The 71,679-nt window shown below is 47.2% G+C and overlaps 4 protein-coding genes and 1 pseudogene across 4 annotated transcripts; 2 read left to right on the top strand and 3 right to left on the bottom strand.

The window, feature by feature from the left end:
• The first annotated feature begins 31,448 nt into the window (after positions 1-31,448).
• On the top strand, positions 31,449-33,116 carry LOC123084259 (uncharacterized). Its single transcript, XM_044505959.1, has 2 exons — positions 31,449-31,817; positions 32,517-33,116. The coding sequence occupies exons 1-2, from the start codon at positions 31,449-31,451 to the stop codon at positions 32,724-32,726; spliced, it is 579 nt and encodes a 192-aa protein (XP_044361894.1). The 3' UTR covers positions 32,727-33,116.
• An 819-nt stretch (positions 33,117-33,935) lies between these two features.
• On the top strand, positions 33,936-45,241 carry LOC123088063 (pentatricopeptide repeat-containing protein At2g22410, mitochondrial). Its single transcript, XM_044510211.1, has 4 exons — positions 33,936-36,410; positions 36,498-36,591; positions 40,944-43,946; positions 44,675-45,241. Exon 1 carries the CDS (start codon positions 34,132-34,134, stop codon positions 36,112-36,114), a length of 1,983 nt encoding a protein of 660 aa, XP_044366146.1. The 5' UTR covers positions 33,936-34,131; the 3' UTR covers positions 36,115-36,410; positions 36,498-36,591; positions 40,944-43,946; positions 44,675-45,241.
• On the bottom strand, positions 36,782-42,013 carry LOC123088062 (disease resistance protein Pik-2). Its single transcript, XM_044510210.1, has 3 exons — positions 40,934-42,013; positions 39,680-40,438; positions 36,782-38,983 (listed from the first exon to the last, which is right to left on the bottom strand). The coding sequence occupies exons 1-3, from the start codon at positions 42,011-42,013 to the stop codon at positions 36,992-36,994; spliced, it is 3,831 nt and encodes a 1,276-aa protein (XP_044366145.1). The 3' UTR covers positions 36,782-36,991.
• A 5,545-nt stretch (positions 45,242-50,786) lies between the features above and the next one.
• Positions 50,787-58,775, bottom strand: LOC123088061 (nucleotide pyrophosphatase/phosphodiesterase-like; annotated as a pseudogene).
• Positions 58,776-66,432: 7,657 nt separating this feature from the next.
• LOC123088060 (nucleotide pyrophosphatase/phosphodiesterase) lies at positions 66,433-69,500 on the bottom strand. Its single transcript, XM_044510208.1, has 6 exons — positions 69,226-69,500; positions 68,686-68,777; positions 68,553-68,619; positions 68,332-68,451; positions 67,429-68,213; positions 66,433-67,321 (listed from the first exon to the last, which is right to left on the bottom strand). The coding sequence occupies exons 1-6, from the start codon at positions 69,406-69,408 to the stop codon at positions 66,706-66,708; spliced, it is 1,863 nt and encodes a 620-aa protein (XP_044366143.1). The 5' UTR covers positions 69,409-69,500; the 3' UTR covers positions 66,433-66,705.
• Between the last annotated feature and the right edge of the window lie 2,179 nt (positions 69,501-71,679).

The raw sequence follows: 71,679 nt of genomic DNA, 5'->3' as shown, positions 1-71,679 counted from the left end.
GCACCATTCTAAACCATGCCATGGTAAACACAACGATACCGGCACAAGAGAAAATAACACTCTGGACGGTGCCGAAGACAATGAAGATCCCGCAGACCCAGCAATTGAGCAGAACGAGCGAGATGACGGCAAACACAGTCCGGGGCCACTGTCCGACCACGGCGACACCGAAGATATCAATTATCAACCCGCCTCCGAAGAGGAGATTAGTCAGGGCGACGATGCATTCATCATCCCGGAAAAACCTTTGGAACAAAAGCGCCTCCACCAGAGACTTATCGCCACCGCAAGGAGCTTGAAGAAGCAGAAGCAGCGGCTTAAAGCTGCACAGGATACGCTCAATGATAGATGGAACGAAGTGCTCGGCACTGAGGAAAAATACGGCAGTAATCACCAAACAAAGATCTATCCTAAGCGAAAATTGCTGCCCGAATTCAACGACGAGGCTATTGCACCCATACCGCCGAAAAATAATACGGCCGACAAACCGGACTGACCACCTCGTCGTTGAGACAAAGCGGCTAGCAACACCGCACACAAACCCACACCCCCTCCCCGCAAAGGAAGGGAGGTTGCGACGAAGGACCAGAAACACGATCTACGTGAGAACATGTACAGGAAGGCTGGCAGAACTAGGTCCATCTATGGACCCAGGAAACATGCTCCTACAGAGGACCATGATTATCAAACCAAATATGCCGGTCATTTGCCAATTCGAAACCAACACCAAACATTCCAACCATTGGACCAACGCCACGACACAACCAAATACAGGGGTGCCGCACACCCCCTGTGCTTCACCGATGAGGTGCTGGATCACGAATTTCCAGAAGGGTTTAAACCCGTAAACATCGAGGCATACAACATAACGACAGACCCTGTGGTCTGGATAGAAGACTTTATTCTTCACATCCACATGGATCATGGAGATGATCTCCACGCCATCAAATACTTACCCCTCAAGCTAAAAGGACCAGCTCGGCACTGGCTGAAAAGCCTCCCCAAAAATTCCATTGGAAGCTGGGAAGAACTTGAGGACGCTTTTCGGGCCAATTTTCTAGGGACCTATGTCCGACCTCTGGATGCAGACGATCTAAGTTACATAATCCAACAAGCCAGAGAAACAACTCGTAAGCTTTGGAACCGGCTTCTCACTAAGAAGAACCAAATCATCGACTGTCCCGATGCGGAAGCCTTAACGGCCTTCAAACACAGTGTCCGGGACGAATGGCTAGCCAGAGACCTCGGCCAGGAAAAGCCAAGGACAATGGCAGCCCTAACTACACTCATGACTCACTTTTGCGCGGGTGAGGACAGCTGGCTAGCTCGTAGTAGCACTAGCGATCCTGGCACATCCGAAGTCAGGGATGGCAATGGAAAGCCAGACACAATAAAAACAAACATCGAAACAATGAAGAAAGCCCAGACAATACAACGGTAAACGCCGGATTCAGGGGCTCCAGACCCGGTCAACGGAAGAAGACATTTACAGGCAACAAAGATGGTCCATCCAACCTGGATAAAATTCTAGATAGGCCCTGCCAGATTCACGGCACTCCCGATAAACCAGCTAATCATACCGACAGAGAATGTTGGGTCTTCAAGCAGGCTGGCAAGCTCAACGCCGAACACAAAGGGAAGGGACCTCAAAGATAATACGAGGACGAATCTCGCCAGCCAAACACGGGGGGACAGAAGAAATTTCCACCGGAGATCAAAACAGTGAACATGATCTATGTCACTCATATCCCAAAAAGGGAGCGCAAACACGCACTCCGAGACATCTATGCTGTCGAGCCAGTCGCCCCCAAATTCAACCCATGGTCGGCCTATCCGATCACCTTTAATCACAGGGATCATCCGACTAGTATCCATCACGGGGGTTCGGCTGCCTTAGTGCTTGACCCAATAATCGATGGATACCACCTCACCCGAGTCCTCATGGACGGCGGCAGTAGTCTCCATCTAATATATCAGGACACTGTCTGCAAGATGGGGATAGACCCATCAAGAATCAAGCCAAGCAGCACTACCTTTAAAGGAGTTATATCAAGCGTAGAAGCCCGCTGCACGGGCTCTCTAACGTTGGAAGTCGTATTCGGCTCTCTTGATAACTTTCGAAGCGAAGAGTTAATCTTCGACATAGCTCCGTTCCGAAGTGTCTATCATGCACTACTCGGAAGAATGGCCTTCGCCCGTTTTAATGCAGTCCTGCATTATGCTTATCTAAAACTCAAAATCCCTGGACCACGTGGCATCATTAGAGTCAGTGGAAACACAGAGCGCTCTCTTTGTACAGAAGAATACACGGTGGCTCTAGCAGTTCAAGCACAAAACAACCTCTTCAAACCAAATAGCCTACCAGCCATTAAGACCATAGACACAGCTAAACATGTCCAGCGCACACCCAAGTGTGCAGCACAGATAAACCTGAGCTCGATTAGCAGACACACCCCCACCTACCGCCCCATAAGGAGATAGCACATGCGCCACATATACATAAATGTACACTCAAAATTCCTTGGGTGGCGCCGGGGGCACACTGTGCACAACAAGTCCATAGTTCGGCTAGACCCTATTCGGACTCCAGAAGTTATATCTAACGGTTCATTAAAACGAACCAGTTTTATTTACGGCCACACCAACTTCTTTCACATATTTTTTTCATTTTTACAGATGGCTGCCACACTATACCCTTCAAGGACACTTCACAACAGAGAAAAAGACGCAGACGTGCAGCAGGGCCCCGCATTAAGGCTTCTTTTTTAGATTAAGACCCTGTGTAAACCTTTTTTATCTCTTTTTGTTTTATACTTTCTGGCATATAAAATGTCCAAGGAGGTTATTGGCACTATCTATAAGAATACGGCTTGTCGTCTTAATGATGGCGGTTATAGATGCAGCTTGATTCATAATGTGTGTGAAGTTTTATCTTCTCACCACCGACGTTCTTTCCCCACCAGATTGCCACATGTGCCTTGAATCCAGGGTCCATTACCAGGGGTTGTACTTAGCCCGTTATATGGTGAAAAGTCCGAACACCTTAGGGAGTGTTCGACGTCGTGAGTTTGGCCTTATATGCATCAGCTCCGAATCATGTCTTTGGTCAATAGTTGGGTTGCCCGGCTCCCGTGCTTGCTACCCTACATTCCGCTATATCGGCTAGGGTAGTAAAGGGAGAACTACTGTGATTGTGTCCTTGTTCTTCCAGATGAGCACCTCAGTAGAGAAAGCTGAAAACTGACTATCATGATGCGGCAAGAGTTGGTCAACCACTTGATGAATCAGTGGAATCCTCGCGATTCCTTCCACATTAATGAAGGACCGATTTCCCGGTCACGTATGAACAGTGCACTGTATTCAAACAACTGCGTACATACCAAGGGCTATATCGTAGCCCCACTGTCAAACTCCTATGGCTAAGTGAAAGTGTTAAAGCCTTATAGTCTGATTGCGTGGTTCACCGCATTGACACCTCCTTAATGGACCAAGACGTTGGGTCAAGAGTGATCAATTATTCTCCAAACACCCATGCGTTATACGCAAGGGGGCTGAAGCCGACGACTGGTAAACTTTCAGATAATATATATACAAAACGGCCGCACAGGAGGCTTAAAATACTTTGTAGGCAAAAGTATAAATAATGCCTTCGTTTATCATAAGCATTGTTTTTACAATTTGGATACATTTTACTCGAACATAATACCTTTCGAGCACTGACCCTCTATCAAGTGGGCGCCCTCTAAGACTTCTTCAAAATAATGCTCAGGTGTGTCCTTGCCTTCGGGTGGGCCTTTTGTACCAATATCGGTGGCCTTCATCTTCACCCAGTACATCTTGACATGGGCAAAAGCCATTCGTGCACCTTCTATGCACGTTGAACGCTTGATAGTGTCGATATGTGACACCGCATGAACAAGTCGTTGCACCAAACCAAAATAACTATTCGGACTTGGTTCCCCAGGCCACAGCCGGTCCACGACGGCCTTCATGGCAAGTCCGGATATCCTGTGGAGCTCGGCCCATTCGGCCATCTGTTCATTTAGCAACAGCTGATGCTTCGGCATGTTAAATTGCGACCAGAAAAGCTTTTCCGCCTCATGTCCTTCTTGGGCTTGGAAAAACTATGTTGCATCAGGAGCACTCTTCAACAAGTCCAAACATGTGTCCGGAGAACTCCACATTCGATCAAGCGGGGCATACTTCGGATCACTGAATTTAGTTCGCATTAAGAAGGGCTTCCCAGCCGCGATCTCCCCAGCTTGTCGGATCTCCTCCCGAGCTGCTCTAGACTCAGACCGGGCTCCCTTTGCCACTTGTAAGGCCTTCTTAAGGCCAGCCGCTTTTGTTTGGCTCTCTTTCTCGAGAATTTCATATCGGCTAGTGGCATCCTTTAGCTCAAGCGCCATGTTGGATATTTTCTCCTCGCTTTGGCACCGAGTAGCCTGTTCGGCTTTTAATTCACCAACTGCCTTTTTGACAGCCGCATTACTCATCCTGGCTTGCTCCTTGGCCCGGGAAAGCTCATCCCAAAGGGTCTCCACAGCGGCAGCACCATCTGAAGTTAAGCATATTACAATTTTTTAGCATCATGCTCCTATTTATACTTACTGACCACCCCGAAGACATATCTTGCGCTTCATCGAGTCGCTTGTTCATGAGCGTGATGTCATCATCTGCCACATCCAGTTGCCGCTTCAGTTCGGCAACCTCTGTAGCCTGGGCAGTCACCAGGGCTGAAGCAGCCTGTGTGTCATTGGTAAAATTACTTCCTGAGCTTATATACCTTTTTTTGATCCTCTGGTTGCCTTTGTTCGGACGCCAACCAGAATCTCAGGGGCTACTATCTATACATAGGTGCACCCTGCATTTACAGCACAATTGAAAATGTTACATTAGGTACCTCGAAGCCTCTTAGCAGGCTCATAAAAGCTTCATTCAATCTGCTTTTCGTAGACAAAACTCTCTCAATCACTGTACCCATCAAGGTACAATGTTCTTCTGAGATAGGAACTTATCGCAGAATGTCCGTTAATATATCCGGTTGTATATCAGATAGTCCGGGGCTTTTATTGTTGGTCTCTTTAGGAGCCGAACACCCCGGACCTTGGGCAGCCGAAGTCTCACCTTCTGGCCTAGTCTTCATTTGTGGATCGGGAGAGATCCTCCGGGACGACACCTCGGGGTCGTCCGCCCTATGGGGCGGGGAAGTCTGTGCAGGCGTTTCGCTCTCCATCATCTCCAGAAGAAGATCCCCCGAGGAAGAACATTGTTGAGGGAGGCGGCAGGCCGAACTGCAAAACATACGTTTTAAATATTACCCTCACAACCAGGAAAAGAATGGGGTATGTTTAAAACACCTTTGTTCACTTACGATTCAGCTAAAGGACGGTCCTTATGTGGACACTACGTGACAAGATCACCTCCCGAACCAAAACCCCCTGACAAGGATTTCTTCCCTCGCTTGGAAGCTTCTACCTTCAAATCTTTGGAGGCGGTCCTCTTCTTCCCATGGGGAGTGGGGATGTCCGTTCCTCCTTCCCTTTCATCCTCGGAAACGGGAGTTCCAATCTCCCTGGATGCGGTGCATGGCATACCTCCAGTATGGGGGCCGCCCTGGGCCTTCTCACTTCTCTCCTCGTCTTCCCTCGATGGCACTTGATAAGGTGCCCAAGCTAGCATCCCGGTTAACACCGGATTCGCAGAATCTTTGGGAAGAGGGTCCGAACACCTGATCCTCTCCGCCTTCTTTATCCAGCCCTGACCGAGTATGGTTTTTTTAGAATATTATTATGAGAAACTTAACGGAAATGTGTTCGGGAGTTGAGTGCTTACCGAGGTATCCGAATAGTTGCAGTCAAGGCCTGCATCCTCTGTGGTGTCCGGACACTTTTTTCATGATCCAAAGAATAATTTATACATCCCTTTGAGCATCATGCCGAAGAAGTGCTGAATGGTTCGCGGTCCTTCCGGATTGAACTCCCACATGCGGAGAGGTCGTCGCTAGCATGGTAGGAACCGACGGACTAGCATTACTTGGATTACCTTGACAAGACCGGTGTCCTTCTCAACAAGGTCCCGAATGCGGCTTTGCAATGTCTGCACTTCATCAGGCGATTCCCAGTCCAGCCCCTTGTTAATCCACAATGCAAGCTATGGCGGAGGGCCAGATCGGAAGGCAGGTGTAGCCGCCCACTTTTTACCACGGGGTTCTGTGATATAAAACCACACCCATTGCCATAGGTCGGAAGTTTCCGGGAAGGAACCCTTTGGCCAAGAAATATTGGTAAATTTACTTATTATAGCACCTCCGCACTGCGCGTGTCTCCCGTCTACTATCTTCGGCTTCACATTAAAGGTCTTGAGCCACAAGCCTAAGTGTGGAGAAATGCAGAGGAAGGCCTCACACACGATAATGAATGACGAGATGTGAAGGAAGGAGTCTAGAGCTAGATCGTGAAAATCTAGCCCATAATAGAACAAGAGCCCTCGGACAAAGGGATGAAGAGCAAAACCTAGCCCTCAGAGGAAGTGAGAGATGAACACAACCCTCTCATTGGATCTGGGAGTAGGGGTAACCTACCCTTGAGCAGGAAGCATGTGAAGGATTTCCGCAGTCAAGTCCCTTGCCTCCCTGAGCTTCGTGATGTCCTCCTCCGTGACAAAAGAAGTTGTCCACCGGCCTTGAAGGTTGGATCCGGACATGGCCGGAGGTCCGAAGCAATTGGGTTAGACCTTGGGTGTTGGAACTTGAGGTAGGAGGAGGTGAGGATTAGCGTGGAAGGAAAAAGACAGGTCTTGGCCTCTTTATAAAGAGGGTGAATATCAAACGTCCCCTACGTGGCCTTAAAACATGCCTATTCCCAAGGAATCATACCAACGGAATGGTTGGGTTACCCATGCCTGTGTTGCTGAGAATCCCATGATAAGGGGACACGATCTCTGCATCGACAAGACGTGCCAATAGAACCGCCTCACGAAGCATGGAGTAGCAGGTTGGAAAAATGATTCAAAATAATGGCCAGACGATGACGTAATGCCGCGTTGCAAAAAATGTCAGCAGATTGGACTCGTGAAAATATTATACTCTCTACGGTGGTATGTGGAATTTGTTTTGCAGAGCCGGACATGATTCTTGTGCTCAAGATCTACTTTGAAGTATTCAGAGAAGGAAGCCGCCTTGCAATGCTGAAGGCAATCTGCACCGGACTCATCGTCATTGAAGCCTGGTTCAGGGGCTACTGAGGGAGTCCTAGATTAAGGGGTCCTCGGACAGTCGAACTATATACATCGGCCGGACTGTTGGGCTATGAAGATACAATGTAGAAGACTTCGTCCCGTGTCCGGATGGGACTCTCCTTTGCGTGGAAGGCAAGCTTTGCGATTCGGATATGTAGATTCCTTTCTTGTAACCGACCTTGTGTAACCCTAGCCCCTCCGGTGTCTATATAAACCGGAGGGTTTAGTCTATAGGACAACAACAATCATATCATAGGCTAGCTTCTAGGGTTAGCCATTACGATCTCGTGGTAGATCAACTCCTGTAATACTCATATTCATCAAGATCAATCAAGCAGGAAGTGGGGTATTACCTCCATAGAGAGGGCCTGAACCTGGGTAAACATTGTGTCCCTCGCCTCTTGTTACCATTAGCCTTAGACACACAGTTCGGGACCCCCTACCCGAGATCCGCCGATATTGACACCAACAGTGAGGGCGTGAGGAGAATACGGTGGCCCTAGTGGCTTCTTGGGGAGTATTCTTGCCGCCACACCGCTCCAACGGAGACGTACTTCCCCTTAAAAGGAAGGAACTTCGGTAACACATCCTCGTCTCCATTGGTTCCACTTTTGGTTATCTCTCACCTTTACTTGTGCAAGCTATATTGTGTTATATCCCTTGCTTGCATGTGTGCTTATTGTTGTTGCATCATATAGGTTGCTCACCTAGTTGCATATCTAGACAACCTACTTTGATGCAAAGTTTAATTTGATAAAGAAAAGCAAAAAATTGTTAGTTGCCTATTCACCCCTCCTCTAGTCAAGTATATCGATCCTTTCAGATGGTCTCTCTCAAACAACCCTACAACCAAATAACAAAGAGTCTCTTGTGTCCCCAACACACCAAATACAATGGTAAATTGTATAGGTGCACTAGTTCAACAAAGAGATGGCGATAAAAGTGTAGTAATGATAATAGATATTGATTTTTGTAATAGGAACAATAAAAAACATCAATGTAGCAAGTAACAAGAGTGAGCACAAACGGTATTGCAATGCTTGAAAACAAGGCCTAGGGTCCGTACTTTCGCTAGTGCAATCTCTCAACAATGCTAATATGATTGGATCACATAACCATCCCTCAACGTGCAACGAAGAATCACTCCAAAGTTCTTATCTAGCGGAGAACATAAGAAGAAATTGTTTGTAGCTATTCTTTCCGATCGATCTATCAAGAGTTCGTACTAAAATAACACCAAAGCAAATTCAGATTCATAATACTCAATCCAACATAAAGAACCTCAAAGAATGCCCCAAGATTTCTACCAGAGAAACAATGACAAGAACGTGCATTGACCCCTATATATCGATTACCCCAATGTCATCCGAGAATCCGCGAGTTGAGTGCCAAAACATATATCAAGTGAATCAATACGATACCCCATTGTCACCACGGGTATTCATAGCAAGACATACATCAAGTGTTCTCAAATCCATAAAAGTATTCAATCCGATAAAACAAAATCTCAAAGGGAAAACTCAATTCATCACAACAAGATAGAGATGGGAAAACACCATATGATCCAACTATATTAACAAAGCCCGTGATACATCAAGATTGTGACATCTCTAGAACACGAGAGAGAGAAAGAAAGAGAGAGAGAGAGTAAACACATAGCTACTGGTACACACCCTCAGCCCTGAGGGTGGACTACTCCCTCCTCATCATGGTGGCCTCCGGGATGATGAAGATGGACACTAGTGATGATTCCCCCCTCCGGCAGGGTGCCGAAACGGGGTCTAGATTAGTTTCTCGTGGCTACAGAGGCTTGCGGCGGCAGAACTTTAGATCTAGGGTCTCTGCGAGGGTTTTTGGAATATTTGATGATTTATAGGGCGAAGAGGGGGTGCGGGAGGCCATCAAGGTGGGCACAGCCCATCGGGGCGCGCCTGGGGGCCGCACCCTGGTGGGTTGTGCCCCCCTAGGGGCACCCCCAGGTGCTGCTCTGGCCCATTGGATGTCTTCTGGTCCATAAAAAATCCACAAAAAGTTTTGCGGTGTTTCGACTCCGTTTGATATTGATTTCCTGCGATGTAAAAAACAAGCAAAAAACAACAATGGCACTGGGCACTGGGTGAATAGGTTAGTCCCAAAAAATGTTATAAAATTGCTATAAAATTATTGTATAACATCCAAGAATGATAATTAAACGGCATGAATACTTCATAAATTATAGATATGTTGGAGACATATCAGGGGCACCCCCTAGCACACCCCAGACAATTGTTATTCGTGTGCGGCGCCCCCCTCCATCGTTTACTCCCATGGTCATATCTTCGTAGTGCTTAGGTGAAGCCCTGCACGAATCACTTCACCATCATCGTCATGATGCCGTCATGCTGACGAAACTCATCTACTACCTCGACAACTTGCTGGATCAAGAAGGCGAGGGACGTCACCGAGCTGAGCATGTGCAGAACTCGGAGGTGTCGTACATTCGGTACTTGATCGGTGGATCATGAAGAAAGTTCGACTACATCAACCGCGTTGTGAAACGCTTTCGCTTATGGTCTACGAAGGTACATAGACACACTCTCCCCCTTGTTGCCATGCATCTCCTAGATAGATCTTGCATGAGCGCAGGATTTTTTTTTGAAATTGCATGCTACGTTCCCCATCATTGGTATCCGAGCCAGGTTTATGCATAGATGATATGCACGAGTAGAACACAAAGAGTTGTGGGCAGTGATCGTCATACTTCTTACGACCATTGTCTTATTTTGATTCGACGGTATTCTTGGATGAAGTGGCCCGGACCAACCTTACATGACCACGTTCATGAGACCGGTTCCACCGACAGACATGCAACTAGTTTTGCATAAAGGTGGCTGGCGGGTTGATATGTATCCAATGTATCTATAATTTTTGATTGTTCCATGCTGTTATATTATCATTCTCGGATGTTTTACAATCATTTTATAGTCATTTTATATCATTTTTTGGTACTAACCTATTGACATAGTGCCCAATGCTAGTTGCTGTTTTCTGCATGTTTTTACGTTGCGGGAAATCAATATCAAACAGAGTCCGAACGCAACGAAATAGCTGGAGGATTTTTTTGGGCCAAAAGAAAGCCAATGTGCCAAGGAAGCACCTGGGGGGCTGCTCATGGGGAGCAGCACCCACCATGGCGCCAGAAGGCCCAGGCACGCCCAGGTGGGTGTTGCCCACCTCGGGTGCCCCTCAAACCGCCTCTTTGCTCTATAAATACTACAATATTCCAGAAAACCTAGGGGAGTCGACGAAATATTGATCCAGCCGTCGTAGAGTCCAGAACCACCAGATCCAATCTAGACATCGTCATGGAGGGGTTCACCACTTCCATTGGTGCCTCTCCTATGATGCGTGAGTAGTTCTTTGTAGACCTACGGGTCCGTAGTTAGTAGCTAGATGGCTTACTATCTCTCTCTCTTGATTATCAATACAATGGTCTCTTGGAGATCCATATGATGTAAGTCTTTTTGCGATGCGTTTGTTGGGATCTGATGAACTTTGAGTTCATGATCAAATCTATGTTTTTATCCATGAAAGTTATTTGAGTCTTCTTTGATCTATTTTATGCATGATTGCTTATATCCCTGTATTTCTTCTCTGATATGTGGGTTTTGTTTGGCCAACTTGATCTATTTATCTTGCAATGGGAAGATGTGCTTTGTTGTGGGTTCGATCTTACGGTGCTTGATCCCAGTGACAGAAGGGAACCACACGTATGTATCGTTGCTACTAAGGATAACAAGATGAGATCTATATCTCCGCAATAGATAAACAGATCTCGTCTACATCATGCCATTGTTCTTATTGCATTACTCCATTTTTCCATGAACTTAATACACTAGATGCATGCTGGATAGCGGTCGATCTGTGGAGTAATAGTAGTAGATGCAGGCAGGAGTTGGTCTACTAATCTTGGATGTGATGCCTATATAATGATCATTGCCTAGATATCATCATGATTATTTGAAGTTCTATCAATTTCCCAACAGTAATTGTTTTCCCAATGTTTACTATTTTTCTCAAGAGAAGCCACTAGTGAAACCTACGGCCCCCGGGTCTCTTCTCATCATATTTGCCTTTACGATCTATTTTCTCTTGCATTTATTGTCAGATCTATTGAACCAAAAATACAAAAATACCTTGCTGCAATTTATTTGTTCCGCGATATATTTATCCTATCTACTACTTTTACCTCACGTTATTTGCCTATCTTGAGGTGCCGTACCCGGAAGGGATTGATAACCCCTTTAACATGTCAGGTTGCGAGTATTTGTTATTTGTGTGCAGGTGCTATTTATGTGGTGTGAGGAGGTTCTCCTACTGGTTCTATAACCCTGGCCTCATCACTGAGGGAAATACCTACCGTCGCTATACTGCATCATCCCTTCCTCTTTAGGGAAATACTGAGGTAGTTCTAGTAGACATCACGGGTGTCTGTTTCTCCTACTTTAGTTGAATCAAATTTGACTGCGGCCTGTCCTTGTTGAAGGTTAAAACAACAAACTTGATAAATCACCGTTGTGGTTTTGATGCGTAGGTAAGAACGGTTCTTGCTAGAAGCCCGTAACAGCCACGTAAAACTTGCAACAACAAATTAGAGGACGTCTAACTTGTTTTTGCAGGGCATGTTGTGATGTGATATGGTCAAGACATGATGTGATATACATTATTGTATGAGATGATCATGTTTTGTAAAAGTTATCGGCAACCGGCAGGAGCCTTATGGTTGTCTCTTTATTGTATGAAATTCAAATGCTATGTAATTGCTTTACTTTATCACTATGCGTTAGAGATAGTTGTAGAAGCAACAGTTGGTGAGACGTCCACGACGCAACGATGGAGATCATGACGATGCTTTGGAGATGGAGATCAAAAGCACAAGATGATGATGGCCATATCATGCCACATATTTTGATTGCATGTGATGTTTATCTTTTATGCATCTTATTTTGCTTAGTACGACGGTAGCATTATAAGATGATCCCTTAACTAAAAATTTCAAGGTATAAGTGTTATCCCTGAGTATGCACCGTTGCGACAGTTCGTCGTGTTGAGACACCACGTGATGATCGGGTGTGATAGACTCTACGTTCACATCCAACAGGTGCAAGAAAATTTTGCACATGCGGAATACTCGGGTTAAACTTGACGAGCCTAGCATGTAAAGACATGGCCTCGGAACACTAGAGACCGAAAGGTCGAACGTGAATCATATAGTAGATACCATCAACATAGAGATGTTCACTATTGATGATTACCCCATCTCACGTGATGATCGTACATGGGTTAGTTGATTTGGATCACGTATCATTTAGATGACTTGAGGGTTGTCTATCTAAGTGGGAGTTCTTAAGTAATTTGATTAATTGAACTTAATTTATCATGAACTTAGTCCTGATAGTATTTTGATATCTATGTTGTAGATCAAACCGTTCCCCTGAATTTTAATGCGTTCCTAGAGAAAGCTAAGTTCAAAGATGATGGTAGCAACTACACGGACCGGGTTCGTAACTTGAGGATCATCCTCATTCTGCACAGAAGAATTATGTCCTTGATGCACCGCTAGGTGAAAGGCCGGCTGCGGGAGCAGATGCTGATGTTTTGAACGTCTGGCAAGCTCGATCTGGTGAATACTCGATAGTTTAGTGTGCCATGCTTTACGGCTTAGAATCGGGACTTCAAAGACGTTTTGAATGTCATGGAGCATATGAGATGTTCCAAGAGTTGAAGTTAATATTTCAAGAAAATGCCCGAGTTGAGAGATATGAAGTATCCAATAAGTTCTACAGCTGCAAGATGGAGGAGAACAGTTCTGTCAGTGAACACATACTCAAAATGTCCAGGTATCATAATCACTTCACTAGCTGGGAGTTAATATTCCAAATGATTGTGTTATTGAGAGAGTTCTTCAATCAGTGCCACCAAGCTACAAAAGCTTCGTGATGAACTATAATATGCAAGGGATGGAGAAAACAATTCCCGAGCTCTTCACAATGCTAAAAGCTGCGGAGGTAGAAATCAAGAAGGAGCATCAAGTGTTGATGGTTAACAAGACCACTAGTTTCAAGAAAAAGGGCAAGGGAAAGAAAGGGAACTTCAAGAAGAATGGCAAGCAAGTTGCCACTCCTGTGAAGAAGCCCAAAGTTGGACCCAAGCCTGAAACTGAGTGCTTCTATTGCAAAGGGACTGGTCACTGGAAGCGGAACTACCCCAAGTATTTGGCGGATAAGAAGGATGGCAAAGTGAACAAAGGTATATTTGATATACATGTTATTAATGTATACCTTACTAATGCTCGTATTAGCGCCTGCGTATTTGATACTGGTTCGGTTGCTCATATTTGTAACTCGAAACAGGAGCTACGGATTAAACGAAGATTGGCTAAGGACGAGGTGACGATGCACGTCGGGAGTGGTTCCAACGTCGATGATCGCCATCAGCATGCTACCTCTACATCTACCTTCGGGATTAGTTTCAGACTTGAATAACTGTTATTTGGTGCCAGCATTGAGCATGAACATTATATCTGGATCTTGTTTAGTGTGAGAGGGTTATTCATTTAAATCAAAGAATAATGGTTCTTCTAATTATATGAGTCATGTCTTTTATGGTCATGCGCCCTTGAAGAGTGGTCTATTTCTGTTGATATCTCGATTGTGGTGATACACTCATTCATAATATTGATGCCAAAAGATGCAAAGTTGATAATGATAGTGCATTCTATTTGTGGCACTGCCGTTTAGGTCATATTGGTGTAAAGCGCATGAAGAAACTCTATGCAAATGCACTTTTGGAATCACTTGATTATGAATCATTTGATACTTGCAAACCATGCCTCATGGGCAAGATGACTAAAACTCCGTTCTCCGGAACAATGGAGCAAGCCAATGACTTATTGGAAACAATACATATTGATGTATGCGGTTCAATGAGTGTTGAGGCACGCGACGCATATCGTTATTTTCTAACCTTCACAGATGATTTGAGCAGATATGGGTATATCTACTTAATGAAACACAAGTCTAAAACATTTGAAAAGTTCAAAGAATTTTAGAGAGAAGTGGAGAATCATCGTAACAAAAAAAATAAAGTTTCTACAATCTAATCATAGAGGCGAATATTTGAGTTACGAGTTTGGCCTTCATTTAAAACAATGTGGAATAGTTTCACAACTCACGCCACCTGGAACACCAGAACGTAATGGTGTGTCCGAACATCGTAACCGTACTTTATTAGATATGGTGCGATCTATGATGTCTCTTACAGATTTACCACTATCATTTTGGGGTTATGCATTAGAGACAGCTGCATTCATGTTAAATAGGGCACCATCTAAATCCGTTGAGACGACATTGTATGAATTGTGGTTTGGAAAGAAACCAAAGTTGTTCTTTCTTAACGTTTGGGGTTGCGACACTTATGTCAAAAGGCTTCAACCTAATAAGCTCGAACCCAGATCGGAGAAGTGCATCTTCATAGGATACCCTAAGGAAACAATTGGGTACACCTTCTACCACAGATCTGAAGGCAAGATCTTTGTTGCCAAGAATGGAACCTTTCTAGACAAGGAGTTTCTCTCGAAAGAAGTGAGTGGGAGGAAAGTAGAACTTGATGAGGTAATTGTACCTTCTCTCGAATTGGAAAGTAGCTCATCACAAAAAACCGTTCTCGTGATGCCTACACCAGCTAGAGAGGAAGCTAATAATGATGATCATGAAACTTCAGATCAAGTTACTACTGAACCTCGTAGGTTAACCAGAGCACATCGCACTAGAGTGGTACGGTAATCCTATTATGGAAGTCATGTTACTAGACCATGGCAAACCTGTGAACTATGAAGAAGCTATGATGAGCCCAGATTATGATAAATGGGTTGAGGCCATGAAATCTGAGATATGATCCATGTATGAGAACAAAGTGTGGACTTTGGTGGATTTGCCCGATGATCGGCGAGCCATAGAGAATAAATGGATCTTCAAGAAGAAGACTGACGTTGATGGTAATGTTACTGTCTACAAAGCTCGACTTGTCGCAAAAGGTTTTTGACAAGTTCAAGGAGTTGACTACGATGAGACTTTCTCACCCGCATCGATGCTTAAGTCTGTCCAAATCATGTTAGCAATTGTCGCATTATATGATTATGAAATCTGGAATGGACGTCAAAACTGCATTCCTTAATGGATTTCTTAAAGAAGAGTTGTATATGATGCAACCAGAAGGTTTTGTCGACCCTAAAGGTGTCAACAAAGTGTGCAAGCTCTAGCGATCCATCCATATGGACTGGTGCAAGCATCTCGGAGTTGGAATATACACTTTGATGAGGTGATCAAAGCATATGGTTTTATACAGACTTCTGGAGAACCCTGTATTTACAAGAAAGTGAGTGGGAGCTCTGTAGCATTTCTAATATTATATGTGGATGCCATATTGTTGATTGGGAATGATGTAGAATTTCTGGATAGCATAAAAGGATACTTGAATAAAAGTTTTTAAATGAAAGACCTCGGTGAAGCTCTTATATATTGGGCATCAAGATCTGTAGAGATAGATCAAGACGCTTAATAGGACTTTCACAAAGCACATACCTTGACAAAGTTTTGAAGAAGTTCAAAATGGATCAATCAAAGAAAGGGTTCTTGCCTGTGTTGCAAGGTGTGAAATTGAGTCAGACTCAATGCCTGACCACTTCAGAAGATAAAGAGAAAATGAAAGTCATTCCCTATGCCTCAGCCATAGGTTCTATCATGTATGCTATGTTGTGGACCATACCTGATCTGTGCCTTGCCATAAGTCTGGCAGGGAGGTACCAAAGTAATCCAGGAGTGGATCACTGGACAACGGTCAAGAACATCCTGAAGTACCTGAAAAGGACTAAGGATATGTTTCTCATTTATGGAGGTGACAAAGAGCTCGTCGTAAATGGTTACGTCGATGCTAGTTTTGACACTGATCCAGATGACTCTAAGTCACAAACCGGATACGTATTTATTTTGAATGGTGGAGCTGTCAGTTGTTGCAGTTCCAAGCAAAGCGTCGTGGCGGGATCTATGTGTGAAGCGGAGTACGTAGCTGCTTTGGAAGCAGCAAATGAAGGAGTCTGGATGAAGGAGTTCATATTCGATCTAGGTGTAATACCTAGTGCATCGGATCCAATGGAAATCTTTTGTGACAATACTGGAGCAATTGCCTTAGTGAAAGAATCCAGATTTCACAAAAGAACCAAACACATCAAGAGACGCTTCAAATCCATCCGTGATCAAGTCAAGGAGGGAGACATAGAGATTTGCAAAATACATACAGATCTAAATATAGCAGACCCATTGACTAAGCCTCTTCCACGATCAAAACATGATCAACACCAAGACTCCAAGGGTGTTAGATTATTGACTCTAGTGCAAGTGGGAGACTGAAGGAAATATGCCCTAGAGGCAATAATAAAGTTGTTATTTTATATTTCCTTATTCATGATAAAAGTTTATTATTCATGCTGGAATTGTATTGATCGGAAACCTAAATACATGTGTGAATACATAGACAAACACTGTGTCCCTAGTGAGCCTCTACTTGACTAGCTCATTGATCAAAGAATGGTTAAGGTTTCCTAACCAAGGACATGAGTTGTCATTTGATAATGGGATCACATCATTAGGAGAATGATGTGATGGACAAGACCCATCCGTTAGCTTAACATATTGATTGTTCAGTTTTATTGCTATTGCTTTCTTCATGTCAAATACATATTCCTTTGACTATGAGATTATGCAACTCCCGGATACCGGAGGAATGCCTTGTGTGCTATCAAACATTACAACGTAACTGAGTGATTATAAAGATGCTCTATAAGTATATCCAAAGGTGTTTGCTGAGTTGGCATAGATCGAGATTAGGATTTGTCACTCCGAGTATCGGAGAGGTATCTCTAGGCTCTCTCGGTAATACACATCATAAGAAGCCTTGCAAGCAAAGTGACTAATAAGTTAGTTGCAGGATGATGTATTATGGAATGAGTAAAGAGACTTGCCGGTAACGAGATTGAACTAGGTATGACGATACCGACGATCGAATCTCGGGCAAGTAACATACCGATGGACAGAGGGAATTACATATCTTGTCATAACGGTTCGACCGATAAAGATCTTCGTAGAATATGTAGGAGCCAATATGGGCATCCAAGTTCTGCTATTGGTTATTGATCGGAGAGGTGTCTCGGTCATGTCTACATAGTTCTGGAACCCCTAGGGTACGCACGCTTAACATTCAATGATGATATTGTAATATATGAGTTATGTGATTTGGTTACCCAATGTTGTTCGGAGTCCCGAATGAGATCACGGACATAACAAGGAGTCTCGAAATGGTTGAGAGGTAAAGATTGATATATAGGATGATAGTATTCGGACACTTGAAGTGTTTCGGAGGGAACATGGTACATATCGGGTCATCGGAAGGGGTTTCGGGCGCCCCCGGCAAAAGATATGGGCCTAATGGGCCAAGAGGGAAAACTCACCAGCCATCAGGGGCTGGTGCATCCCCCATATGGGCCGAACCAAAGGAGAAGGAAAGATGGGAAGGGAGAAGGAAAGGGGGGATTCAGCCTCCCCTTTCCTTCCCTCCTCCCTCCTCTTTCCTTCCCCCTCCGATAAATAAGGAAGGGGGGGGGGCGTCCGGCCTAGGAGGAACCCAAGTAGGATTCGATCCTACTTGGGGCGCCTCCTTGCCTCTCCCCTGTCCCTCCCACCTATATATATGGGGGGCGCCCCTAGCACACCTCAGACAATTGTTAGCCGAGTGTGGCGCCCCCCTCCACCGTTTACTCCCACGGTCATATCTTCGTAGTGCTTAGGCGAAGCCCTGCGCGGATCACTTCACCATCACTGTCACCACACCGTAGTGCTGACGGAACTCATCTACTACCTCGACAACTTGCTAGATCAAGAAGGCGAGGGACGTCACCAAGTTGAACGTGTGCAGAACTCGGAGGTGTCATACATCTGGTACTTTATCAGTGGATCACGAAGAAAGTTTGACTACATCAACCGTGTTGTGAAACGCTGCTACCTCTTGAGCATGCATTGGTTTTCCCTTGAAGAGGAAATGGTGATGCAGCGAAGTAGCGTAAGTATTTCCCTCAGTTTTGAGAACCAAGGTATCAATCTAGTAGGAGACAATGCACAAGTCACCTAGTACCTGCACAAACAATCAAGAACCTTGCAACCAACATGATAAAGGGGTGGTCAATCCCTTCACCGTCACTAGCAAAAGTGAGATCTTGTAAAGATAGCAAAGTAATTTTTTTGGTATTTTTGTTGTATAGATTGGAAAGTAAAGATTGCAAAATAGTAAACGAGATGCGATGTAAATAAAAGAGATGTAATATAATAGGAAAGAGACCCCGGGGCCATAGGTTTCACTAGTGGCTTCTCTCAAGATAGCATGTATTACGGCGGGTGAACAAATTACTGCCGAGCAATTGATAGAAAAGCGCATAATTATGAAGATATCTAAGGCAATGATCATGAACATAGGCATCGCGACCGTGTCAAGTAGACCGAAACGATTCTGCATCTACTACTATTACTCCACACATCGACCGCTATCCAACATGCATCTAGAGTATTAAGTTTATAAGAATGGAGTAACACATTAAGCAAGATGACATGATGTAGAGGGATAAACTCATGCAATATGATATAAAACCCATCTTTTTATCCTCGATGGCAACAATACAATACATGCCTTGCTGCCCCTACTGTTACTGGGAAAGGACACCACAAGATTAAACCCAAAGCTAAGCACTTCTCCTATTGCAAGAAAGATCAATCTAGTAGGCCAAACTAAACCGATAATTCAAAGAGACTTGCGAAGATATCAAATCATGCATATAAGAATTCAGAGAAGAACCAACTAATATTCATAGATAATCTTGTTCATAAATCCACAATTCATCGAATCTCGGCAAACACACCGCAAAAGAGTATTACATCGAATAGATCTCCACGAACATCGAGGAGAATTTTGTATTGAGAATCAAAGAGAGAGAAGAAGCCATCTAGCTAATAACTATGGACCCGAAGGTCTGTGCTAAACTACTCACGCTTCATCGGAGAGGCTATGGTGTTGATGTAGAAGCCCTCCATGATCGATCCCCCCTCCGGCAGATCACCGGAAAAGGTCCAAAGATGGGATCTCACGGGTACAGAAGGTTGCGGTGGTGGAAAAGTGGTTTCGTGTCTCCCTCTGATGTTTCTAGGGTATAAGAGTATATATAGGCGAAAGAAGTACGTCGATGGAGCTACTAGGGGCCCACAAGGGTGGGGGGCATGCCTACCCCCCTGGGCGCACCCACTGCTTCGTGGACGCCTCGTGCCGTTTCTGACTTCAACTCCAAGTCTTCTGGTTTGCGTTCAGTCCAAGAAAGATCATCGCGAAGTTTCATTCCGTTTGGACTCCGTTTGGTATTCCTTTTCTGCAAAAATCTAAAATAGGCAAAAACAGAAACTAGCATTGGGCCTCTAGTTAATAGGTGAGTCCGAAAAGTAATATAAAAGAGCATATTAAAGCCCATTAAACATCCAAAACAGATAATATAATAGCATGGAACAATCAAAAATTATAGATACGTTGGAGACGTATCAAGCATCCCAAGCTTAATTCCTGCTCGTCCTTGAGTAGGTAAATGATAAAAGAAGAATTTTTGATGTGGAATGCTACCTAGCATATTTATCAATGTAATTTTATTTATTGTGGCATGAATGTTCATATCCGAAAGATTTAAGACAAAAGTTTAATATTGACATAAAAATAATAATACTTCAAGCATACTAACAAAGCAATCATGTCTTCTCAAAATAACATGGCCAAAGAAAGCTATCCCTACAAAATTATATAGTCTGGTTATGATCTATCTTCATCACACAAAGTATTTAATCATGCACAACCCCGATGACAAGCCAAGCAATTGTTTCATACTTCTGATGTTCTCAAACTTTTTCAATCTTCACCCAATACATGAGCGTGAGCCATGGACATAGCACTATAGGTGGAATAGAATGGTGGTTGTGGAGAGGAAAAAAAAGGAGAAGATAGTCTCACATCAACTAGATGTATCAATGGGCTATGGAGATGCCCATCAATAGATATCAATGTGAGTGAGTAGAGATTGTCATGCAACAGATGCACTAGAGCTATAAATGTATGAAATCTCAAAAAGAAAACTAAGTGGGTGTGCATCCAACTTGCTTGCTAACGAAGACCTAGGGCATTTTTTAGGAAGCCCATCATTGGAATATACAAGCCAAGTTCTATAATGAAAAATCCCCACTAGTATATACAAGCCAAGATCATGGTGCTACTTTGAAGCACAAGTGTGGTAAAAGGATAGTAGCATTGCCCCTTCTCTCTTTTTCTCTCATTTTTTATTTTTTTATTTGGGCCTTTTCTCTCTTTTTATGGCCTTTTTTTATCCGGAGTCTCATCCCGACTTGTGGGGGAATCATAGTCTCCATCATCCTTTCCTCACTGGGACAATGCTCTAATAATGAAGATCATCACAATTTTATTTACATACAACTCAAGAATTACAACTCGATACTTAGAACAAAATATGACTCTATGTGAATGCCTCCGGCGGTGTACCGGGATGTGCAATGATTCAAGAGTGACATGTACGAAAAATTATGAACGGTGGCTTTGCCACAAATACGATGTCAACTACATGATCATGCAAGGAAATATGACAATGATGGAGCATGTCATAATAAACGGAGCGGTGGAAAGTTGCATGGCAATATATCTCGGAATGGCTATGGAAATGCCATAATAGGTAGGTATGGTGGCTGTTTTGAGAAAGGTATATGGTGGGTGTATGGTACCGGTGGAAGTTGCGCGGTACAAGAGAGGCAATGGTGGAAGGGTGAGAGTGCGTTTAATCCATGGACTTAACATTAGTCATAAAGAACTCACATACTTATTGCAAAGATCTATTAGTTATCGAAACAAAGTACTACACGCATGCTCCTAGGGGAATAGATTGGTAGGAAATGACCATCGCTCATCCCCGACCGCCACTCATAAGGAAGACAATCAATAAATAAATCATGCTCCAACTTCATCACATAACCGTTCACCATACGTGCATGCTACGGGAATCACAGACTTTAACACGAGTATCTCTCAAATTCACAACTACTCTACTAGCATGACTCTAATATCACCATCTTCATATCTCAAAACAATCATAAAGAATCAAACTTCTCATAGTATTCAATGCACTTTATATGAAAGTTTTTATTATACCCATCTTGGATGCCCATCATATTAGGACTAATTTTATAACCAAAGCAAATTACCATGTTGTTCTAAAAGACTCTCAAAATAATATAAGTGAATCATGAGAGATCAATAACTTCTATAAAATAAAACCACCACCGTGCTCTAAAAAGATATAAGTGAAGCACTAGAGCAATATTGTCTAGCTCAAAAGATATAATTGAAGCACATAGAGTATTCTAATAAATTCCGATTCATGCGTGTCCCTCCCAAAAGGTGTGTACAGCAAGGATGATTGTGGTAAACTAAAAGTCAAAGACTCAAATCATACAAGACGCTCCAAGCAAAACACATATCATATGGTGAATAAAAATATAGCCTCAAGTAAAGTTACCGATAGATGAAGACGAAAGAGGGGATGCCTTCCAGGGCATCCCCAAGCTTAGGCTTTTTGTTGTCCTTGAATTTTACCTCGGGGTGCCTTGGGAAAACCCAAGCTTAGGTTCTTGCCACTCCTTATTCCAAAATCCATCAAATCTTTACCCCAAAACTTGAAAACTTCACAACACAAACCTTCAACAGAAAATCTCATGAGCTTCGTTAGTATAAGAAAATAAACCACCACTTTAAGTTACTGTAATTAACTCATTCTTTAATTTTTTTTAGTGTTAAACCTACTTTATTACAACTTCCCTATGGTTCATACCCCCCCCCCTCGATACTACTCATAGATTCATCAAAATAAGCAAACAACACACGAAAAACAGAATCTGTCAAAAAGAACAGTCTGTAGCAATCTGTAACTTTAGAATACTTATGTAACTCTAAAAATTCTGAAATAAATTGGTGGACTTGAAGAATTTGTCTATTAATAATATGCAAAAATAATCAACCTAAAAGCACTCTCCAGTAAAAAAAATGACAGCTATTCTCATGAGCGCAAAAGTTTCTATTTTTTACAGCAAGATCGCAAAGACTTCACCCAAATCTTCCCAAAGGTTCTACTTGGCACAAACACTAATTAAAACATAAAACCACATTTAACAAGAATCTAGATGAATTATTTATTACTAAATAGGAGCAAAAAGCAAAGAACAAAAATAAAATTGGGTTGCCTCCCAACAAGCGCTATCGTTTAATGCCCCTAGCTAGGCATTGATAATTCAATGATGCTCACATGAAAGACAAGAATTGAAGCGCAAGGAGAGCATCATAAAACACATGATAAGCACATCTAATTCTAACATGCTTCCTATGCATAGGCATTTTATAAGCAAACAAATTATCAACGCAAGCAAAACCTAGCATATGCAAGGAAGAAGAAAGAGACGATAGCATTCTCAACAGAACTAGAGGTAATTTAGCAACATGAAAATTTCTACAACCATATTTTCATCTCTCATAATAATTACATGTGGGATCATAAGAAAATTCAACAAAATAGCTATCACAAAAACTATTCTCAACACGATCCACATGCACGCGAAGTTAACACTCTTCCAAAATAGTGGGATTAACATTAACTAAAGTCATGACCTCGCAAAACCCACTTTTATCAAAAAATTCATAAGATTGAACATTCTCCAAATATGTGGGATCTAAAGTTGACACTCTTCCAAACCCACTTTCAATAATATTGCAAACACTATTATCAATCTCAATTTCATCAGGGGGCTTAAATAAATTTTCAAGATTATAACAAGAATCACCCCAATCATGATCATTTGCAACAAATAGTAGACATAGCAAAACTAGCATCCCCAAGCTTAGGGTTTTGCATATTATTAGCAAAATTTACATCAATAGGATTTATAGTAAAATCATTGCAAGCATGCTTTTTAGTCAAAGATCTATCGTGAATCACTTCATAAAGCACTTCATCACAATTTTCAGATTCACGAATTTCAAGCAAAACCTCATAAAGATAATCTAGTGCACTCAACTCACTAGCAATAAGTTCATCATAATTGGATCTCTTAAAAATATTAGCAAGTGGATGAGGATTCATAAACTTTTAGCAAGCGAAGATGCAAGCAAAAGGAAGACACATGGTAACACAAGCGAACAAAAGATCGGACGGAAGAAGGTGAAGAAAAGGAAAAGGTTTTTGAAAATCATTTTAGAAGTGGGGGAGAGGAGAACGAGAGGCGAATGGCAAATAATATAATGCGAGGGAGAAGAGTTTATGATGGGTACTTGGTATGGCTTGACTTAACGTAGATCTCCTCGGCAACGGCGCCAGAAATCCTTCTTGCTACCTCTTGAGCATGCGTTGGTTTTCCCTTGAAGAGGAAAGGGTGATGCAGCAAAGTAGCATAAGTATTTCCCTCAGTTTTGAGAACCAAGGAATCAATCTAGTAGGAGATAACGCACAAGTCACCTAGTACCTACACAAATATCAAGAACCTTGCAACCAACACGATAAAGGGGTTGTCAATCCCTTCACGATCACTAGCAAAAGTGAGATCTGATAAAGATAGTAAAGTAAATATTTTTGGTATTTTTGTTGTATAGATTGGAAAGTAAAGATTACAAAATGGTAAACGAGATGCGATGTAAATAAAAGAGATGTAATATAATAGGAAAGAGACCCGGGGGCCATAGGTTTCACTAGTGGCTTCTCTCAAGATAGCATGTATTACGGTGGGTGAACAAATTACTGCCGAGCAATTGATAGAAAAGCGCATAATTATGAAGATATCTAAGGCAATGATCATGAACATAGGCATCAGGTTTGTGTCAAGTAGACCAAAATGATTCTGCATCTACTACTATTACTCCACACATCGACCGCTATCCAGCATGCATCTAGAGTATTAAGTTCATAAGAACGAAGTAACACATTAAGCAAGATGATATGATGTAGAGGGATAAACTCAAGCAATATGATATAACCCCCATCTTTTCATGCTCGATGGCAACAATACAATACGTGCCTTGCTGCCCCTACTGGCACTGGGAAAGGACACCGCAAGATTGAACCCAAAGCTAAGCACTTCTCCTATTGCAAGAAAGATCAATCTAGTAGGCCAAACTAAACCGATAATTCAAAGAGACTTGCAAAGATATCAAATCATGCATATAAGAATTCAGAGAAGAACCAAATAATATTCATAAATAAACTTGTTCATAAATACACAATTCATCGGATCTCGGCAAACACACCGCAAAAGAGTATTACATCAAATAGATCTCCAAGAACATCGAGGAGAACTTTGTATTGAGAATCAAAGAGAGAGAAGAAGCCATCTAGCTAATAACTATGGACCGGAAGGTCTATGGTAAACTACTCACGCTTCATCGGAGAGGCTAGGGTGTTGATATAGAAGCCCTCCGTGATCGGTTCCCCCTCCGACAGATCGCCGGAAAGGGCCCCAAGATGGGATCTCACAGGTACAGAAGGTTGCGGCGGTGGAAAAGTGGTTTCGTGGCTCCCCTGATGTTTCTAGGGTATAAGAGTATATATAGGCGAAAGAAGTACGTCGGTGGATCTACGAGGGGCCCACGAGGGTGGGGGCGCACCTACCCCCCGGGCACGCCCTCCTGCCTCGTGGCCTCCTCGTGGCGTTCCAAACTTCAACTCCAAGTCTTCTGGATTGCTTTCGGTCCAAGAAAGATCATCGTCAAGGTTTCATTCCATTTGGACTCCGTTTGGTATTCCTTTTCTGCAAAACTCTAAAATAGGCAAAAAAACGGAAACTGGCACTGGGCCTCCGGTTAATAGATTAGTCCCAAAAATAATATAAAAGAGCATAGTAAAGCCCATTAAACATCCAAAAAAGATAATATAAATAGCATGGAACAATCAAAAATTATAGATACGTTGGAGATGTATCAAATGCTTCTGCTTACAGTCTACGAGGGTACGTAGACACACTCTCCCCTCGTTTTTATGCATATCCTAGATAGATCTTGCATGAGCATTGGAATTTTTTTGAAATTGCATGCTACGTTCCCCATCAATAACTTCCAGGACAGGATTACCGTACCACTCTGGTGCGGATCGTGCTCTGGTTGACCTACGAAGTTCAGTAGTAACTTGATCGGAAGTTTCATGATCATCATCATTAGCTTCCACTCTAGTTGGTGTAGGCATCACGGGAACAGATTTATCTGATGTACTACTTTCCAATCCGATAGAAGGTACAATTACCTCATCAAGTTCTACTTTCCTCCCACTCACTTCTTTTGAGAGAAACTCCTTCTCTAGAAAGGATCCATTCTTAGCAACAAAGATCTTGCCTTCGGATCTGTGATAAAAGGTGTACCCGATTGTTTTCTTAGGGTATCCTATGAAGACACACTTCTCTGATTTGGGTTTGAGCTTATCAGGTTGAAGCCTTTTGACATAGGTGTTGCAACCCTAAACTTTAAGAAACGATAGCTTAGGTTTCTTGCCAAACCACAATTCATACATCATCGTCTCAACAGATTTAGACAGCGCCCTATTTAACGTGAATGCTGCTGTCTCTAATGCATAGCCCCAAAACGATAGTGGTAAATCGGTAAGAGACATCATAGAACGCACCATATCTAATAAAGTACGGTTACGACGTTCGGACACACCATTACGCCGTGGTGTTCCGGGTGGCGTGAGTTGTGAAACAATTCCACATTATTTTAAATGAAGGTCAAACTCATAACTCAAATATTCGCCTCCATGATTAGATCATAGAAACTTTATTTTCTTGTTATGATGTTTCTCCACTTCACTATGAAATTATTTGAACTTTTCAAATGTTTCAGACTTGTGTTTCATCAAGTAGATATACCCATACCTACTCAAATCATCTGTGAAGGTCATAAAATAACAATACCCGCCACTTGTCTCAACACTTATCAGACCGCATACATCGATATGTATTATTTCCAATAAGTAATTAGCTCGCTCCATTGTTCCGGAGAATGGAGTTTTAGTCATCTTTCCCATGAGGCATGGTTCACAAGTATCAAATGATTCATAATCAAGTGATTCCAAAAGTCCATAAGCATGGAGTTTCTTCATGCGCTTTACACCAATATGACCTAAACGATAGTGCCACAAATATGTTGCACTATCATTATCAACTTTGCATCTTTTGGCATCAATATTATGAATATGTGTATAACTAAAATCGAGATTTAACAAGAATAGACCACTCTTCAAGGGTGCATGGTCATAAAAGATATTATTCATATAAATAGAACAACCATTATTCTATGACTTAAGTGAACAACCCTCTCGCAATAAACAAGATCCAAATATAATGTTCATGCTCAACGCGGGCACCAAATAACAATTATTAAGGTCTAAAACTAATCCTGAAGGTAGATGTAGAGGTAGTGTGCCGACGACGATCACATCGACCTTGGAACCATTCCAGACGCGCATCCTCACCTCGTCCTTAGCCAATCTTTGTTTATTCCGCAACTCATATTTCAAGTTACAAATATGAGCAACAAAACCAGTATCAAATACCCAGGCGCTACTACGAGCATTAGTAAGGAACACATCAATTACATGTATATCAAATATACCTTTGTTCACTTTGCCGTCCTTCTTATCCGCCAAATACTTGGGGTAGCTCCGCTTCCAGTGACCACTTCCTTTGCAGCAAAAGCACTCAGTTTCAGGCTTGGGTCTAGCTTTGGGCTTCTTCCCGGGAGTGGCAACTTGCTTTCTTTCCCTTGCCCCTTTTCTTGAAACTAGTGGTCTTGTTAACCATCAACACTTGATGCTTCTTCTTGATTTCTACCTCCGCAGCCTTAAGCATTACGAAGAGCTCGGGAATTGTTTTGTTCATCCCTTGCATATTATAGTTCATCACAAAGCCTTTGTAGCTTGGTGGCAGTGATTGAAGAACTCTGTCAATAACACAATCAACTGGAAAGATCAACTCCCAGCCGAGTCAAGTGATTATAATACCCATACATATTGAGTATGTGTTCACTGACATAACTGTTCTCATCCATCTTGCAGCTATAGAACTTGTTGGAGACTTCATATCTCTCAACCCGAGCATTTGCTTGAAATATTTGCTTCAACTCTTGGAACATCTCATATGCTCCATGACGTTCAAAATATCTTCGAAGTCCCGGTTCTAAGCTATAAAGCATGGCACACTGAACTATTGAGTAGTCATCAGATCGAGCTTGCCAGACATTCATAACATCTACATCAGCTCCTGCGGTAGGCCTGTCACCTAGCGGTGCATCAAGGACATAATTCTTCTATGCAGCAATGAGGATAATCCTCAAGTTACGAACATAGTCTGTGTAGTTGCTACCATCATCTTTCAACTTAGCTTTCTCTAGGAACACATTAAAATTCAGGGGAACGGTAGCACAGGCCATTGATCTATAACATAGATATGCAAGTATTATCAGGACCAAGTTCATGATAAATTAAGTTCAATTAATCAAATTACTAATGAACTCTCACTTAAATAAACATCCCTCAAGTTATCTAAGGCCTTGTTCGGATAAACCTCTCCTGGAGGGGATTGGAGAGGTTTGGAGGGGATTGGATGAGATTTTGACTTGTATGGGATTTAATCCACCTCAATCCACTTCAAACCCCTTCAATTTTGTTGCAACCGAACAAGGCCTAAGTGATACGTGATCCAAATCAACTAACCCATGTCCGATCATCACGTGAGATTTGGTAGTCTTCAATGGTGAGCATCTCTATGTTGATCATATCTACTATATGACTCACGTTTGACCTTTTGGTCTCCAGTGTTCTGAGACCATGTCTATACATGCTAGGCTCGTCAAGTTTAACCCAAGTATTCTGCATGTACAAAATTGTCTTACACCCATTGTATGTGAACATAGAGTCTATCACACTCAACCATCACGAGGTGCTTCGAAACGACGAACTTTAGCAACGGTGCATGCTCGGGGAGAACACTTTTATCTTGAAATTTAGTGATGGGATCATCTTATAATGCTACCGCCGTTCTAAGCAAAATAAGAGGCATAAAAGATAAACATCACATGCAATCAAAATATGTGACATGATATGGCCATCATCATCTTATGCTTTTGATCTCCATCTTCAAAGCATCATCATGATCTTCATCGTCACTGGCTCGACACCTTGATTTCCATCATTGCGTCGTGATCGTCTCGCCAACTATTGCTTCTACAACTATTGCTAACGCATAGCAATAAAGTAAAGCAATTACATGGCGTTTGCATTTCATACAATAAACAGACAACCATAAGGCTCCTACCGGTTGCCGATAAATTTACAAAACATGATCATCTCATACAACAACGTATATCACATCATGTCTTGGCCATATCACATCACAACATGCCCTGCAAAAACAAGTTACACGTCCTCTACTTTGTTGTTGCAAGTTTTACGTGACTGCTACGGGCTTCTATCAAGAACCATTCTTACCTACGGCAAAAACCACAATGGTGATTTATCAAGTTTGTTGTTTTAACCTTCTTCAAGGACCAGCCACAGTCAAATTCGATTCAACCAAAGTAGGAGAAATATACACCCGCCAACCACCTTTATGCAAAATAAGTTGCATGTCTGTTGGTGGAACCGATCACATGTACATGGACATGTAAGGTTGGTCCGAGCCGCTTCATCTTACAATACCACCGAATCAAAATAAGACATTGGTGGTAAGTAGTATGACCATCACCGCCCACAATACTTTGTGTTCTATTCATGCATATTGTCTATGCATAGACCTGACTCTGATAGCACTGTTGGGAAACGTTGCATGGAAAGCAAAAATATTTCTATGCACACGCAAGATCTATCCATGGAGATGCATAAAAATGAGGGGGGAGAGTGTGTCTATATACCCCCGCAGATCGTAAGCAGAAGCCTTTGACAACGCGATTGATGTAGTCGAACTTTCCTCGTGATCCAACCGTTCGAGCACCGAACGTACGACACCTCCACGTTTAACACACGTTCAGTTTGGTGACGTCCGTGCCTTCTTGATCGAGCAAGACGGCGAGGTAGTGGATGAGTTCTGATAGCACGACGACATGGTGACGGTGACAATGAAGTTATCTCTGCAGGGCTTCACCTAAGCACTACGAAAATATGTCCGGGGGTGTAAACGATGGAGGAGGGCGCCGCACACGGCTAAGCAATTGTCTGGGGTGTGCTAGGTGCCCCTCCCACATATATATAGGTGGGAGGGAGAGGGGAGAGTCCAAGGGGCGCCCCAAGTAGGTTCGAATCCTACTTGGGCTTGCCCTAGGCCGCCCCCTTTCATTCTTTTAGCGCCAAGGGGAAGGAAGGGGGGTGGCGCCCCCCCTTCCTTTCTCCCACAAGGGGGAAAAGGCGGGAGGAGGTGGCGCCCCCCTTTCCTTCTTTTAGGGCCGACGGCCAGGGAGAGGGCGCGCCAGCCCCTCTATGGGCTAATGTGTGCCTCCCCTTGGCCCATTAGGCCCATAGACCTCCCGGGGCCTCTAGGAACCCCTTCCAGTGATCCCATGACTATCCGGTTTTCTCCGAAACACTTCTGGTGTCCGAATACCATCGTCCTATATATCAATCTTTACCTCTCGACCATTTTGAGACTCGTCATGTTTGTGATCTCATCCGGGACTCTGAACAACATTCGGTCACCAAATTATATAACTTATATAACACTATATCGTCAATGAACGTTAAGCGTGCGGATCCTATGGATTCGAGAACTATGTAGACATGATCGAGACACCTCTCCGGTCAATAACCAATAGCGGAACCTAGATGCCCATATTGGCTCCTACATATTCTACGAATATCTTTATCGGTCGAATCGTTATGACAACATACGCAATTCCCTTTGTCCATCGGTATGTTACTTGCCCGAGATTCGATCGTCGGTATCTTCATACCTAGTTCAATCTCGTTACCGACAAGTCTCTTTACTCGTTCCGTAACACATCATCTCATAACTAACTCATTGGTCATTTGCTTGCAAGGCTTCTTATGACGTGTATTACCGAGAGGGCCCAGAGATACCTCTTCGATACTCGGAGTGACAAATACTAATCTCGATCTATGCCAACTCAACAAACACCTTCGGAGATACATGTAGAGCATCTTTATGATCATCTAGTTACGTTGTGACATTTAATAACACACAATGTATTCCTCCGATATTTAGGAGTTGCATAATCTCATAGTCGAAGGAATATGTCTTTGACATGAAGAAAGCATAGCAATAAACTAAACGATATCCCGTTATCAAGTGACAACACATGTGTATGGTTAGGAAACCTTAACCATCTTTGGTCAACGAGCTAGTCTAGTAGAGGCTTACTAGGGACATGGTATTTGTTTATGTATTCACACATCTATTTTAATTTTCGATCAATACAATTCTAGCATGAATAATAAATCTTTATCATGAATAAGGAAATATAAAATAATAACTTTATTTATTGCCTTTTGGGCATATTTCCTTCAGAAGTTTCAACTTCTCATAAGTGGGAATAGCTCCAAATATGTAAACAATGACATCTATTTTCGTTTATGTGTGTGCTGAAAATGGCAATCGACACCAGAAACGCTCGATTAAAGTCCATTGATCGGGGTGAAGTGAACAAAATACCCTTGCACTCCACTCGCCAGCGCTCTTCTATAAGTTGCAGTTCCTAATTAGATTTAAAATAACATCCCATGAAGATTTAATCACCCGCGTAAAGCTATTTTTGCTTCTAATTTTTATTCCCCATGGGCTGAGAATTAGAACCCACACGTTTAAGTAGTGTGGAGAAAACACTGACAAGTGAGGTCCAGAGGTATCTTAGTCACTTCACCCCGGTCAATGCTCTTTAACCGAACAGTAGTGTTACCGAGTGGCATTTTTAGCACAATCTTAACGAAAGAATATCATTTAAGTAGTTGAATCTTCAATGATAAAATTGAATAGTCTGACACAACCAGACAACTGATGACAAAACCGATAAAACCCCGGTTTATTTTTACACGCGGAAGCATATGCCCACGAGCCCTTCTGAATATCCCGAAAAAGAAAATCAACTCTTCAATCCACACAGACAAGCCCGTCCTCTCCCCGCACCCTTCTTCCCTCTTCCTCCCGCGGACCTCCCGACCCAAAGATCTCTTCCGATCCGCCGCCGCCTCCCCTACAGCCGCCGCCGCGCCGTGCCTTAGCGCCAGCCACCGCCGACCCTTCAGCCCGCTCCCCACCCCTCACCCCACCCCCCTCGTACTCGCGCCCATCGCCGCCCCCGGTTGCCCTCATCGTCGCATCGCGTTCCCGCCCTCTCCGCCCCTGCCGCAGTCTTTGGGTCCTGAGGTATGTGCCTGTCCTCATTCATCGATTGGTCGAACCCCACTTGACCCTCGCAATTTCTGGGTGCGCCGGTGCACGACCGGCGTAGCCTCCAGATCCACCACCCATGGCTAGTTAGACGGGCCAGTTCTAATGAGGTTGGTATATCTGAATGATTCGATGCACCTGTGAGAATGACGCAATTAGAAGTCGTGGCACTATCCTGTTGAGCATGTGTTTTTGTTAAGTTTTATCTGCATGATGCTGAGGTAGCAGAGTTGTAGTCAATTTAAGCGGGTGCTTGGTGCGTTTGACATAACTGCTTATCCCACTGGAGTATACTCCACGGGAGGCTCAGACATTATCTTTGGGCCAAAAATGAGATACTCCCTCCGGTCCGAATTAAACGACTCAGCCTCTATACAATATCCATTTTATATTGTATCAGAGAGAGTAATTCTGTTTAGAGTGGTTTGGTTAGTTCTGCATCTCTGGCTATCTTGTGAGTTCATTTGGCCATTCACAGCATGTGTAGTGTTAAGAGGCCATGTGTGCTTTTTCTATGCTAAAACTACATAAATGCTAGACTATACCATCATTTTTTCTTCTTCTTTTACCCATGTAAAAATATTGAAAAATGCAGTCACATCCAACTTCCTTGAAATGTATTTTACAAGTGTTCAACTGTGCTGAAATTGCTCATTTATGCGTCAACTGCTCCAGGAACACACCATGGAGATCAGGCCAATGGTAGCCCTGCGTGCTGCCCTAGTAGGCGGTGTAGCTGCATTCGCAAAGATCGCCGGGGCGATGAAAGCTGCAGGCGGCGTGAAGGTTGGTGCGGCAGCTGCAGCCATGACAGCCGCAGCGACGGCTGCCGTATCAGGAAAAGACGCGGGTAATGATAACCAAAAGCCGGGGGCAACAAAATGATACGTGCCACGGATTTGCTGGAGAAGCAGCGTTCTAAAATGCTTCTCCATAGCGTGTAGACCAGCATTCGGCAGTTTATCAGTGCCGAAGAGCTGTGGAAGCTAATCGTGGCCTTCGGGAGGAGGCCGCATTCGCAATAAATAAGTTTTGCCAGAGCAATTCCCATGATAATACATGTGTTTTTGTAACTCGGGGTATAATGTCCCGATTTTTTCTTCCTGTTGATTGTTTTGCTCCCATGATACATTATCAGTGCTGAACTGCCCTGAAACTGTAGTGTCAGGCACCAAATTCCAGGACCGTGCCAGTGCTAATTCCTCAGTAAACGGTTCTAGTAAGCACATGCATCTCTCAGCATTTGGTCGCGGCCAAATTTTTTTTTTTACTGCATCTGTTTGGCCATGTGCTGTGTCTAAACACTTGCAATGATAAATTCCTGAGCAGCTGGTTCTAAGCAAAAGCTCCCTTTCAGCATTGCTTGCAATCTGTATGTGTCATCTGTTTTTCTGCTTGGTGATGGTGGTGCCTATCCAGGGCTCACACAATGGTGTGAGACAAGGCCAGTGTGTTATGTAGCTGTCACACAAGCCAAATACTACAATATCACGTTTTTTGTTGCTGTTGAGAAAAACTTCAAAAAACAGCACGTGCTGTGATTATTTAAGGGCTACTGCAGTAACAAGTAGTGATTTCTTTTGAGCATAGCAGCAAGTTGGTAATCACTTCTTCGCAAAAAAAGAGAGTTGGTAATCACTTAAAAGACAAGGAGGGGAGGATGCTGTTTGGAGCTAGATTGGACTTGAAGCCCATTTCCAGCCGAAAATAATAAGAACTGAGCTAGAATTGGAGACGAATTGTAATTCCAGCTTTTATTGGACCCTGATAACGCAGTTTTCAATGGCAATTTTGGTGACGCTGATGACGCAGTTTCTAATGGCAATTTTAATGACGCGACGATGTCAATTTTAGTTGGCAAGCATGACAACTCCGTGCTCAATGTATTTTGTGCCAGAAAATTGCCGTGTGTGTCAACTAAATTTGCCATCCTTGTGTCACTAAAACGCCCCATCGATAACGTTTGGTTCCAAACGTTCGGTATTTATCATTTTGTTTATTTGAGAATCAATTGGAATTCCAGCTGAACTGAAACACTCTCGCAAGGAAGCTGAACTCAAGCCCATTTCCACCTGAGCTGGAATTGGAATTGAAGCCCATAACCGTCTCTCCTCTCGCGAAGTCGCAAGGAGGTCGCGGCGACTCCCGCCGTTGTACAGCTCCCAAAAATGGCGCATCCTCCCCTCCCCTACTCAACCTCACCCACCCACTCGCCGAGGTAGCTCCGGCAACGGCCTTTTGTCCCCCCGCCGGCGAACCCATAGAAACCTCGTGCTCCCGCGAAGCTGTGATGCGCCACCACGCTCCGCCCGCGCGGCCTCCTCTCCCTTCCGTTAGCCCAGGGGCGGCGCCGCCGCCCCGGCCGGCGTGGAACACCAACCGCAACCTGGTGGTGACCCACCCGCTGCTCGCCCTCCTCGAGTCCTGCGCCTCCTTCCCGCGCTTCCTCCAGCTGCACGCGCTGCTCACCGTCTCCGGCCTCGCCGCGGGCCGCTTCCCGGCGTCCCGCCTGCTCGCCTTCTGCGCCCTCTCCACGCCGCCCCGCGTCGGCCACGCCGCCGCCATCCTCGCGCGCGCCCCCGCCCCCGGCCCCAACGCCTACATGCTCGCCACCATGATGCGCGCCTTCCTCCGCGCCCGCCTCCCGCGCCGCGCCCTCGCGCTCTTCCGCCGGGTCGTCCGCGACGCCCTCCCTGCCGACGCGCGCACGCTCGTCTTCGCGCTCAAGGCCGCCGCCGAGCACGGGCCCTCGTCCGCATGCGGGGAGGGCGTCCCCTGCGTCGCACTCAAGTGGGGGTTCGTTGGCCGGAGCGTGCTCGTCGGGAACGCGCTGGTGCACTTCTACGCGGACCACGGGTCGCTGGCGCGTGCGCGGAGGGTGTTCGATGAAATGTCCGAGAGGGACGTCGTTTCCTGGACGACCATGGTGGACGGGTACGCGCGGAGGGGGATGGCTGACGATGCGTGGCGCGTGTTTTGCAGGATGGTGGTGGCGGGGGGGCAGCACCCGAATGAGGTGACGCTGGTTGCGGCGCTGTCGGCGATCGGGCAGATGGGACTGCTAGCGCTGGGAAGGAGGGTGCATCGGTATGTTGCAGATGGTGGTGTTGGTGGAAGCGTTAGCTTGGCGAATGCGCTGATCGACATGTTTGGGAAATTCGGGTGCGTGCCCTCTGCCAGGGAGGTTTTCGACGGCATGGCAGTCAAGGATGTGTACTCCTGGACGACCATGGTTAACGTTTATGCAAAGTGCGGCTACTTGGAGAGTGCAGCCCAACTGTTTGAGGATATGCCTAGGAGGAACGCAGTTTCTTGGAGTTGCATGATCGCTGCTTACTCACAGGCAAATCAGCCTGAGGAAGCAGTGAGGTTGTTTAAAAAGATGATTGAAGAAAATGTTGAGCCGATTAATGCTACCCTTGTAAGCGTGCTTCCGGCCTGTGCTCAGTTGGGTTGCCTGGATCTTGGTAGGTGGATATATGATAACTACATTGTCAGTGGTAAGGCTGTACTTACCGTGAATTTAGGTAATGCATTCATTGATATGTATGCAAAATGTGGAGATTTGGATGCAGCATCAAGATTATTTGCTGAGATGGGAGAGAGAAATGTAGTGAGTTGGAATTCGATTGTCATGGCCCATGCTGTGCACGGTCAGTCTGAACAAGTCCTTCATCTCTTTGAGCAGTTGAAAGGAACAGGTATTGTGCCTGATGAGATCACATTCCTTGGGCTACTTTCTGCCTGCAGTCATAGTGGATTAGTTTCAGAAGGGAAGCGGTATTTTAAAGAAATGAAAATGGGCTATCAGATTGAACCTAAAGCAGAACACTATGCATGCATGATTGATCTTTTGGGGAAAAGTGGACTTCTTGAAGAGGCACTCGAAGTTGCAAAGGGTATGCCAATGGAAGCTGGTGAGGCCGGTTGGGGTGCTCTTTTGAATGCATGCAGAGTGCATGGCAATGTAGAGATTGGTGAATTTGCTGCAGATAAGCTAGTAAAACTCGATCCAGTGGACAGTGGAATCTATGTACTCATGTGCCAAATATATGCAAGTAAAAGTAAATGGGATCAGGTGAAGATGCTGAGGATGTTGATGAGAGATAAAGGGGTAAAGAAGAACCCTGGATGTAGTTCTATTGAGGTGGATGGAAAATTTCATGAGTTTTTGGCAGCAGATGTTTCACATGTTCATTCAGAAGTTATTTATGCAGCATTAAAGAACATTTATTACCATTTAAAATTGGAAGGTTATGTTCCTCTGACTTGACATGAGTGTAAACGAAAACTTAGCAGCAGACAGCATTTCATATATTTAAAGCTCATCTTTGTGCAATCATGCTGTACATAGTTTCTTCAACGACCTGCTGTGATACATTCAGTCATTCGACGGCCCAAGAACGAGATGAATTCCTGCTGTCTTAAAAAAGAAATTCATGGACAGAAAATAAGGGCCATTCTGATTTGTTATGCAGTATATAGGTTTGGTCAGATTTTGTCATGTGGAGAAACTGTTATACTGTTGAGTAACTCGATTGACCCCTGACTATTTCTGACTACCAAACTGTAAGTTCTTACAGCTACTTTTTAGCTCTGTTTTTTATCAAGTAGATTCTGTAATAAAGTAACTAGTTGTTATGCAAACATGTGCAGATAGCCAGCTGTAGAGCTTTTACACGGTGAAACATGTTCCTTCCATTCCAGTATCCAAAATGCGTTTTGGAAAGGCTATCTCAATGTTATTAAGGTAAACAGTATTATTGACCTTCTGTTACTATATTCGTTATCAAGGATTGAATCATGAATGTAGTGAAATCTAACCACTGAGCATACTCCAGCAATGGTTGGAGTATAAATGAATAAATGAAATGCTATGCTAGTATTGTGGAAGTGGAAGCATGCATGCAAAAGCTAGTGGAATCATTCAATTTCTTATATATTACTCTGGGACATGGGTGTAAACTACAAAAAATAAGAAATACATTTACTTTTACTCTGTATGGCCTAAGATACGCTAATATGAACAGCTACCTTCTATTAGTCTCTCATCTAGTGTACTCCTACAGGAATACTAGGTGAAATGACCTTAACTAATAGACGGATCCGATCAAAACAGGTAAGCAGAATCAGAGTTTCCAGAGTTTAGCTCAGTCCATCTTGAGAACAGGTCGATTCAGATTTGACTCAAGCTGGGATCGCAGGTTCCGCACGAAGTCGCGTTTATAGTTGCCACCCTCTAGCACAACTTTCTTGAGCCTTCCCAGATATGCTAGCCCAGAAAACAACCAAATGCTGGGAGCCTCTTCAAACTGATCATCATTCTCTTTTGAGACAAGATCCTCCTGATCGTGATCAGGCTGATCGTAATACTGCAGCAGCTCAAGCTTAGGGGTCGCTCCCTTTTGGAACTCCACAGATTTGAGCTTACCTGGGGAACTCAGTTCCAGCACCATTAGGCTTGGGAACGATTCACCCCAACGAAAATGGAGATGGACCTCTTCTCCCTCAAACGAATCTTTCCGCAGACGCAGGATGGCTAGGTTTGGTAGGCTCCCAAGGACTTGTATGGTGGCATCATGGTCTGATATCCTGGAGCTCCGCAGCTTCAGCTTGGCCAGATTTGTTAGCAGCCCACCATTGATCCATGCCGGCAGTCTGACCAGGTTGCCGTACAGCTTGAGGCTCTCAAGCTTTTCCGGAGGAGTAGACAGGGCATCCAAGCAGCCAAATAAACCGGGCTTCCCTTCAGACTGCACCAGCAATGTTTCTAGGGAGCTGAGATTAGAAAGGGCTGAACATAGCTCTCCACCATTGCTATCATTGATTCCGGTCACTCCCAGCTTGCGTAGCCCGGTGAGCCTCGCTACCTCTCGGAGAGCAGCCTTCCTCCTTGAGATGTTAACGATACCCAGTGTGTGAAGGGCTTTGAGCTTGTGGATCCCTCTAGGCACTGCGACACCACGCCGGCTCCGGCGTGTCACCTGCATAGGCAGATAGGTACAGCAGCATGCGGTGCAGACATCACGTCTGTTGGTGTCCCCATCTATGCCCATGCACTCTTTCAGAAGGTGAGGTGCACAGCATGCCACGCAAAATCCTACCGAGGAGGATGTCAACATGCATAGCTTGTTCCTCATTATGTCCGGCACCTCTTCTGGATACTCTGGACAATCATCGTTGTTCCCAACTCCCCTGGCACGAAGGTGCTGTAGCTTCCTGAGCTTGATGATGGTCTTAGGCAGCTTGATTATGTATGTACCCGTGACATCTAGTGTCTGGAGTTGCCTCAGGTTGCCCAAAGAACTTGGCAGATGATAAATTCCATGACATTCTCTCAGTGAAAGGTATCTCAAGTGGAAAAGCTTCCCAATGTGCTTGAGGTGATGATCAACTAGACCTGATGTACCTTCCAAGTCCAACACTCGCAGCAATCTCATCTTGTCTGAAATGAAGAATGGCCTCCACTTCCCAAAAATTGTTATTGATCGGACACGAGACAGGTCCACCATGCCCTCGAATTCACTCCGGTCTCCCTTCCAGTTGCTGCTGACACAGAGGTGACGTGTTGTGCCTTGGTTGTTTAAGCCGCAACCCTCCTCCAACCTGAAAACAAGATTTTCCTCCGCTGACTTTGAGATGCTGATGTCACGGATAATATCATGGAGTTGGCAAGAGTCAATCTCTTTTCTGCTGTGACTTGATAGTTGGGATGGCAGGATCATGCTCCTGCTTATAAGGTCCATGAAGTAGCTCTCCGCTACTTCATGCGCAGACTTGCCGCGTACCTCTCTTGAGTAACCCTCTGCTATCCACCGCCGGACCAAACGTCTTAGACTAATCTTGTAGTCTTCAGGAAAGATTGCCAGATACAAGAAACAAGCCTTGAGATGATAGGGTAAACCATTGTAGCTTTTGAGAAGGACTGTTCTTATGGTGTCAAGCTCTGGAATCATCTCCAACTCAGAACTAAGATTCTCATTCAATTTTCTCCACTCCATGGTAGTCTTTGGTTGATTTGCCAAGAAGCCACCAATGGCAACTATTGCAAGAGGAAGTCCGTTGCACTTCTTCAGGATTTGTTCCGCTTGCTCAACCAGCTCAGGATAGTGCCGATGCAGATCTTCATTCTCCTTAAATACCTGAATTTTAACAACCAAGTATTTAGCATTCTGCAAAATAGATTATATATGAAATAACCATCCTAGCTAGCTTTTCTTTGGTAGTAATTATATGTGGTCAATAGTTTATCTTATACAGCGTACAATCATAATTTCTATATTTCAGAGTTAGAAGTAGTGAAGATGGTCGTGTGTTCTGGTAAGTATATTCCAGCCGTATCAATCAGCCTCATTTGTTCTTCATACTGTCCTACTTCTAGCCCTATATTGATTTACATAGGGCATAATTTGATCACGATGAGCTAAAATTTTACTGTATATTCTCTTATATGCATAATACACTTTCATAGTTAGAAAATCACAATCGTTAGAAAATTATTTTGAATATGGATACATTGTATTGGCTATGTGTGTTGTTGTTGCATAATCCACATGTTGTACTAATTGTTGGTCAATGATCAACCTAGCTAGGACGGCCAAACTGTGCCGCTACTATATAAATAAACATGCAGAGCATTACTATAAACTGACGACGTAATTTACTTTAAAGTTTTGGAATGTGAATGTAGGCATATTGTAAGTAAGGTTAATTAGTACTCCCTCCGTAAACTAATATAAGAGTGTTTAGAATACTAAAGTAGTGATCTAAACGCTCTTATATTAGTTTACAGAGGGAGTACCATGCAAAATGGAGTACCATGATCATTCTTTAAGTACCTTTTTTGTGAAGAGGTCAAGCGCATGCTTCTCTTTCAGACTTTCGAGCCTGCATACATTTTCTTGTTTCTTCTTTGAACAATAATTGGCAATACTCACTTCCCGTGTGGTGACTATGATCCGGCTTGCATTTTTTGTCTGAGGTAAGTCTCCACTTATCAAGTCCCATTCGGTGGTAGATGACAAGTCATCAAAGACAATCAAGCACCTCTTTTCTTTCAGAAGCCTTTCCAGCTCATACTTCAGCTCCTCAGCCGGTCGTGGCAATTTGTTTTGTGCACTACCCAATGAATGCATTGTGTCATACTCTTCAGATGCTTCTACGTCTAGTTGCATAACTAATCTCCTAAGGTGTTCCTCGCGATTGAAAGGTTTCATGACCGTGACACAAGCACGCTTTTTAAATGCACCACCGAGTTTTTGGCTTTGGTAGATATCTGTGACTAGGGCAGTTTTCCCAAGACCACCCATTCCCCACACTGAGATCACCTGAAATTCTTTGCTTGATGCATCTGAAATTAGTTCGAGGATGTGAGATTTTTCTGCCTCCCTCCCAACAACCAGAGATTTCTCCAAAGCAGCCGTCATCGACATGATGCGAGTGAGGCTCCTTCTTGGCATAGCATTCTTTCCACCAGCAGCATCTGTAGCCTGATCACCAGTTGGTATCTCACTGCTGGGCACTATAGAGCTATTACAAGTGGAGTATGTGCTTGAGCTCGACTCTGGTTTCATTGAATATGTTCCACCTTGAGGGCCCTAAACACAAGCAAAAAACCATTTTATAAGATAATAAGCACACTCATTTGGTAGTATATGTGTCGGAGCGCTATTTGATTAATTATACTGTTTTCGGCCTCGCAGTCCTCAGTGATATATTTGGGAGTCTCGGACCAGCCATGTAGTTAATCTATCCAGAGCTTGGGAGAATAACTGCCCGGTCAATCAATTAAACTAATACTTTTGCTTCGCAGTTACTTAAAATTCCAGAAACCCCAATCATCTAAAATTGCAGTCTTCAGAATATAGAATTTTTAGCAAGATGTTTATATATTTTTTCGTTTTTGTAAGTTATACGTGGAATGAGGTTGGGATGATGATGTTTGAACGTTGATCCAAAAGTTTATGAAAATGACCGAGATTTCAGACAACTTAGAATTAAAAATGATACTACTATAACGTGGAAGACAGTATGTGGCCGTTAGATCAAAATATTAAGGATGTACATGAATTCCTCTGAACATTCTGTTTTACCTTGTTGTAGAAAACATAGAGAGTCTGATCAGCGGATAATTGCTTCAGCTCCGAGACTTGGCACTTTTTACCTACGCACAAGCTTGCAACTTCAACTTGCTGTGTGGCCACAATGATCCGGTTTCCATTATCATTGACGGGAAAGTAAGTTTTGATCCAGTCCCAATCTTCTATGGTACACAGGTCGTTAAGAACAATCAGGTAACTCTTGTTATTCACATGCTCATTGAACTCGTCAACCAAATCTTCTTGCTTTATTGTCAGCATCTTTTTGAGAACATGAGCGCCTACAGTGGTTGCTCTTTCTTGACAGCTTTGACCCTCAGTTGTTGCCAGTTCTGGAAAAGAACATCCATAGAACTGCCTCATGATGTTTCGCATGAACATGATCGGATCGAAAGGATGTGTAAGCTTGATCCAGGCACGGCATTCAAACTTGTCTGCATCATCATACACCTTTCGTATCACGGACGCCTGCCCAAGAACACCACATGTTCCCCACACGGCAATGACTCTAAGGTCCTTGCCCTCCCCATTGATAAGCTGGGCAAGGTCCACTCTCGGCCTGTCCCGCTTCATGGCACGCCTCGCCTCATCGATGCCGAACATCGTCGCGCTACCTGCGAGGTTTTGCTCGGCGGTGGTGGCGACTTGCTTGGAGTCAGCAGCAGCGGCGGGCCCCCTGATGAGGCGGTACCTCAAGTTCCTCTGGCTGACATCCTCGACCTTCTCCCGCAGGTCCTTCATCTGCTTAGCCACATGGCGCCGGTCGAGCAGTGTCCTGAGGAAACGCCACCAGGATGGCTTCTCGAGGCGGACAGCCAGGTCCTGGAGGCAGTCCTCGACATCGTAGCCCAGGTCGCGGACCTGCTTCACCCAGGTCCCGACCACCTTGCCGTCATCTTGCTCGCCGTGCGCAGCCATCAGGAAGGCCTGCATCATGTCGAGCTCGTCCCTGATGAAGGCCTGGTCGCGCTGCACCCCCAGCTGCAGCGCCACCTCCGCCGCGATGGCGGACTGGGCGTAGCCGAGCGCCCCCTTCACCGCGGACTTGCCCACGCTCAGCACTGTCGCCTCCATTGATTCCAACTGTTTCTGTGTGGATCTGAGACGATAGTGCTCAGTGTAAAATCGACCAAGCAGCAGCTGCTGATGGGTGTAGCACTGTAGCCAAAGGAAGAATCAACAGTGAAGGGTTGGTGGATTTAATCAATGCCTCATCGAGCCCGTGCTAGCTTCAAGACAACAAGAAGAACACCAACGCATGAATTGATGGGGTTGTTGGTACCGGGGCTAAGCATGCCAGCTCATTTGCCCAACGACCGCGCTAAATGTTCCAAATGATTAATGGATTTTAGCCTGGCCCTGAACTGCTACGTCCTGCATATATGTAGATAATTAGGTGACAGCTGAACTGCCGTAGCTTTTGGTCTTCTGCACGGGCTTCGGTTGGCGCAGCAATTTGGATGCAACCGTACCGGGTCGTCACCAACTCAACTCGGACTGCATGGATGTGACAGAAGATGCTGACCGGCGAACGGTCTCTTGGTTCAGCAACTACAATCCTTGATGAATATACCTTGATGGAAAGGCAAGCTTCGTGCATTTTCCAATAGGAGACTTATTCTGTAGCTGACAAGAGCTCGGATTGATGTGAACGTTTTGGCCTGATCCCTCTCTTGGTTAATGATCTAACATTTTTTTATGGTGAATAAATGATTGCTTAGCTAGAAGATGCCTGGGCGGGGCAATAAGTTAGTAACAATAAATTAATCTGAATGACTAGCTAGTGCAGGAAGATGCCTGGGCAGGGCAGGCAAAGACAGATGCATGGATTTTTTTTATCAGAAGCGGGGATAAGCACAATGACTTCTTACCAATTGGAGAGACAAGGAGGATATTCAATATAGTAGTATATGTTTCTACAGCTTGTTTCTAAAATTGCTGATGGTTGCATGTGTGCCTGATCATCTTCACCCATCAGGAGTTCAAATAGGTGACAGCTGAACTGCTGAAGCTTTTGGTCTTGTGCACTGGCTTCGGTTGGCGAAGCAATTTGGATGAAACTGAACCGAGTCGTCATCAACTGAACCCGGGTTTCGTGCATTCCCAAGAGGATGCTTATTCTATAGCTGATGAGAGCTCGGATTGATGTGAACTTCTGGCCTGATCCCTCTCTTGGTTAATGATCTAACAGTTTTTTATGATGGATAAGGGTTGGTTTTGCTAGAAGATGCCTGGGCAGGGCAATAAGTTAGTACCAATAAATTAATTGGAATAACTAGCTAGTGCATGAGGATGCCTGGGCAGGCAAAGATAGATGCATGTTTTTATTATTATAAGTGGGGATAAGCACAATGATCTCTCACCAAGAGAATTGTTAGAGAAGTGGGGATAGATGCATTTTATTATTATTAGAGTAGGCCAAACCTCATTCCAAATTGTTTTTAAAATTGTTGATGGGCTGCATGTGTTCCCGATCATCTTCACCCATCAGGGTTTAACTTTTAGTGCTCACATTGCATCTCAACAGAAAGTTTATAGCCATGCTTTATAGTTTTACCGAGATTTTTTTCCGCAGAGTATTACCATCGCAGATGCATGTGGCTGGAGCAGTTCTGTGATAGAGTTCGTCGATTGGGGGCGCATGCTTTCTCCATGGAAGGTGGCCTGCCCTTCCCCGCATGGCATAGAGGAGCAGGTGGGAGAATGAATAGAGGTGCATGCATCTGCGGTCCATTTTGGATTGAAGAATTCAAAAGGATCATTCATTCAACAGCTTCTCCCTATAGCTCGGCCCCCACCTACCCCAGGAGAAGGAAAGAAAAAGACTTCAGAAGCCCCCCAGTGACTAGCTCATACTCTCACCGGCCCTCTCCGTGTTGGCCCAAAACATTCCTCCCCATCTTCCTTGCGAGGTCCAAGGCGGGGGCGTCCTGGGGAGCTGATCGCGCTCTCCCTCGAGCCAGCCGGCAGCTCCGTGGCTGATTTTCTTCCTGATTTCCTGGTCGAGGTATGGATCGTACCTAAGAATCTCCCCCTCTAGCAGCCAGCAGCTAGCTAGATAGTATTTGGTTGTTTTGTTGGATCTGCTCTAGCACTTGAAAGAGAGGTTCATCCTGCGAGCTCGTCCACAGCAGAGTTGGTAGTCAGGAATTTTGTTTCCTGTGTACCCAAGTCTTAAGATATTTGGTTGTGTTGTTGGATCTAGTCTAGCACTTGAAAGATAGGTTCATCCTGCGAGCTCGTCCGTAGCAGAGTTGGTAGTCAGGAATTTTGTTTCCTGTGTACCCAAGTCTTAAGATATTTGGTTGTGTTGTTGGATCTAGTCTGACATTTGAAAGATAGGTTCATCCTGCGAGCTCGTCCGTAGCAGAGTTGGTAGTCAGGAATTTTGTTTCCTGTGTACCCAAGTCTTAAGATATTTGGTTGTGTTGTTGGATCTAGTCTGACATTTGAAAGAAAGGTTCATCCTGCGAGCTCGTCCGTAGCAGAGTTCGCCGGGAGTTTTGTTTCCTGTGCATAAGTCTTAGGCTGGTGAAGAGGGGTGATATATACAGTATATTCGAAGTTTGTTTCGAACACTACAACTTTATAAGTGCCAGAAACAAAACTTCTCTAGTCTAGAAATGATTTCAGTCTGCTGTTATCTTCAGCTATCTTGTGAGTACAAATGGCCACTGCACATGATAAACATCTTAAGCCTGTTCTCTGCTAACTCTACATCAATGCTCTAAACAGGCACTCGAAGAATAACATGCATAACAACAGGAGATCGCTGCTGAACTAGCTCATTTTCTGAAACAACTGTCCCAGGAACGCACCATGGCTTTCAGGTCGAAGATGGTGGGGGCGGCCGCGTTCGCAAAGATGGCCGGGGCTATGAAGCTCACGGGAGGCTTGAAGGTCGGCGCGGTTGCTGCAGCCGTGGTAGCTGCAACCACGGCTGCGATTTCTGGGAAAGACACGAACAAATGCAATCGCAGGCCGAGAACAGATGATGATATATAGATATCCCAACGAATTGTTGGAAGTGGAGTAGCACTGCTTGGAGTTGTCCAATGGACCAACATAGTAGCTCTTGGCGACCGCCATCATTTTAATTGCGCTTTTCCCGCGGCTGCAGATTCAGCTACCTGTTTGCTTCTTTTTCTTTCTTCTTTCGTTAATGTTTATATGTGTTGGAACTTGGAACCTGTAACAATCAGAAATGCCACGCCCAGAACTCCTGTTGACAACGTGAGCATAATCAAGGTGGTCAGACACAAGCATGGGTGTGAAAGGCCGCACCTAATCCCTCGGCATCTAGTTTTTTTTGTTTTTTTTTTGCTGCCTTGGTATCTTCTTTTTACGGCAACGTTAAAAATCTAATGTTTAAGCACTAGATCATGATTGGCGCGCATTGCGGCGCCCGTCTATTTTTTCAATAGAATGATAGTAATTATTATAAATATATAGATATGGAAGAACTAAATTCATATTTCCAGTGAAAGAACTTCTGAACCATCATGTAGGCAAACCAAATATTTATCATTTTAGGTAACTACCATGACCTGGTAGGGATATTATTTTCCACCCCCAAACCTCGCAAATTTGCAGGTAATCCCCTTGATCTTGCCAATGATCCTGCTTTCCCTCTCTGCTCCCATTCACTTCTCTCTGTTGTTATCTAACACCTCTGATGTTATTACTGGTTGGTTGATGTCACTTATTTCTAGATGTGTCAATATGCAAGGAGTGGCTTTAGAAAGAATTAAGTGAATAGTATTGATGGCGCACGTTGCCGCAACCATCTGTTTTCCCAACAGGATGAATGGAACCTATGCAGATATATGGAGGCAGAAAGTATTAAAGTTGCTGAATGTTTACCTTCTCAAATGAGAAAAATACTTGTTGGAAACAAACTGTTTTACTATACGATACATGAAATGGATGTGTTAGGCATGTAAACATAAGTGTTGAAGACCCCGCAAAAATACATAAGTTTTGAAGGAGGCCAAGGTGGGAAATGCAGGCTAGCAAAGCTATTGACATTCTTCTTTCTGCAACGACCTCATCAGCACCAAGATATTTAATCTAACCCGGGCCTAAAACAATTCAAATACACAAGAAGTAAATATTAAGAAGAGAATGGAAGTAGTAATTTGAAGTACAAACAAATGATCATGGCCATGCATCAACCTAAGACAGTGATAGTTTTACTGATTCTAAGTTGCAATCGTAATGTACCTATCCCATATGACGTTGATGGGGTGACTCCCTGCACTTTGGTGAACGAAATAACATCATCTAATTTAACAAAGAATGGATGTCATGGCATGAGATGACATAACACTATAGTTGGAGCTAGCTTAATGAAACAAAGGAGCCAATTATTTGTGTTTCATATTCTGAAAGCTATTCATCTGATACATTTTTCGAAAAATCTACTACGTAACTAACCATGTTGAACTCCTCAACAGTTGGTTAATCATTGGGATAAAATGATAGAATCATTTATATGATGTTAAGTGCAGAATGGAGCACATCTACCAGAAAAAAGGTTTTCCTACCAAAAAACAAATACAGAAAATGCAACCAAATATTCCATGTTTTTAGTAATCAATTATTATCATGCAGAAAATTGACTATATCCAAAAAGGTGATTATGCATATCATTGTTTGCAGCAGAGGTGACGCCTGGGTGGCAATGAGTGGATCCTATAGTTATGAAGAACATCGTCGGGAGATGGCTTTGAGCCGGCGAAACATCAGTCGCTACTGTCCTAGCCCACCCCTACCTGCACTCCTCCCGCCGCTTCCTCGACACCACTGCAGACAATTTTGTCATTTCATTTGGTAATGGAACCTAGTATGCAAGAGGAGACAAAATCATTTAAAGAACAGAAAATCATTGATTTGGAGGATGAAAAGGGGATGACCTTAAGTAAATAATTTGTCCCTTCTTCAACTTGCCTATTCTTAATGGAAGTAATAATCTTTTGTACTGATTTTGTACCACTTCGTAACATTGATCTTCGACCAGCAGGAACCCTTTTCCAAAACCAATCTGAAGTTTAGCACCAAAAACTGATTAGAAATAAACATATACCAATTTATGAACAGAATTGATGTTGATCGTGCCGCCTTACATGACTCTAGTTGAGGTCTTATCTGGGTCAATGCTTCCTCATGCATCTTCAGTCCTCGAGATTATTGCTCCCTATTGACAGCAACAATAATTAACAATACCATGGTGTGAATGATACACATACATTCTGCACTGTAATATCTAAGCAATAGCCATACCAAATTATGACGAAAAGAATTTCTGAACAAATATATCCGCGTTAGAAACTGAAGTTTGATTGTGAGCAGTTTCCAGCAAATGAGGGGCCGACCATCATCACCCGCGTCCCCCTTTCCACGTCGCAGGCGGATCGACCGCGCCAGCTAGATCGGTCGGCCGCTAATTCATCTGCATCCTGAGCACCCGCTGGATCCCCTATCGGATGGGTCGGCTCCCCTCGCGCGCATCAGCTGGACCGCGTGGCGTTGGATCCACTCGCGCGCCTCGGCTCCCTCGCTCGCCTAGGTGCACTCGATCCCCTCGCGTGCCTGGGCTCCCTCAGCGCCTCCTCTGTTCGACTCCCCCGCATCCTATCGACCGCACTTGAACAACGAGACAGATCAGAGTGGTTAAATGGGCTGGCTCAAGCGGCCCAATTGTTGGAACCGCTCTCTCTCTCTCTTATGGATGGAGCACTTTTTCTGGCGACCAACGCCCCGGCGTCTAAACGCCTCCTTTATATTCAGCACACAGACTACATCACGTCTCACACCGATGCATCAACAAGCAGTACACGGGGGATATTTATACCCAGGTTAACACACACACCAGCACACTCACGTACTCACGCAAGACCCGGCCACCACCACACGGCCACTAACTGCATGCACTCATCCACTCCTAAAAGCGCTCCACTAGCTAACTAACCGAGCCATGCACTGCCATGCACTAACAACCCATAACTCTAGCTAACAGCCGCTGCCTTACGAGCCGGACCTAGAGCGCCCGCACGCACCGGACACCGCTGCCACAGGCATGGCTTATTGCCAACCCTCACCCCCTAAGCCATGACCTCGTCGTCATCGAAGTTGTTGCAGCTCCTGTCGTCGATGTCGCCACGACCGTGATCTAGCCCGCGGATCCGACCTGTCGCACTGACGTCGGTCACACCGTGCTCCGTCACGACTCCGGCGACACACGCCAAGCTCCATCTTCACCGGCGACACACGCCTGGCGTCCCGCACGTCCCGCACGCATTCGACGAGCCCGACGAGCCCGACCGCACCAGTGCGTCCCGCACGTCCCACGCGCATCCGACGCGCCCGACGAGCCCGACAGCACCAGACGCTCACCGCGTGCCGCCTCCGCGTCCGCCATGGTAGCCGCCAGCGACAAACGCCGGAAGGATGTAGCCGAACTCGAGCACGGACTCGAGCACCACGGTGACATACGCCTCCTCCCAACGTCAACCGCACGCTCGTACGCGCACGCGCGGTCCCGATGCGCCCGACGCTTCCAGTGCGCACCCATAACACGCACCGGTCGCGTCCGGCTCGCCGCCGCGTCTTATTGCCCTGCACCGCCGCGGCCTCAACCGCAGCGCAACACCTCCATGCCGCCACGCCGCGCCACCGCTCAGGTCCGCCGGAGCCGCCGCGGCTCCGTGCCATGCGCCTCCACGGTTGTCGCACCGAGCCGCCGTGACCTCTGCGCCACCATGCAGGTCCTCCACGACCTCCTCGTCTTCGCGACCACCGTGCTTTTCGCACGCACGACATCACACCGCATAGCCACGGACTCGCCACGCATCGCCGGCACCACGCGCTCGCCGCGCGCCTCAGCGGATGCCTCCATGTCGGTCGCGCACGCCGTGTCCGCCGCGGCCACCGCGGTCTCCTCGCTGCGCCGCGCACCTCCATAGACCGACACACGGCCCGGAGCTTCACCGCGCAGCCGCCGGCGAACGCCGCCACCGCCGCCACGCCTCCGACACGGCAAGCACGCCCAAGACACCAAGCTCATGATACCAATTGTTGGAACCGCTCTCTCTCTCTCTCTCTGATGGATGGAGCACTTTTTCTGGCGACCATCGCCCCGGCGACAAACGCCCCGGCACGCCCCGGCGTCCAAACGCCTCCTTTATATTCAGCACGCAGGCTACATCACGTCTCAGACCGATGCATCAACAAGCAGTACAGTACACGGGGGATATTTATACCCGGGTTAACACACACACCAGCACACTCACGCACTCACGCAAGACCCGGCCACCACCACACGGCCACTGGGTGCGTTTAGTTGCAAGGGCGGTCATGAATGGGTTGGGATCGTTCAGAAAATAGACATGTTTGGTTATAAAGCACATGAATGATTCGAGCCAAAAAAAGAGAATATGCCATGAAGATGCTGAACCGTTTCACCCAACCAAATCGGTCGAATCAAATGGCCACCCTTTGCATGCATGACTATGTGAGCATGACTGATGGTCCCGTCCTAAATAATTAGCTCACCACTTATATTCAGCCAAACACATGAATTGAATGGTTCAATCCCAAAAAAATTGAACGGTCCCAACCCATTCATACTACACCTTCAACCAAACGCATCATAACTGCATGTACTCATCCACTTCTAAAAGCGCTCCACTAGCTAACTAACCGAGCCATGCACTGCCATGCACTAACAACCCATAACTCTAGCTAACAGCCGCTGCCTTACGAGCCGGACCTAGAGCGCCCGCACGCACCGGACACCGCTGCCACAGGCATGGCTTATTGCCAACACCAATTAACCAGAGGCCTCGGTTTTTTCTTTGAGAGTAGCAGCCCTTAGGACAGATGGGCCAGGACGCTGCAAGAATTGGGCCGCGACGCTGCATTATGCTACATCAAGCAGATCTGACGGCCAGGAGTGATTATATCAACAAAACGGACGGCCACAAATCCTAATGACGTGAGAGAGCTCGGTTTGGGTGCGGTTATACTGTCCTTAAATAAATAAATGGCAAATCAAACATTTTTATGTCAAATTTAGTTCCCGCGAGGGTGTTAGTTTCTTTTAATAAGCGTGGCAAATCCTGGCAAAATATTGAACATGACAAGGATTGGCCATGCTTGCTACAAGAAATTGTCATTTTCCCGACTGCTAAATTCGTCATAAAAAAGTTGGATTTGCCATGTTTAAGAATCTGACGCTTGATTTGTATCAAAATCCTTCTTTATAACTTCTCTGCGCAGCATATCAATTCGTCCTGCTGTGCTCCTTCCTGCTTATCGGCTTGCGATTGCATTTGTTCGTGTGATCGTGTCTATCTTTCCCGGATATGTCAGCCGTGGTTGCAGCTCCTCCGACCTTCAGGCCTTCCGTGAGTTTCATAGCCCCCTGCCGTCTTTGCAAATGCCGCCGCCCCGCCCGTCAGGGGCCGTGGCCTGGGGCGTGATAGTTTGATCATTCGTTGACTGTAGCTAGATGAACACTACTTGGCACTGTTTAATGTTGTAGCTAAGCCGTTGGCCCGGGGCGTGTTCGCAACCTGGCTATGCCACTGCCGCCCATGCATCTTCGACCTGAAATCCATGGTGCGCTCCTTGAGCCTTTGATACAAAAAAGAAAGAAAATAAGCACAGCTCAAAAAAAGAAGAAGCAAATTCTGCGTATATTTCTAGAGGATATGCTATCACACATGACAACCCAGCTTTTTATTGAAGCAGCATAATCACTTGGAACACCAGCTTCTCACAGTGCAGTTCGACAACAACAGTAACAAAAAACCACCACACTCTTCAACAACAACAACAACAACAACAACAACAACAACAACAACAACAACAACAGCAACAACAACACAGAAAACCTACAACACAACGAATAACAGAGATCATAGAAATACGGGAGTCTTGGGTAACACTCTTTCGAAAAAACAGGACCAACTCCCTTTATTAGCCGCTGGTTGGCTGGCTCGTTCCATGACACTCGTCGTTCAGGTAGCGAGTGTGGTGGGGAAGCAACTGTCGTGCATGCAGCCGAGCACGTCGCGGTAGTCCCTGTGGATGGTGAAGTTGTCGTAGACCTTGCCGTCACTGCTCCTCTTGTACTCGAAGAGAAGCGAGGAGTGGTTGAAGGCCGTGAGCTTGGTGAAGCCGTAGTCCCGGTCCCTGAACACGCTCCACTTGGGGATGGCGGTGGTGTAGCTCGAGAGGTGGCTACCGCCGCCACCCGCCACGACGAAGATGGTCCCATTTATGGTGCCCGAGTAGTGGCTCTGCTCGCTGGTCGTGCACTGGTTCTGGTAGAGGGGGCATGTGCGCTCGTAGTTGTGGACGTGGCCGAAGATGGCCAGGTCGACGCGGTACCGCTGCCACAGCTTCTGCAGACTCTCCCGACCCTCAGGCTCATCGAAGGAGCCCTGGGCGGCATACTTCGTGTCGGAGGAGTATCCCAGCACCCGGTGCGCTGTGAAGATGAGCCACGGCTGGTGCTTTCGGTCCACCGTGGAGAGGCACTCCTCGATGAACTTGTATTGTGGCGTCCCCTCCCTCCAGTCATGCTCTGAGTCCGCCACGCAGAACCGGAACATGCCGTAGTCTACCTTGTACCTTGAGATTATTCATGATCAACCATTTCATCATTTCCTAGTATGAACTTTGCATGAGATCGACTTTCGTAGGGATTGTAAAATGTGCGTACCAGAAGTTTGCTCTGTTTTCTGCTGGGTAGTAGTACATGGTCTCGGCCAGCACACCGCACTCGCCACCAGAGGACTTGACGTCGAAGAATCCACCAGTGTTGGGCCAGTCCCTCTCGTGGTTGCCGCTTGCAATCATGTAGGGCTTCTTGGCACTGATGGGGGCGACCTGCGCGGTGAACTGGTCCCACTGCGAGATGTACCCGTTAGCGTAGGGCAAGTCGCCGATGTGGAAGACCATGTCATAGTTGTCCAGATCTTCAATCAGCGTGTCCGTCGTGTTGAGTGACCCTGGCTGGTAGTTGGCGTACTCATTTGATCCGTCCCTCTCCGCCTGAAAATGAAAGCAGCAAACCATGTAGCACACTTGTTTTCATTTACACACACACAGACACACACACACACAGAGAGAGAGAGAGAGAGAGAGATTTATGTTATGTGTTTCTAAGCATTTGACAAGACTAAAAAAAATAAACTTCTTAAGAGTGAGGTCCACTGTTTTGGCGATGCTTTGATGAAACAAAAATGATTATGCTCAGATTTTACTTGTGTAGTGGGTGTTTTCCTTTCAGATATTTAGAGATTCCTTTACACTTCAAGAAGCTTTGCAATGCTGATTGGCAGCCAACTGAGGACAAAGCTGAAAAGAGGGAAGCTGCATGGCAAGGAAGCTTGCTCTCCATAGGGCACGTTTAATTCTTGTTGAGACATGTTTAAGTAATATTAATAGCTACTTACTGTCCTTTTTCACATGCCTAAAGGTGTAGGTAAGAGGCTTGATATCTATCATGCTCGTATGGTTTGGCAAGAGAAGGATGGGGGTGAGAAAACAAGACTTGTTAATTGGTTGGATGTTTGTCAGCGCAGAAATCAAGGCGGTTTGGGAGTTAATAATCCTGAAATTAAGAATATTAGTCTTTTATGTAAGTGGCTTTGGATATTCGAGAATGGAGAAGGGGATTGGCAGGAGATGATCATAGTAAAATATCTAAATAGGAAAACTTTGACTCGGTGTGAGGCATCTTCTGGCAATTCACACTTCCGGACTGGTTTAAGAGTGTTAAAGGTATTTCTTGTCCTTGTTGTCTAAGGGCATCTCCAGCCGTTGGCCCCGCAGGAGGGGCAAAAAATCGCCCCCTGGGGGCGCACCGGCGCTAAACCGCTCACTGGGGGCGTGACCCCCCCCCCCAGTCGTGGCGCCCACGGTTAGTCAAAAAAGTCAAACACGGCGCAAAAACGACTCAAATTTAACGCAAACATCGGCGAGTTCGTTCAAACTTAAACATATTTTACAAAAAAGAAAAAAACTACCGCGGGCTACCCCCGCCGTCTCCCTCGCCGCCCGCCCACGCGGTTCTACATGCCGAGGAGGCGGTAGAACCGCGTGTAGTCACCGCCGTCGTCGTCATCATCGTCGTCGTCGTCGTCGCCGCCTCCGCCGTCCCTGCTGCATCCCTCCCCCGGTTGGCGCGGCGGGTTGGACGGTCCGGGGGCGTCGTCGTCGTCGTCGCTGTCGAGGACCACGATGCCGTGCTCGTCCTCGCGCCCACGCTTGCGGGCGGCGATCTCCTCCAGAGCTGCGGGTGCGCGCGCTGACCGGCGTGTCTTGGGGCTCCGGCTTGACGGGGCGAAGGCAGGGCGAGCCGCCGGACGAGGAGGAGGACCCCCCGGTCTCCATGCGCCTCGGGGTCCAGGAGCTTCCCCGGCGGCGTGAGAAGGAAGGGGGAGTGGGGTACTCGAGGCGCGGCGTGTTGCCGCCCTCGATGTACTCGAGGACGGCCTCCAACGTGCGCCCGGGCACGCCCCACCACAGATGCCGGCCGGCAGCGTTGAGCCTGCCGGAGGCCACGACGCCGTTGGTGGCCTCGAGCTGCTCGGCCTGACGGCGGCGGAAGTAAGGTTCCTAGAGCGGGCTGTCAGGGGCGTACCGTGGCCCCTCCCTCGCCGCACGCGGCAGGTTCGAGAGGATGCGTGCGATCTCCGCACGCCGCGCCGCGCCGGTCGGTACCGGGGGCACCGGCACGCCGCCCGTGCTGATCCTCCACGCCCCGGGCACCCGCATGTCCGGCGGAACCGGGTACTCGGCCTCGTAAAGGAGGCGAGCCTCGTCTTCATGAAGATGGCGGCGGCCGAAGCCGTTCGCCGCCGCGCCGTCGCCTGGAAAGCGCTCGGCCATGGGTGTGAACTGGGGACGGCGAAAGAGAGGAGAGGAGAGGGAGGAACGACGGCGGCGGGGGAGTGTGAGTCGCCGAGTGCGCCGGGGCGCTTCATATATAGGCCAAGGCGCGCATGTCACCGTGTGTACGCGTGGCGGGCGAGGGAGGGCGAGGGACGCGCGTCGTCCGGTCTTCACTGCGCCGCCCGTGAGGCATCAATGGTGCAGGCTGACCGGCGTGGCAGCGCGGCCGCTTTGGCATTGATTCGCCCCGGGAAACGAGGCTATGAGGACGACGAAGGGCCGAGAAGAGAGCCGTGTCGCTGACGCGGCGGGCCCGCGGCTTTTTCGCGCCAAAACAGTTCGCCCGGCGCCCCCGGGCGCCCCCCAGCGCGCCGGGTTCGGGCTGGGTCCGCCGACGCTGTTTTCGGCCCAAGCCGGCGAAAATCGGGCTCCTGGGGGCGCGACTGGGCCGTTTTTTCGGCGCCGGCACGAAAAAAACGCCTGGGAAGGCCTTCCTGGGGGCGCGGCTGGAGATGCCCTAAGGGTTGTGGGGAATGGTTGTAAAACTAGATTTTTGGTGGATGCTTGGCTGAGTAACAAGCCTCTCTGTCAACTATTCCCTCTGCCAGAACATTATTGTTGCTAAGGTCTATCACCAAGATTTTAATTGCATAACATTAGATATGTTTTTATGGGGAAACCCTTACTATGTGGAATAAAATTTACTAGCTAGATTTGTGTAGTCAGGTCACCTTGACTGAGGAACCGACAAAGTTAGGTGACTCATCTCAATTAAATATCTATACCAATATATTATTGCTAGAAATAACGTATTCCTATATTTAGATTGCTTTGGAGGATGAAGATGTATCTGAAAGTGAAAGCGTTAGTATGCCTAGTGATCAAAGTAAGGATCCTAACCAAGGATAATCTTAGTAAAAGGGGGTGGACACAGCCAAAAAACTGTGAGTTTTGTGATGCCGAAGATAGTATTGATAAACTTTTGTCTAGCTCTTTTGCTAGGTTTTGGGGGATTGTGATTTGTGGGGGCATTAGGTAACCCCAAAACGCCCACATCTTTCTTTGATTTGTGTAGCATGTACCGGAAATGATAGAGCCGTTCTATTTATTGGCTTCATTGCTTTGTTATGAACTATTTGAAAAACAAGGAATAAATCTGGTTTCAACGTGTGCTTCCTGTTGAACCTACTAATGTAACTTTTTAATTTGTGTGCATTGCTGGACTCGGGGACTATACTATTTTTTTTGAATGTCACCGGGGGGGGGGGGGGGGAAGAAATCCTCCCCACCTGAATTGTATTCATTTGTTGCCTATAGGCTTTGCAGCCTAATACAAGATAGGGCTCAAGTGAACCAGAAATACAGGAGGCACAGAGAGGAGAAATAAAGCAAAACAACACACCAACAACACATGGCGTGGGGGGACACAGTACAACAAGGGGCACCACCGGCGCTCGTACTGCAGCGGCGAGCCGAGACTAAACCATGACACTGCCCCATCGACGCAATCGAAAAGCACCGGGGCAACCAAGACTGCACAACGCCGCGGCACCACCTGTGTCGTGGGGTACATTCGAACGGTTACGCCGGGCCAAGACAATGCCACGGCACCTATGTGCCACCGGTGTAGCCGAAGGGCATCACCAAGCATAGAACTCCGCGAAGCACACCAAAACATCACAACAGGGGGGCACCACGAGTGCTCGAACTGCAGCGGCGAGCCGAGACTAAGCCATGACACTACACTGTCGACGCAATCGAAAAGCCCGGACAACCAAGACTGCACAACGCCGCGACACCACCTGTGTCATGGGGTACATTCGAACGGTCACGCCAGGCCGAGACGACGCCACGGCGCCTGTGTGCCACCGGCGTAGTCGAAGGGCAACACCAAGCATAGAACTCCACAGAGCACACCCTAAACATCACAAGACCGGGGGATGAAGACAGCGCCATCAAGATGGAAACGACGGGAAGCGTCGCCGCTGTCCCGACCAGCAGCAGCTGGCCGACCATGGATTTCTCCCAAACCCCCGATCACATCCTCCCCCCGAAGAGAGGCAGAGCAGCCGCCAATAGCGCCGGGCAGCGCTGGGATTGGACGGCCCCAGATCCAGGTGAATCCAACCGGCAGCGACGCCGGCAGGCACCCTTAACGCCGAGCAACCAGCGGGGACCACTGGTGCAGAGCCCCTGCGGGTAAAGCCACGAGCAGCGACACCCACCGGGGGATCTGGGAGGTGGAGGGCTCCCAAGCGCAGGAGCCACGACGCCACCCTCGTTTTGGCAAGCGCGGAGGAGCACAGTGACGGCAGAACAGGCGGCGGCGGATGCGGAAGACGCGACAGTTTTGGATTTGTGGGAAGGCGTGAAGCGGAGCGTCCGGCCGACGAAGGATAACGGCGGCGAGCGGTGAGGATGGGAGCGGCGGAGGCCGGCGCAAGGCGCAGAGCGGGGGGCTGGGCCGCACCATCCAACCAGCAGGCCATGGCGGGAGGAGACGCCACCGAAGCAGCCACGAGGCCCAGACACGGAGCCACTCCGAGGGCGCCGGAAGCCCGCAGCCACGACGCGCCGTCCGGAACAGGAAGGAGACGCCGGCCGACGCCGGGGAAGCGGGCCAGAGGATGCAGGGACCAGATCTGGCCGCCCCCGATGCAGATGGGGAGAGGGGGCAGCAGGGACAAGAAAACGCGCGCGCGGAACGGATCCCGCCGCCGCCAGCCTTCGCCGGGCTTTGCCCAGCGTTGTTTTGCCGGCGGCGGCGAGGGGCGGTGGTTGGAGAAGGGGGCTGTGGCGGCGTGGCGGGTTGCCCGCCCGAGTCGCCTCAGAGACGACGCTGGGGGGGGGGGGGACTATACTATGAAAAAGGGAATGCAAAGTATGCTTAGCCTATACTATGAAAAAGGGAATGCAAAGTATGCTTAGCGAAGTAGCTGGAAGGCTCTCTTAGGTGGCGTATGATATCTTCGGAAGGGCACATGGTTGGGTACCTAACGTTCGAAGATTGTGCCAATGATGCCTATTGAGCCTTTGATGTCGAGAGTGTGAGCTAGTTTTGTCTGATATAGATGCTAGTTTGGCTTGTTTTTGCTAAAATGTTATGTTGCATCCCCCTTGGATGTGGTTTTGATGTCTAGGGTGTAGGTTTTATAGCTCCCCTGACGCGTGTTTGCATTGGTTTCAGGCCAGGGGCTTTTGTAATGGTTTGATACTCTGTGTTCAAGACTCCATTTTCTTAATGAAAATGTGAGCCGTCAGCCGTGTGCCCCCTTTGCTCGATTTTCCATTCTTTTTTACCTTTCCCATATCACCGAAGATGATAATGCGCTGCAGCGAGCTCTGCCCGGGGGTCGGCGGTGCACGGAAAGTGTAGGGCTTGCCCCACACCACCGTCCCGTCGGAGAGCTCATGCCCAATCTTGTACGAGTACTCTTTGTTGGGCCACAGGCCCCTCATGAACGCCGTGTGGATAAACCCGGGGTCTCTCCACCCAATCGACCGCGCCGGCTCGCCTGGATAAAACAAAACAAGAAAACATCAATCGACGGGCATTCTACACCGCCGACGTACGGTATGCATAGATATAAAACATCACAAATCAGTTGACGGGCACTCCACTCCACGCCACCAACGGTCTGTACGTACCGCACATGCTGCCGCGGTTGAAGGTTAGGGTCCCGGCAGGAGTGCGGGTGGGGCTCCCGACCCCGCCGCCGGGAGCCACCATGCCCCACTCCACGAACGGGTAGGCCTCGCCGAGGTCGTAGCCGCTGGTCCACGTCACAGCCATCTCGTCGTGGGTCTTGCCCTGTGCCAGGCGCGGGAACACCGGCGCCTTTGGGTTCTTGAACGGCGACAGCTTGGACATGCTTAACAACTTGGGCTGCAAAGAAAGTTCAAGTGCACAACAGATCAGGCGTTCACGTCGAGCAGTTGAGATTGTGGCAGCAGGGTGGCTGGAGCCTAGAAGAAGTGTAGTGGTTAGGTACGTTTTCGAGGCCGCCGCTGAAGAGGGCGAAGGAGAAGTCGGAGCGCTGGTTGATGACCTGGAACTTGATGCTGCCCTTGCCCCAGTAGAGGTAGTTCGCCTAGAAGTTGGCGTACTGATACTGCACCCACTCACACACACACAAACCGATCGATTCAGCTCAACCATGGTGAGGTGATGAAATCTCAAGAAAATTTCTTGGTTTGGTAATTAATCAACGGACCTTGATAGGCGCCGTGCAGAGCAGCGGCTCGGTGGGGTACCTCCTCGGGTTAGGGCATGAGCCCTGTCTGCACACGCACAAGAGATATCAGACATCCACGATGGTCGATGCCAGAGAGGATCCACCATGGGTGGAAAAGGCTGAATCTATTGCGGATTTGGAATGTCAAGCAGAGGGGGAATAATCTCAGTTACATGAAATCGGCGGGGGAGAAGACGGCGACCCAGTCATCAGCGGAGGGGTTACTGTGGCTGTATTCCATGGTGACCCATGCAGTGTCGCCTTCCTGTCAAATTTTTGAGTTGGTTGCTTAGTTTTTCTGAAACTCTGTGGATTCGATCGATTATGACCAAATGTTTTCTACACCATATATATCTCTCGAGCTCTGTACGTACAAAATAAATAAATAATTGTGCTCAAACTTATGTGCACTGTTTGAGCAGAATTTGTATTTTTGTTTGTACTTTCCCTACTACTAATACCTGATCGCCTTCGCAGAGCAGCGACGTCGCGCGCACGTACGCGGAGCTGTCCAGCTCAATGGTGGCCTTGTGGATGGCGATCTTGGACAGCGGCTGGACCCCCTCCTCCTCCGGCGAAGAGCTCGCCGTCGCCGCCATGGCCAGCGCCGCCGCCAGGACGACGACGTGCGCCATCCCCATCCCCATGCTTCTGCTTCAGCTGTCACTCCAAGCTAGCTAGGCTGCCACCGTGCGTGCTCCATGGTGGTGAGATTCCATGCATGGTGGCCGGCCGGCCTATATATATATACATGTAGCGGAGCGGCAGTAACATTATGTTGGAAATTGGTCACTGCTGGATGGTAGGTGGTGGTAGCACGCGTTATTAATGGTGGTAGCCTCTCGTGGAGCACGCGCACTTACAGCGCTCATGCATCTCCTGCCACGCACGTTAATTGTTAGGGCCAACCGTCCCGGGTCAGTGATATCGGCCTGGGTTTGTGTCGTCCGATGAAGGCCCACGCAGCAAACTCTACTCTTTCTCTTGAAACAGACTTTCGCCCCGCTTTATAGATAAACAAATGACCATACACCTGAGTCCCATCCAGAGTTATAAATGAAGAATTCTGGGGCAGCAGCACAAATACGGTCAATGAAAGAAGAAGAAACATAAAAGGCCTCCAGGGGCAAGCTACGAAACAGGCGAACGGTCGGATAGCCGGCGCGCGGAAGACACCAGAGCGTCCAGATATAGCTGAAGCCGGTCACGATCCCTCGGCCTTGTGAGCGGATGTCAGTGCTGCAAGAATGTAAGAAATTTGAAGAACGAGTCAGACGCACGCCGCGGGAACACCCGCTCAATCACCACCTTATTGCGAGTAGTCCAAAGGGTCCACATCGTAGCCGCGAAGATGAGCCAGAACAGTCGGCACTTACGGCCAACCTGAGTGGCCCTTACCTGCAGAAACTCTGCAAGGTCATGGGCCTCCCACTCTGGTCCCAGAGCCTCATGAACAAAGCATCAAAGTGCCTGCGCTGTTACACATGAGAACAAAATGTGCGTTCCCGTTTCCGGGTCGTGGCAGAGAGGGCAAAGGCCATTGCCCGGGCCATGGCGTTTTAGCACCTCGGTCCCCGAAGGTAAACGATCTCTGAGAAGTTGCCAAACGAAAATCTTGATCTTCAGGGGCATATGCGCCTTCCACAATGGGGATAACCACTGGAGAACCGGCAACCGGCATAGCGCCTGATAAGCCGAGCTAATGGAGAATTCTCCCCAAGGAGAGAGGCTCCAAGAAACAAAGTCAGGATCCTGGGACATAGGAAGAGGGACTACTTCCCTCAATTCTGTCCATTCTTGTACCTCGGCTGGTCCGAATTAGCGGCGAAACGCAATATTCCATCCCTCATCCAAAGCAGCCGCAGATACAAGAACAGGCGGGTTGTCACAAATCGCAAAGAGCCTCGGAAGCCGCATGCGGAGAGGCTCGCTATCAAGCCAGGGGTCCAACCAGAACTGGGTCCCAGACCCATTGCCAACCGAGAACCGTAAGCCCAGCGTAATCTCATCTTTGATGTCCTGAATCGATTTTCAAAACTGGGATCCAGCCGAGTGCGCGCAAGCCAAGAGGGGCTGGCCCTGCAAGTACTTGGACTCAATCAGGTGCAACCACAAGCCTCCATCTCCCCGCAAGATCCACCACACCCAACGCAGCATGAGCGCAACGTGCATATGGCGAGACGCAGGGATGCCCAACCCCCCTCGGTCCTTCAGCAAGCAGATGTCAGCCCATTTCACCATGTGGTACTTAGGCCGACAATCCCCTGCCTGCCAGAAGAACCTAGCCAGCTCCTTGTCAAAGGAGCTATGTACACCTTCGGGCAGGATGTACATCCCCATCATGTACATGGGGAGGCTGGCAAGGTTAGAGCTAATAAGGACAATTTTGCTTCCTTTAGAAGTGAACCTACCGCACCAGGGCTCCGCACGGGACGCTACTCGTCCCACAAGCGGATCATACCCACTCACCAAAATCCTAGACTCAGCCAGGGGCATCCCCAAGTAAGATATGGGGAATGAAGCTAACCTAAAATTGAGGTTATCTGCGATTCCGAGCTGCTCAGCCTCCGAGTAACCAAGGACCACAACCTCGCTCTGATCAAAGTTAATCTTAAGTCCAGACATTTCCTCAAAGCAGAGCAAAAGGAACTTAAGATTAACAATGTCCGAATCCGAGCCTTCTACCATAATCATGGTGTCATCCGCGTACTTCAAGTGGGTTACCCCTCTATCCGGAATGAGGTGGCTAACCACACCCTTAAGGTGGCCGGCCAGCTTGGCCTTATCTAGGATGCCTACAAGGGCATCAACTGCAAGGTTGAAGAGCAAGGGGGAGACAGGATCCCCTTGCTTTACCCCCTGGAGGCCTGGAAGAAGGGACCCACTTCACCATTGATGTTGATCGCCGTGTTGCCAAATCTAACCAATTGCATGATCCAGGAGCACCACCGCTCGTCAAATCCTCGTTGCTGCATCACCAACCTCAAAAATGACCAGTCCACACGGTCATACGCCTTCTGGAAGCCCAATTTGAGGAAGACCCCCTTAAGCCCCTGCGACGCCACCTCGTGGACAATCTCGTGAAGGGCAAGAATCCTGTCATGGATCCGCCGGCCCTTCAGCAACGCGGACTGAAGGGGGTGGGCAATCCTTTCTGCCACGGGGGACAAATGGGGCACGCAAACCTTCTCAAAGATTCGCTCCAACACATTGATCACCGTGATGGGACGGAATTGCCGAATATTCGTAGCCCCAAGTACTTTGGGGAAAGAGATATGACACCATAGTTAATCCTAGCCATGTCCAGAGTTCCAATATAAAACTCATCGAACATGGGCATAATGACCGGACGCAGGATCTCCCAGAATTTCTGGAAGAAGACTACAAGAAGGCCATCCGGCCCCGGGGCTGAGCAAGCTTTCATAGAAGCAATCGCCCGTCCCACCTCCTAAAGAGAAAAGGGGAGAGTAAGCTCTGCATTATCCGCATGGGAGACATGATCTGCAAGCGGCCAGAAGTCAGCGCAGAGGGAGACACCTTCACGCGGCTCAGCCGAAAACAACTCCTTATAGAAGGAGTAAATATGGGTGGAGATATCCACTGGGCTCTCCAGGAGAACATCCCCATCCCAGAGAAAGGGACGGTACATTTCCGTCTGCAGCCATTGGCTATCGCCTGGAAGTAGGCAGTGTTCGCATCCCCCTTAAGGAGCCAATTCTGGCCCCCTCGACGCTGCCAAAACAGCTCCTCACTCTTGTAAATGTCCATGAGCGAGGCCTTCAGGGAGTATCTCCTAACCCAGTCACGAACCAACTCAAAGAAACCGGTTGCTCCAACCAAAAGGCCTCAAAGCGGAAGCGACGAGTTCTACGGGGAGCATCATCCCCCGAAGAGAAAAGCAGGGGGGTATGATCGGAGCCAATCCGAGTGACCGCCTTGAGGGAGCACAATGGGAACATCACTTCCCACTGAGCCGACACAAAGACCCGATCCAAGACACTCCGAATGGGGTCTAACTTCGTATTCGTCCACGTGAACCTCGCCCCTACACGGGCTATCTCATGAAGAGCAAGGTCCGCAATGCAGTCGTTAAATAGACGCATGCGGACCCGATGAACATTAGGAGAGCTTTTATCTGAATCCCACCTAATGAGGTTAACATCCCCGGCCACCACGACCGGAGTGGTGCACCTCTCCACCTTATTTCTTAGCTCGGCAAGGAAAGCGGCCGAATGCCCATGATCCGCAGGACCATAAACAAAAATCACCTCCCAGTTGAGGTGAACTCGTCGGTCGGTGACGGACATGCTCAGGAAGAACTCCCCTCGGTCCATATCTTCAAACGAGAAAGCATCCTCTCTGACACCGAGCAGGATGCCTCCAGATTGTCCCGTGGCTGGTAGCCACTGCCAGGCAAACTGGTGGCTAGAGAGCCCCTGAAGCTCATGCATGCTGAAGTCCTGGCGAATCATCTCCTGAAGTCCCACAATGTCAATCTCTTCTTGCCGCAAATACTCGATGAGTTGCCGACGCCGGCCCGTGAGGCCGAAGCCCTAATGTTCCAACATAGGAGCTTCATTTAATAACCTCAGTGAAATCCCTAGGCTCCGCAAGCAGGGCCGAGCTAGCCCGCCCGACAATCGCAGCTCGGGGGGATGCTTTCACCGGACGGCCACGTCGCCCCTGTGTAGGAGGGGCAACGAAGGCCTCCAGTCCGAGGGAAGTGGACCTGGAACTAGACCCACACACCTCTATCCGATGTTCAGTGGGATTGAGACGTGTGTGGGACGCCCTCGCAGAGCCCTCGCCGACGGAGGAATAGCAAGAGGCGTGTCTGCCACAGTCGCCAAAGGGGGCTCCGCATCAGCCTTGGTCTCTCTATGACCAGGGTCAGTGTGAGCCGGGGTGCTGGGTCCACCACGCGGAGACAACAGAGCGGAACCAAGCACAGAAAATCAAGAACCAGAACCAGAAGGATCTGAGGGAATGTTGGGAGTACCTGAGGACAAGTCACGAGCAACCGCCCGCATGGCGGCCTTCTCCGGGATTGTCGGGACACGGCCATCCAGGAGGACCCGGGACTGGCTCAGCCTCGCACTCTGCCACGCGGCCACCATCGGAGAAGGCCCGCTTCGCAGTTTGGAGCCGGCCTCTGTAGGAGTCCCCGCTGCCAGATCCAAGGGCGAAGGTGGCGCCAAGTCCGGGGACCCCAAGGCTGGATAAGGCGGGGGGGGGGGGGGACCCGGCAAGCGCGAGTAGCAGACATCCCAGGCGAGCGCGGCGAAGACGAGGGGCGAACCTCCATCCGCACACTCTCAACGTCCTCCTCCACAACCTCCAGGCCAGCCTCCGGGAGCACCGCAGGAGGAAGAGAGGCCGCGGTGATCGCTCTTTGAGAAAGGATGATTTCTACATGTTCAGCGTACTTCTGCTAGAACTAGTGATCGCTCACGTACAAAGCATGCATGTTTAACTGATGGAGTATAATTGAAAAATAGCTCATGCATGTCAATTTAAGGCAATATGGAAAGACACCCTTAAAGAAGGGAATGACACTGACATGCATGAGGCAAAGAGAAAAGGATGCAAGAATTGGAGGTGAAGAAAGTTTGGAGCTGGAAGTGAAAATGCAGCAAGCAATAAAAACAACACTGAAGCGCTGGGATCTCAATAACTGACGTTGTTGATGAGCAAAATACCAATGTTAAGAGCGTCTCCAATAGGCGCCCAAAAACCGGCCCGCGCGCTAAAATTCAGATTTTTTGGCGCCGGACAGCTCCAGCAGAAGCTGTAAAACAGTGCGCGCGTAAAAAAGGGTTGGGCGCGCGCTGAAAAATACTATCACGTACTGCAAATTTGAGGCGCCGAATTGCTCGCGCTTCACAATTTACACTGCTTGTTCTTTTGGGCGCGCGTTTTGGGGCATATGCTAAAGCAATGTTGGGTCCGGCGCACTAAAAGTGCTACAGTGACGCGGTAAAACTATTTTTGGGCGCGAAATTTTTGTGCTCCTGTTGGAGATGCTCTAACAATAGAGAGGGTGGTTTACATGACGAGGAACAAGTGAACTATGATCTTTTCATACGATCCCAGAAATGATCGAATTCCACTATCAAAGGGATAACGGAACATAACATTAAGAAAACATCCAGCTGCAAATCAAAAAGCCCTAACAAAAAAGTCTCGCAGACCGCTGTTGCATATAACCGCTAATAGCAAACTAAACTACATGCGATGACAGACACACACCCTAGACCACATCAGGAAGACGACACCAGGAAGTTATCGTTCAGCCACCCCAACATCCTTTTCAAATTTCTTCTTTGATAGTCTCCTCAATCTTTATCCATCGTTGTTTCAGCGTTCATGTTGTCATCTTCATCTTCTCCAAACCCCGTAGCCTCCAGCCACAGTGCTTGCTCCCTGCACCCCCTTGCCCATTGCATGCATCGCCAGTGCTTGATGTTGCAGCACAGCCGCCCTTTGCTCAAGCATTACATGATCTTCTTCGTTTTGCAAACCTGCCCAATAACGCATAAATGAGCATGCAAATCAAATGGGCTCAACATGAGATCTTATTAACAAGCTTTTCTCAAAATGTGCTTTATTGCGCAACTTCCAAATCGCCCAGCAAATCACAGGCAACCCCACAATTTGTAAATTTCTGCTCCTAGGAAAAATAGTAGGAATCCACAAAAATATTGGGAAAACCAACCAGGTCTGTCTCTGGCGCCCACACATATACAGACAAATGTTCCATTCATATTTGGCTGCCGAGCAACGAAAGAATAGATGATGAATACTTTCAGGTTATGTATAAACGTGACACAAATGGTGTTCGGTTGGTTGGGTAGAGGAAGAATGGTCGTAATTTGGGAAGAAGTCAACGACGGCCATAGGGGAAGTAGGGGTTTAATTTAGCATCTGGGGGGCTTCTTTGCTTGCTGGAGTCGACATTGAGGAAGTAGGCGTACATGTGGGGTTATCAGACATGGAGACGAGGGCTTTGGAGGTCGCCGACCATACCGGAGCGGTGGCCATGGCAACGATGGTCTTCTGGTGTTGCTTGGGGTGGAAGAAAGAGGAAGGGAAGGCCTTACCTGGAGGTGACGGAAACAAGGGAAGGCTGGGGGCTAGGGTTTGGTGCGGTTGGTGGCTTTATGGAAGAGAGGCGCGAGGGCGAATTGATGCTATCATGTAGACAACCAAACCATGTACTACTTGGTTTTTAGCCTGCTTCGTGTGAGGTATATATGCAAGGAGGCAAAAAATGATGCAGACTACCAAATGTGCCCTGAGTCTGCTCCTCCAATCAGGGGCAGAGCCAGGATTTAGGCATAGGGGGGGCCAGACGGCGACGAAACCAGCAAATATTATGCCTCACATACTACCCAATAGTTTATACTCAAGTGTCACTCGCATGAAACTTAGCTTGGACACATAAATTTTTTTTTTGGCAGCTAGAGCGTGTGTAGCGATAGCTAATATTGGTCAATAATTCCACATGTGCGCCAAAAAATACTAAGTTGATAATCAAACTACTATAAAATACAACATGAAATGACATGCTAATAAACATTGTCATATGGAAATTTAAGATATACGAACAAGAATAATCATGTATTATCACATGATTGGCTTTTAAATTGGATTTATATAGGTTTGAATGAGAAATCATCACTGATTGTATAGGAAATTTTATTGATTACTTAGCAAAAAATGGTCAACGTTGCTGGAATACATACTAGAGAACCAAACCCCTTAGCCACTAGGTCCAAGTAGATCGGCTAGTCATCGTTGGCGGGCATATTCGAGAACCATAATTGTTTACAGATGCTCGACCAAGCTTTCAAACTATTGCAGGTGCCTTATCCTAGCGCATCTACCCATCACAAATCACACAACAAGATAACTTAAATTGGTTGTAGAGGTTCAATATAATACAAGATTAGAATTGAGAGAGATTCCCCGTAAACAAATTAAGAGAGATTAATAAATGATGTGATTTTTTTAACCTCGGCTAGTTCGTTGGCCTTAGCATGAAGAATTGGTGGGTGAAGCGACCTGGGTCGCTCTATGAATCAGATCTTTAGATGGAAGACCAGAAGCAGGCTGCAAAGGAATAGGACGGTAAGGCTGCAGCGCTAATGCACGCACACGCTAATCACAGAGATAATGCCCACCGCCAGGAGATTTAGCAGAGGCCCATGAGAATAGACTATGCCAGCGTCTGAAATGCCTTTTGGAGGCCGAGTTACACGGAGCTCGTTTTTTTTCTTTTTTTTTTGGAAAAAATCAGATTTTTTGAAATTTGATTTTTGAATGTTTCAAAAAAGTCTCCACATAAAGTCAGAGCACCAAAACGCTACGCTCATGCTAGCCCAGCTTTTTATTAAAACATCATATAATTACCGGGAACACATGCGTCTCACAGTGCAGTTCAACCGCAACAACAACAATAACAAAAGAAAACCTCCACACTCTAGTGCAACAGACTGTGAATAACACAGAGCACAATATGCGCACATCATGGAAGCACAAGTCTCAGAAACCATTCTTAAGAAAATGCAGGATCAACTCTCTTTATTAGCCGCTGGTTGGCTCCATGATGGCTGGACCGAGCCATCAGGTAGCGAGTGTGGTGGGGAAGCAACTGTCGTGCACGCAGCCGAGCACGTCGCGGTAGTCCCTGTGGATGGTGAAGTTGTCGTAGACCTTGCCGTCGCTGCTCCTCTTGTACTCGAAGAGAAGCGACGAGTGGTTGAAGGCCGTGAGCTTGGTGAAGCCATAGTCCCGGTCCCTGAACACGCTCCACTTGGGGATGGCGCTGGTGTAGCCGTTGAGGTGGCTGCCGCCGCCGCCCGCCACCACGAAGATGGTCCCGTTCATGGTGCCCGAGTAGCGGCTCCGCTCGTTGCTCACGCACTGGTTCTGGTAGAGCGGGCAGGTGCGCTCGTAGTTGTGGACGTGGCCGAAGAAGGCCAGGTCGACGCGGTACCGCTGCCACAGCTTCTGCAGGCTCTCCCGCCCCTCGGGCTCCTCGAAGGAGCCCTGCTCGGCGTACCACTTGTTGGAGGAGTATCCCAGCACCCGGTGCGCTGCGAAGATGAGCCACGGCTGGTGCTTCCGGTCCACCGTGGAGAGGCACTCCTTGATGAACTTGTACTGCGGCGTCCCCTCCCGCCAGTCGTGCTCCGAGTCCGCCACGCAGAACCGGAACATCCCGTAGTCCACCTTGTACCTTGAGATCGTTCACAAGCCATTTCATCATTCAGTTCGTTTGAAACCCGGTAGTTTCCTACTATACGTATGAGCTTTGATACGTATGATTCAATTTTTTGTACGTACCAGAAGTTTGCTCTGTTTTCGGCCGGGTAGTAGTACATGGTCTCGGCCAGCACGCCGCACTCGCCGCCGGAGTCCTCGACGTCGAAGAACCCTCCGGTGTTGGGCCAGTCCCTCTCGTGGTTGCCGCTGGCGATCATGTAGGGCTTCCTGGCGCTGATGGGGGCGACCTGCGCGGTGAACTGGTCCCACTGCGAGATGTAGCCGTTGGCGTAGGGCAGGTCGCCGATGTGGAAGACCATGTCGAAGTTGTCCAGATCTTTAACCAGCGCGTCCGTCGTGTTGAGCGACCCCGGCTGGTAGTTGGCGTACTCGTTCGACCCGTCCCTCTCCGCCTTCCCCATGTCGCCGAAGACGATGACGCGCTGCAGCGAGCTCTGCCCGGGGGTCGGCGGCGCCCGGAAGGTGTAGGGCTTGCCCCACACCACCGTCCCGTCGGGGAGCTCGTGCCCGATCTTGTAGAAGTACTCCTTGTTGGGCCACAGGCCCCTCATGAACGCCGTGTGGATGAACCCGGGGTCCCTCCACCCGATCGTCCGCGCCGGCGCGCCGCACATGCTGCCGCGGTTGAAGGTTAGCGTGCCGGCGGGGGTGCGGGCGGGGTTCCCGCCGCCGGAGCCGGAGGTGACCATGCCCCACTCCACGAACGGGTAGGCCTCGCCGACGTCGTAGCCGCTGGTCCAGGTCACGGCCATCTCGTCGTGGGTCTTGCCCTGCGCCAGCCGCGGGAACACCGGCGCCTTGGGGTTCTTGAACGGCGACAGCTTCGTCAACCCCACAAGCTTTGGCTGCAAAATTGGAAGCACCGCGTTCACGTAGAGCTAGCACTTAGAACTTGAGATCGTGACAGGGACACATGAGACATGCACGGTACAACCATGGAACTAGCTAGCTGTGGTTGCATACGTTTTCCAGGCCGCCGGTGAAGAGAGCGAAGGAGAAGTCGGAGCGCTGGTTGATGAGCTGGAACTGGATGGTGCCCTTGCCCCAGTAGAGGTAGTTCGCCGAGAAGTTGGCGTACTGATACTGCACTCACACCACACACACACACACACAGATCGATTCAGCTCAATCATGGCGACGTGATGAAATCTCAAGAAAATTTCTTGGTTAGCAAATCAACGGACCTTGATAGGCGCTGTGCAGAGCAGCGGCTCGGTGGGGTACCTCCGTGGGTTAGGGCACGAGCCCGAGCTGCATGCGTACACGAGTCAGAGACACACGATAACAAATCCATTATATAATCATATGCATAATTACATGAAATCGGAGGGGGAGAAGACGGCGATCCAGTCGTCGGTGGCGGGGTTTTGCCAGCCGTATTCCACAGTGACCGTTGCAGTGTCTCCTTCCTGTCACACAGACAGCTCAAAATTCTGAGTTGCTTACATTTTATTTAGTTTTTATTATCTATTTATATTGGTTGAGATAGAACATTCCACAGTTTATTCAGATATCCAAGAACCATCACAAAGTATCTGGCTGTGTGCATCCTGAGGCCGGAAGAGATTACATTATTCACAGTGACCATTGTAGTGTCTCCTTCCTGTGAGAGGCAGCTGCTCATACTTTTGAGTTGCTCAGGTATTTTTTAGTTTTTATATCTTTGTTCAGATAGAACATTTGACACTTTATTCATACCCAAGCGCCATCACAAAGTATCTATCCAGGTTGACTCTGTATATATAACATGTCGTTGATTTGTATCTCAAATATTTTGCTTGCCTTGCCCTCCTGGATGTAAGATCCAACCGGCAAACGAGCTAAACAGTTAGCTTTATATAGTACAAAATTACAAACCTGCTGGTCGCCGTCGCCGAGCAGCAGCGCACTCGCGCGCACGTACGCGGAGCCGTGCAGCTCGACGGTGGCCTTGTGGATGGCGATCTTAGACAGTGGCTGGACCCCCGCCTCCGGCGAGGCGCTCACCGTCGTCGCCATGGCCAGCACCGCCGCCAGGACGACGACGTGCGCCATCCCCATGCTTCTGCTTCAGCTGTCACTCCTACAGCTAGGCTGCCACTGCGCGTGCTCCAGGGGTGGTGACCGTGAGATCTAGTCCAGCGTACGCCATGCATGGCTGGCCGGCAGGCCTATATATACACGTAGCCAAGCGGCAGGACAGGGGGCGGGAGTCTTTTTTTTTTTACAGCAACATCATTATATGTTGGAAATTGGTCTACTCGTGGAGCACGCGTTATTATGGTGGCCTCGTGGAGCACGCGCACGTACAGCGCTCGTGCCTCTCCTGCCACGCAAGTTAATTATTTGATTGACATCGAGATGCAGACGCTGTCGATTCTTGGCCAACTGGGGTGGGAGCGAGATAGTATTGGTGTGGGTTTGTGTCGTCCGATGAACGCCCATGCAACACAACAAACCCTGCTGAGTGCCGAATGTTCTCTCGTAGAGAGAAACTGATTTCTACCAAACTCAGTTCAGCGTACTTCTGCTGGAACTAGTGACCGCTCACGCACAAATCATGTACGGTTGACTGAGTTTTTTTTTTTGAAAAGGAGGTTAAGACCCCCGGCCTATGCATCAATCGATGCATACAACCATCTTTATTTATTATTGAACAAAGGTGTAATAAAAACATACATCAAGCCACCCGAAGCCACCACTCACACGTACAAAACTCGATAACGTGGATGTATGGTTAACTGAGTATGAGTGAAATATAGAATATTGGGTTGCCTTTCTCTAAGGCAAAAATATCAAGGGCACCCTTAAAGCATGGAATAACAGTAGCTAACATGCATGTCAACTAGCTCTCATGCCATCAAAGAAATGTTGATGAGAACCGTCTCCCACAGTTCTGAAAGATCTGAGCGAGGTCGAGGCAAGCTGAAGAGACTGCTAGTTTGTAGGACGCCTAGCTGGCTCTGGAAGAGAAAAAGATGCAATAATTGGAGGTGAAGAAAAGAAGTTTGGAGCTGGAAGTGAAAAGACAGCATGAGTTGCTGCAGCAAGCAATCAAAAACAATATTGAGGTGCCGGGATCTCAAACTGATGTTGTTGATGAGCGAAATATATATCAATGTTAACAATAGAGCAGATGGTTTAGATGACGAGGAACAAGCGAACTATGATCTTTTTCGACAAAGGGTGAATTTTATTAGCTTAAAATGAAGCATCAAAGGGATACAAACACAACGAGCAACACATCCGTTCTCTGCCTAGCTAGGATGCACACATCCAACTCCAACGCACACACATAAAAAACACCGGCAACTAGCAAAGTCAAACAAGACCGAGGCTATGCCTTGATGAAAAAAAAACTCCGAAGTAATCAAAAGTTCAAAACAATGATCAACAATCTACAACAACAACCATATCCGCACCAACAATCACTTGACATCACCGGAGTACCTCGAGAAGGATTCTCCAACAACAATGCCTTCAGGAGGGAACGACGCTCAAGTTCATACCTCGGGTTTTACTGGAAAGGCTTTCGCCGCGCTTTATATATAAAGCAACCACAAAGCAAACATCCAACATACAACCGAAATAACAAAAACAAAGAACAAAACGTCAAAGATACAAGACACTACCGAACAACTAACAAGATTTGAATGCAGGAAGCAAGCTTGAGCATCGAAGCCTTCAACGAGCTCCAGCTCCTTCCATAGATGAGATGAGGCCGAGGAAGCAACCCAACGCTGGAAGAAGAACACGCTCCATCAACTCCGATGAGGTCAAAGCTGCTGATCCGCCCTTCACCGCCAAAGAAGGCCCCTTGTCTTCTCGTCCCGGATCGGAGGGCGCTACACCATCGGCTGGCAGAGCTGCTCACCCCTGAGCACTCATGAGCAGGTCAAGCCGGTTGCCAAGGAGAAGACGACAAGCATGGCGGCCACACCTCGCAGAGCCGCAACCCAAACCACACCACCATCGATGGAAGGAAGCATGACAGCCACTGCAAGCCGCCGAGCGGGAACATCACTGAACGACAAGCATGGCGACCACACCTCGCAGAGCCGCATCCCGAACCACACCACCATTGATGGAAGGAAACATGACAGCCACTGCAAACCACCGAGCGGGAACATCACTAAAGAACACTGACGACCCATCACCTACGTCGCAGCCCCGGCTATCACCTTCACCATCGCAAGGCGACGCCTTCAAGAAGAACAACGATGTCGGAGCGCCGTCACCGCCCAATCCAAAGATTTGGGGCTTTCACCTGGAGTATGTTGGTGGAGTGCAGGAGCAGGATCTCGATGCCGCCTACAAGAGAGGGGATGATAC

Source organism: Triticum aestivum, chromosome 4A, assembly GCF_018294505.1.
Source record: "Triticum aestivum cultivar Chinese Spring chromosome 4A, IWGSC CS RefSeq v2.1, whole genome shotgun sequence".
NCBI classification, from domain to species: domain Eukaryota; kingdom Viridiplantae; phylum Streptophyta; class Magnoliopsida; order Poales; family Poaceae; genus Triticum; species Triticum aestivum.
This window is presented reverse-complemented; position numbering and strand designations above follow the sequence as displayed.

Bases quoted from the DNA above. Each gene is read 5' to 3' on its own strand.
- LOC123084259 (XM_044505959.1), top strand. From the start codon at position 31,449: ATGACAAAACCGATAAAACCCCGGTTTATTTTTACACGCGGAAGCATA. The intron at 31,818-32,516 runs GTATGTGCCTGT...CAACTGCTCCAG, and splicing joins CGCAGTCTTTGGGTCCTGAG to GAACACACCATGGAGATCAG.
- LOC123088063 (XM_044510211.1), top strand. From the start codon at position 34,132: ATGCGCCACCACGCTCCGCCCGCGCGGCCTCCTCTCCCTTCCGTTAGC.
- LOC123088062 (XM_044510210.1), bottom strand. From the start codon at position 42,013: ATGGAGGCGACAGTGCTGAGCGTGGGCAAGTCCGCGGTGAAGGGGGCG. The intron at 40,439-40,933 runs GTAAAACAGAAT...GCTTGTGTTTAG, and splicing joins TCTATGTTTTCTACAACAAG to GGCCCTCAAGGTGGAACATA. The intron at 38,984-39,679 runs GTACTTAAAGAA...GTTAAAATTCAG, and splicing joins TTGACCTCTTCACAAAAAAG to GTATTTAAGGAGAATGAAGA.
- LOC123088060 (XM_044510208.1), bottom strand. From the start codon at position 69,408: ATGGGGATGGCGCACGTCGTCGTCCTGGCGGCGGTGCTGGCCATGGCG. The intron at 68,452-68,552 runs GTCCGTTGATTT...GTGTGAGTGCAG, and splicing joins TCTGCACAGCGCCTATCAAG to TATCAGTACGCCAACTTCTC. The intron at 67,322-67,428 runs GTACGTACAAAA...AACGATCTCAAG, and splicing joins GAAAACAGAGCAAACTTCTG to GTACAAGGTGGACTACGGGA.